Raw genomic sequence first — 72,089 nt, 5'->3', positions numbered from 1 at the left:
GAAATAGAAAATGTTATATTGAATCTTCATAATGAAAAGGCAAGTGGCCTGGATTGTGTAACTAACGAATACATGAAATACTCATTACATGTTATGATTCCTATATATGAAAAATTATTCAATTTTATTTTTGATACGGGAATTGTCCCGGATAGTTGGTCAGTAGGAATTATTACCCCTGTATTTAAAAATAAAGGGAGTCAGAAAGAACCCAAAAAATATAGAGGGATTACTTTGATGAGCTGCCTAGGGAAGGTATTCACTGGTATTTTGAATAATAGGTTATCTCTGTTTTCAGACGAAGTTAATCTTATATCACAGTCACAAGCAGGGTTTCGAAAATTTCACTCGACAGTTGATTTTTATTTTTATTTTACATTCACTTATTAGCTTATATCTCTCAAAGAATAAAAAAATCTTTTGTACATTTGTAGATTTTAGCCGAGCATTTGATACTGTCTGGAGAGCCGGCTTATGGCAGAAATTACACAAAAATAATATAAGCGGAAAATGTTATAATGTAATTTACAACCTCTATCAGAATGTAAAATCTTGTGTAACTAAAAATGGAATTAACTCGGATTTCTTTGCTTGTAATATTGGGGTTCGTCAGGGAGAAAATTTATCTCCCTTCCTTTTCTCACTTTTCATAAATGATATAGAGAAGTAATTAGAAAATAATGATGTGGTATCACTAGGTTTAATTGACGATTTAAGTAATGATATGTTAGAATTTTATTTAAGACTCTTTCTACTTCTTTATGCTGACGATACAGTACTTATCTCAGAAAGTGCTGAAGGTATGCAAAAAAATGCTTGATATTTTTAGAGATTATTGTAAGAAATGGAAGTTAAATGTTCATGTGGAGAAGGCAAAGGTGGTCATATTTTCTAAAAAGAAGATCGCTCAAAATGTAAAATTTATGTTCAATGATAATAAGCTTGACGTATGTGATTCCTATAATTATTTAGGCATCTTGTTCCATTATAATAGTAATCTTGATAATACTAAGAAAAAGCTTGTTCAACAAGCACAAAAAGCGTTGTATTTTGTGTATTATAAGATACGAAACATTAATATACACATAGATTTACAACTTAAAATATTTGACACTTTAGTCCGACCCATTTTGCTCTATGGTTGTGAGTTAATCGGGTATGAAAAGAATGATGATATAGAAAAGGTGCATTTGCAATTTTTAAAGAAAATTCTTAAAGTTCGAGCAACAACCTCTAGCCATCTAGTTTACGGTGAACTAGGTTGGTTTCCATTGATTGTTGATATTAAATGTCGAATACTGTGCTTTTAGAACTCTTTAGTTGGCTCTAATAAGTTATCGGCAAAATTTGCTCTTTTACAATATAACCTGAACAAGAATGGTTTATTAGATACAAAGTGGATCAAATTTGTTAAATCAACGTTTAATGAAGTTGGTCTGACTTTCATTTTCTAAGATTATCTACATGTAAGCTCTTTATGGCTGAAGACTCATGCCAAACAGATATTAAAAGACCAATTCGTTCAAAAGTGGTATGCTGAACTTACTAATACATCGAGAGGGCAATTTTATCTTAAGTTTAAAAATGAGTTCGTGTTGGAACCGTATTTACTTCGCCTAAACCCTACTCAAAGATTATATATTACAAAACTTCGTTTATCAAACATTAAATTCCCCGTAGAGACAGGACGATGGAGGAATGTCCAAAGAGACAATCGAATATGCACTAAATGTAATTCCGGAGAGGTTGGCAGTGAATTTCATTATCTATTTATTTGCCAGTACCCTGACATACTTGAAAAACGGTTGAAGCACATTCCTCGATATTATATCAACAATCCCAGTGAAACCAAAATGATTGGTTTATTAAAATATTGTCATAACAAACTTCTTATTATTTAGCATCTTTTGTTAAACAAATATGTCCATTATTTTAAACCTGTCAACTCACTATCCCCCATGTTTTTGAATTCATTAATTGTAATTCTATGTGTATTGTATTGTCTTTATATATTTGATTAGTATTGTATAACATGCTTATGTTGCACTGTAATGTGCCTGAGTTTCAAAATAAAATCTTAATCTTAAAAAAAAAAGAATTAACCTCTATCGCAAAGAGCCCATCAGTATTATTTTTTTTACGAATAAGAGATTATCTAGCCACAGCTGCACAAATGAGAACAGAGTTTTTCCTTTCTTAAAAACGTCGTCTGGTCTACTATTTTATGCTGGACGTGCAGAATTCTAGAAAAAGAAATTTAAGTATGATGAAATAAAATAAACAGTAAACAAACAAAGATTGACTACATGTATACCGCTAATGTATCTTTTTATAAATATCGAAATATTTTTTTTATTATTATTCATGAGATATAAATATTCAATAAGCGTAACATCGTGACTTGTAATTATTGCAGATCATGGTATTATTTCCCGATGGAGAAGCTTACATTTCAATAGTTCATGTGGTATTGTATTTACAAAAAAATGAATCATGAATTTTAGAATGTTAAGCGTTTTATGGTGTATGAGAGCTGTCCTGGATGTTTGGCGCTTCTCTAAGGCGCTGGTCAGTGAAATCAGTGTTGTGTACGTGAAAAAATGTATCTCAAATTATCCTACAAAGCTTCTACGTAACTTTCAATTATTTCTCACGGACGGAATAGGGACGGTTTTGTCGGCACATACATTGTACTTCGACAAACTAAATACTCTGTCGGAATTGTTCATTTTTATTTATTATTTTTTTTTGTTGATACAAAATGTAGAATAGGCATTCTAAGTTGATGAAACATGTGCCAATATTTCCTGTATTGAATGGTAATGATATCACGTGAGTTTCCCTAATTTGACAGAATTTATACATTTAGGTCTCTAAACTATACTAAAGTTTCTATGCTATGTGTGGAAAGAGCTTTTGTTGGCAAAGTATGAGCACACATTTACTAAATATTATGCAATATTCATATTGATATGACTCAGTTTATTATCAGGACCGAATATGATATAAGATGTTTCAATTTTAATTTCCTTACCGTAATCTATAAATTTATATTTGGGATATGGCTTTCACACTTATGATTGCCGTAAATGTCATTACATAGAAAGTAGAAAAAATGTATGGTACACGCTCCCGGTGCATCTAGTTTTTAATTCATATAAAATATAAAAGGATATGCAGTAATATAACTCGTATTGATATAGAGGCTACTGTCATATTTTAACTTCATGGAAGTTAATATGATCTATTATAGTTGTTTATTTTCGGTCTCCGGGAAAATAATTACCATATCATATCCCATTTCCCGGAAAGTGGGAGGTATAAAGTGATCCAGCTGTCCGTGAAAACTTCTCATCCACAACTTTTCTGAAACCACCATGCCATATATTTGTTTTTTCTACCCTATTTATCTGACTGAATGACTTCCTGTGTGATTGTGTACTTTCTACTCTGTTTTTCTGACTGAATCACTTCCTGTGTGATTGTGTACTTTCAACTCTGTTTATCTGACTGAATGACTTCCTATATGATTATGTACTTTCTACCCTGTTTTCTGACTAAATGATTCCTGTGTGGTTGTGTACTTTCTACCCTGTTTATCTAACAGAATGACTCCCTCTATGATTGTGTACTTTCTAACCTGTTTATCTGACTAAATGAACTCCTGTGTGATTGTGTACTTTCAATTCTGTTTATCTGACTGAATGACTTCCTGTAAATTTGTATACTTTCTACCTTGTTTATCTGACCTGTATGGAAGGCAAAGAAGAGATATCTCCTAGTCAGTATTGCTATTTTAGTTTGTGATACATTGGCTATAATGATCGTGATGACATGATTCAATGTTTTTTCAGTCTATTTTTTATTTAAAATCCCTAAACGCCTTTAATTATTTTCATATGTTTATTTAATATAACGTGTTTTTTGAGTAAACATGAAACAGAATGGAACCTTGATAACATGCTGGTACAACCATTCGTTTGTAACAGATTACAGATATGATGTTATGACAACAAATTCCAATACATATAAAAAGTTAGCAGAAATTCATTACAGTTAATTCCACAAAAAGTTTCCAAGGCCATTGCCTTACATTGGCATGACAAAGGTTGATAGGGGAGTGGAAGACCTATTTATGGTGCTAGATATAATGACTAAATGTCAAATTATGATAAATTAAACAAAACAGATATAAATAAGATCACAAATAAGACGGTTAAAAATTTTGACCGTATCAATATGTATATAGGCTTTTTTTTTGTTCGGTTCATCAATGCATTTCAGTCGACATTTGTGAGCTCAACGGTTATTGCATGTGTCTTAATTTCACTGCAGGTTATCCAAAACACCAACGAAAAAAAGTAATTTCCCGGTAGTAACAAGAAGTGACTGTCCTTATGGAACAAATTTAACATTTTCTTAAGCTAAACCTATGAAAATGTTTGATTGAAGATAACGTCTCAGTAAAAATAAGTTGATCTTTTCTAATCGTTTTGATGTCTTTTTATTTTTTCCATTATTTAATGGAAATTAATATACCTTTTAAAACGTACAGGACATGTACGTACGTATCTTTCTATGCTTTTCAGTTGCATAGAAAAAAGTCTTGATCGTATTACCCAAATTGAAGCATAGTTTTGCTAAGATAAGGTAGGCATTCATTATCTTTTCCGTCTAAAGATACGAGACCAGAATTAATTTCGTAGTGAATTTCAACAGGCCCATTTTGACATTTACAAAAATTTAATCGCTTCAAATTCAATAAAACTTGCATGTCCATATATAAAACCAGATTTCTTTAAGAGTTTCAGAAAAAAAACTACCATCAAATTTTATTGTTAACACCTATGCTTCGGAGACCCCTTAGACAAGTGTCCTAAATTTAGCTTCCTTCCACATGGCCAAATCACAACTTCTATGCAAAATTACAGGATAAACAAAAATCCCTTTTAATTTTGAACCTTCTTCTGGCGTTGTTAAACATATTTAGACGTTTATTTTATTTATTGTTATGTTTCGCATTGTTTTTAACGATCCATCACCCCGTAAGAGTGATTGTTGACTATTATTTAGACGATTATATATCCATCGGATCAAATTGATACAGGGAAGATATGCAAATTTTTGGTCGTTCCCTCCGCGGGACTCGAACTCGTACCACTGTGACGAAAAATTTGACAGTTCTAACATCGTTGGGAATTTTTCAGACCTTTATATATATATATATGTAAAGCAATTTTTGTGTCCTTCCCTCCGCGGGACTCGGAACTCGTACAGCTGTGACATCTATTGCAACATCGCCTGCACAAAGTCCTGCACACAAGATCATTTGGCCAGCTAGGCTATATTATACAGTTATTAAATGGGTTGGATGCAATAGACCAGAACATTTGTCCTTTGGTACTGAGAATGATCAAGTGTTCTATTGCACGAGGCCAACGGCCAAACATTTAATAACTGTTTTATTACGTAATTTGTCTATGAGATATAACAAAGAATGGAAATGAGGAATATGTCAAAGAGACAACCATTCGACCAGAAATAGGAAATTGACCGCTCCATGTTTACGAATTGGCAGACGAGAGTCACATCTACGTTTTTACACACGAATTTTTTGTGTGTAAATTCCAATTCAATGAAGCGCTTAAAAAGTTCAACCAATCAAAAGGCTTAGATAAAGGTCATTATTGTGTCAGTGCAATAGACTCCTCAAGGAAACTATTGCACCGTGCAATAGTACATCGACAGTGCAATAGATCGCCCTGTCCTGAATAAATTTTGAAAATAGAGAAAAATATGTGTATATGTAATAAACAAGATAAAACCTTATAATTACGTAATAAATAAAAATAGCTTTTTACTGGCTGGGTCATTTCTCTTCGAAGGATAAATCTAGGGTTGTAACTTAGTACAAGATTTATGGTAGTACAGGACGGCTCATCTGGGTGTTGTTATGTAAGATAGAGAGAGGAGCTGTCCCGCAGAGGAACGACAAAAAATTGCGTTCTAAGTTCTAAAATGTAACATCGTTGGGAATGTATTAGTTCTTTCACTATATATATATATATATATATATATATATAGAAGGGTCTGAAAAATTCCCAACGATGTTAGAACTGTCAAATTTGCGATGCAAATTTTTTGTCGTTCCCTCCGCGGGACTCGAACTCGTACCGCTGTGACATCTATGGCAAAACCGCCGGCACTAAGTCCAGCGCCCTAGACCACTCGGCCAGCTAGGCTATATAAAAATATAACTTTCGCTGGCCGGGTGATTCCTCCCCGTAGGATTAATCTAGGGCTGTTACTTAGTACACGATGTATGGTAGTACGGGACAGTTCATGTAGGTGTTATTATGTAGGATAGAGGATCAAATTAATGATGCATGTCACAACAAACCAATATTATACAACGTCTCAGAATGTGACGACTCTATTCTCTACACTGCTCCATCGGATCAAATTGATACAGGGAAGATAACGTAAACTTATAGAAGGGTCTGAAAAATTCCCAACGATGTTAGAACTGTCAAATTTGCCAAGCAAATTTTTGGTCGTTCCCTCCGCGGGACTCGAACTCGTACCGCTGTGACATCTATGACAACACCGCCTGCACTAAATCCAGCGCCCTAGACCACTCGGCCAGCTAGTCCCGCGGAGTTAGAGTCGTCACATTCTGAGACGTTGTATATATATATATATATATATATATATATATATATATATATATATATATATATATATACATATATATAATATATATATATATATTGACACAGGGAAGATAAGATAACGTTAACATAGAAGGGTCTGAAAACTCGTTCTCATACAATTAAGCAAAAACACGTAGCACACATATGTTTGATATTTAAAAGGTACATTTTGATCTCTATGAAGATAGAACTATGAAGGTATGGTGGTTAAAAAGTGACGTGAATTACCAAATACATTTATATCATATTAGCAGCAATGCACAACACATGTAAACGTTACAATAAGTTGTCAATTAGACTATGTTATACTGTATATATGTGTAGGTAAATGATCAACATTGATGGCTGTGTGTTGTTCATGTGGAGTGGCTATTACACATTGTCATAGTTTAGGGTCGATATTGTACTATGACCATGGTAATAATATACTTTTGAATCTTGGTTTTCTTGGAAAACACTAAATACTTATATGTAAAAGGAAAGAGCTGTATTCACTTTAACTATTTAAACAAATCATAAAACAAAGAGTTAACAACATTTTAATCGCTTCATTGATGTAGGAAAAAAAGATTGTAAGATTAAATTCGTTTACCAAAATGAATTTGATGTTCAGCGTTATCTAATATCATTTATACAATAAGCTACATGTTTTACTCATTTAAGTAAGTTATTGAAATAGGATCACCTACACATTAAACTCGATTTGTGATTCTCTTGAAATATATTAATGACAAGACCTACATCGTTACTGTCACATTTAAATTCAGTGAAATACAATCGATTTGTGTTATTACTTCGTGTTACTGCTGATGAACGACACGAGCTGCACGTGACAACTGATTGCGTGAGCAGTCATTGCTCGATATCTCATTCTAGTTTTGCAAAGCTTTAAAATATAATCCGCTCAAATTGCTGTAAATCAGAATCTATTAAATTCTGAAATTTACGTTTCGCTTTGAGCAAATAAAGTCATGGCTTGAACAGCTGTTTTGACATAAATAAATTGTCTTCTTTTGAGATACATATCACTGTTAAATCCGGAGAAGTACATGTGAATTATATATTTATATAACTATCAATTATCTTTAAAAGTCTACATCTGAATCAAGACTGATAGATAAAAAGTACAATAAAATGGTGTACGTAAACCAGGCTTTACAGATAACCATGGAAGTCATAACCTGTGGGTGAAAAAAGTATACTTTTGCATATACTGTTTTGTTTTTACACTGTAGTTGTTTGTTGTAGTTGTTCGGTTTCTATACATTATTTGCTGTAGTTAGGTTTCTTCATGCTATTTGTTGCTGTTCGGTTTCTGTATATATATATATATTATGCGTTGTTTGGTCTCTTCATGCTATTTGTTGCTGTTCGGTTTCTGTATATATATTATGTGTTGTTTGGTCTCTTCATGCCATTTGTTGCTGTTCGGTTTCTGTATATATATATATTATGCGGTGTTTGGTCTCTTCATGCTATTTGCTGCTGTTCCGTTTCTGTATATATATTATGTGTTGTTTGGTCTCTTCATGCCATTTGTTGCTGTTCGGTTTCTGTATATATATATATTATGCGTTGTTTGGTCTCTTCATGCCATTTGTTGCTGTTCGGTTTCTGTATACATATTATGTGTTGTTTGGTCTCTTCATGGCATTTGTTGCTGTTCGGTTTCTGTATATATATATATATTATGCGTTGTTTGGTCTCTTCATGCTATTTGTTGCTGTTCGGTTTCTGTATATATATTATGTGTTGTTTGGTCTCTTCATGGCATTTGTTGCTGTTCGGTTTCTGTATATATATATATATTATGCGTTGTTTGGTCTCTTCATGCCATTTGTTGCTGTTCGGTTTCTGTATACATATTATGTGTTGTTTGGTCTCTTCATGGCATTTGTTGCTGTTCGGTTTCTGTATATATATATATTATGCGTTGTTTGGTCTCTTCATGCCATTTGTTGCTGTTCGGTTTCTGTATACATATTATGTGTTGTTTGGTCTCTTCATGCCATTTGTTGCTGTTCGGTTTCTGTTTGGTTTCTTCATGCCATTTGTTGCCGTTCGGTTTCTGTATATATATTATTTGTTGTTTGGTCTCTTCATGATATTTTTTGCTGTTCGGTTTCTTTATATATGCTAATAGTAGTTGTTCTTCGATTTCCGTATGTAAATTATAATGGTTTTAGTTTAGATCTAGCCCAAAGTGTTATTTACAAGATAAATAGTTGATTTAAAACATACTCTTTATTTAGAACGAATAACATTGTGATATCAAAAATGTCATAAAAGAAAAAAAATCATCAATACCTTATGAAATCTTAACGTTGCCACTTTCTCGTTATTATTTCATTGATGGTTTTTTTATGTAACGTATTTCATTCTTTTTAATTGTAAACGAATGTCACTCATCAGATCGCTTTTTTGAGCCCCGTGCAGGTCCGGGTGTCAAAAGAATAGGTCCGCAGCAGCGCTAAGCTGGTCATAAAAGGCGACTAAATAGTGCTCAGCCGGGGTCTAGGGCGCTCTGCCCACAGAGCAACTGGGTTGTGTGCCCTAGATGGTGGAATGGGCTACCCCTGGCGTCTTACATGCTGGGTGTGTCAGGCTATAATACGGAAAACCTGATCGCAAACCATAGTGGTGTACCGTGTTGGGAAAGATGCCACATTCCACGCACGTTAAAAAAACCTACTGTGGTATTCTCCCGGAGTAGGAACCATAGGGCTCCACAACAGGAGGCTTAATTGCCCAATCCTACCCACCCACCTCTCCCTATTTCCAATGGCAATCAAAATTTGTCGACCCCATTATCCTTGTGTTCCATCCCATTTTTCATATCATCATCATCATTTCATGTTCATTTTATCATCCACTTCATATTCATCGTCAAATATAGCTGAAATATTGCTGTTCGGGCGTTACATCCCAACAATCAACCAATCAACCGCTTTTTTGAATTTCATCATTCTATTAGCTTTTCATGAATATGTTTTTGCCGACAACAGTCTCAATCAATATTTTAATCGATGTTTAATTTCCACAATGAGTTGACACCAACTTGCTCGCAAAGAAAATCCTTGCAAATACTAGTCTGATGATGAATTGAAGTAAATATGAAATGGTTTGGGTCATTACTCTTTCCTCATAACAAAACAAATCATTCCACAAGGTCATGGTAAACACTATTTAGTATTATATGATTACACAGGAAAGAAGAGTTCTTTTACATTTCTTTTATATTTTCAAAATGAAAGTTTAATTGCCATCTGCTTGTTTTGATGTAATAATAAGTGTCAAAAAGCACGAATTTCAAATGTAAAATGCACAAATGTCAAACGTAAAAAGAAAACTATTCACAAAGCCATGTTACAATCACGTGTGACATAATTACATATAACAAATGTAAATAAAACTGTATTAGTCTGACAGTAAATACAATTTTATATCAATTACGGGTATGACAAAATATTGACGTGGGATTTTGTAACATATTTTGTCGGACAAATAATTTCATTTTAAATTTAAAATATGATTTATGAATTATATTAGTTAACAATCATCAATTATGGATAATAAATTCTTAATATTTAAGAATTTCATATCAAAAATGTTTTTCAATAACTGGTGAGAAATAAATTTGAATTTTATACCAGACTTGTGAGTCGAGCACATTACAATACAAAGTAATGCATGACAGAGTTTGGCGTATCGATTTTACATACTGACCATATAAAGCAAAGGTATAAGGTTATACAAAAGTAAGAATTGATATTGTACTAAAAATCCGTAACAGATCCACAAAGTATCACTGCAATGGTAACATATTAAATACAAGTATCATTTGTTTGTGCCATTAAAAGAAATTTGGACTTGATATGTGCATTACCGTAGCCTAAATTTTTCGAGTTGCTCATAAATGTCAAGTCCGGGGTAGACAAAAGAGGAAAGGAGAAATCTGACCGAAGACGGCTCTAAATTCTTCTCACATCACACTAGATATAAAAACATAATTGAGAACATGTTAAATCAGTAAGAACACTGTGATCGGGATCTAAATGTTTCTACCAGTGTAGGAGCATTATTTCCTTCCAGAAAATTTTGCAAACATTCATATGAAAGATAGTAACAAAATTAACGAACTGTATAATTTTGCAACAGTCACACTAAATAGTCAGAAGGAAAGACTGTATAACAAATGGCAATATCAGGGTGTTAACCGGAAATTTGAAAACCACTGCAGTAGTTCTGTTTAAAACTTTAGATTTCCTAGCCCAAAAAAAATACTTTACACATAATACGGCAAAGGGTTATTTTAAAATTCAATATTAGTTTTCATGACATTGATTGAATCCGCATCATTATATTTTTTTTTAGTGAGGAAACTACAAATAAATAAAACGATTACATTTTTAAATATAGTATAAAAGCGTTATATTTTGAAAACAAAGATAATTGATCAGTGATACCTGTACAATATAAAGAAATATATCTTTCAACAGATATTTCCTTGGACATTCTTCGCAATATGAATGGCATTTTCATCATGACGTCGGCATTTGATTGTTCCTCTGAAAACTCAAAACAACTTGTCTTTCTGACGCAATAAACAAGGTTATTGTTTCGATAACAGTAAAGTAATTATGCACATGAGAAGGGAACTGACAGATCTCAGAAACCGGTCGACAACATTAACTTTGAAGTAATCATTTGTGAATAATGCAACAACATAATGCCAATTTCTATCTGTTTTAAGTTTAGGAAACCATTATTTAACAATGGTTTACAATCCATGTAGATGTAACGGTTTAGTACATTTTAATGTTTATATAGAACTTTATTATCATTATCAACCATAATGGTATAATGTTTTGATGACAATAGACAAAATCATTACAATGACTTACAATTACTCAGACAGTAATTCAGACTATTATTTTTTTTTCGATATTCCCGACGGCTTTGATTTTGATTGTAGTATTTGTCAAACATTTATATTATCTTTAAACACGAACTGTAACGCAAAGTTTAAGCGTAATCAAAGGAACCAAGGTTATAGCGGTAATCAAAAGAATGTAATCCAGGGACAAAGACCAGACATGGAAAACAGACATACACAACAAAGAACATAAAGTAACTAAAATCATACATACAAAGTAACAAAAGTAAATGAGCAACTCGGACTCCACTAAAAACTGGGAGCTTGGACCAGGTGCACCGGTAGGGTAAGCCGAGTTGCTCATATAAAGTCAAGTCCGGGGTAGACAAACGAGGAAAGGAAAACTATGACCTGTTGAATACATCAGTTTTCATGGTGCTGATGGATACACCATAATGATCCACGAGTTCATGATGACGACCATAAAACTTCTGTAGTGATGACCTCAATCTTGTAGCAACATAACCCTGTTCCAGAAGCCTATTTGTTAGAGTTCTAGCGCGATACAAAAAGTCTGCGTAGTTTCGGCACGCTCTGGCATAACTTATGAGTTGTGATATGAACACTCCATACGCAGGAGCCAAAGGGATGTTGCCGCAGATGAGAGGAAAGTTGACAATTCTGAATGAAAAGTCATCACGTTTGTCGTATATTTGGTCAATAGTTTTCCTTTATCATCGATTTCTAAGTGTAGGTCAGGATATGAGGCTGACTTCACAGTGTCTGGAGCAGCCTTTATCTCAAGTTCTTTTGGGTAGATGCGATGTATCAAATCCCCGAAATTAGGATTCTTTAAAGATAATACGTCATCTATATAGCGGAAACTGAGATTGAAGGATCGTGCTTAAAAAATAGTTTATAAGCGGTTAAAACTATATCGACATGATATATCTGTGTAATGTTTTTACCCTCACATATACTGAATTTGGCAATGCATTTTCATTGGACATCATAGATCGATTGCTACTAACATCTTCAATTCTTAAGACTTAGTAATAAGTATAAGTTTGCCTTACTCACCAATGTTTTAGTTGTTGTGGAAAATGACTCATGACATTCAGATTTGCCGACTAGGAACCTGAAAGAGGACATGCTTGTGGTTTTGTCCTAGCTGTAATAAGAAAATAAACTGCAAAATATTGAGCACAGGTATTTCAATAAAGGTTACAGAGGAATGACTTGTTTGTACGATGTCTTACTCGTTTCTATGGAGGACATGACAGAACATTTTGTCGGCTTCTGTCTGTCAAAAACGCATATTATTATGAAGAAAATTTCTTTAACAATCTTATAAAAATAGGGATCTGTAAGTGGACGCTTAACCTATTGTTTAAAAGAGTAATCAAGGGAACCAATGTTATAACGGTAATCAAAAGACTGTTATCCAGGGACAAAAACCAGACATGGAAAACAGACATTCACAACAACGAACATAACGTAACTAAAATCATACATACAAAGTAGCAAAAGCAAATGAGCAACTCAGACTCCACTAAAAACTGGGAGCAAGGACCAAACTATCTGATTCCCTTAATGTAAATATTTGACCAAAGATGGATAATCGAATGTTGTTGTTGTCTGGTGGCTTCTATGGTATACGTTATTTGTTATGATTTGTTTTAAATAGACAAGTTTATATCTAACTTTTGACCATGTTTTCCAGTAAGGAAATGTCAAAAATAATTTTTAGGTCCATTTTAGAAAAAAAGGCACGAACTTTGGTACACCAGAACAGGTCGAACTAAAAATAGATATTCATAAATTTGTTTTTAAAGAAATCACTGTTTTTCCTAAAAAAAAACAAGTTTTTTTGTGTCATAGCTTGATATTTACCCTGTACTTTTGATGAAAAGTGATAATCATTTGCTCAAAAACAAAAACATTAAAAGACAAAAAGAAAGCGCATTATATATTTTAACCTCCATGATTTGACGTACACGCAAAATATATAATACAAGACTGATACCAAGACACAATGCTATTTTTGTACAAACATCAATTTTTGAGTAGTCACCATTAGCCTTAAGTGACCCATAAAATACACATATATGGGCTTGCTCTCTGTCAAATTCGATATATTTTGTTTCTTACTGTTCGTACAATTTTTTCATGAATATAAATTTGTTATTATCCACGAATCGCAAACGTTTCTGCTTTTTCTCCTGGGCTTTATGTTTGAACTAGATCTGGCTAAATACTAAGGAGGCATAACTGCACTATTGTAACCTATACTTTAAGGTGAGTATTTCAATGATTGTTTTGAAGAGTCTACAATTTTACAATATGACTTACAACAAACTTAATTCTGCTTGTGTCGTTTTGACATTAGCCTCCAATATAACGAAAACACATATTAAAAAACCCCACCTCAATTCAATAGAAATGTTCATACCTCCATTTCATTTAGGGATTTAGGACATCGTCTGTGTTCTTCCCAAGTCATTTTTACCTTCTATAACCAAACTTTATAATGTTACATTTCAAAATAGTTTGGAAAACCTTATCCGTGAATGTTAAAACCCTAGAAATATAATTCTTTTGAGCTGAATAAATATTTAATATTGCACCATGAACTTTATAGAAATAACAGACTGTAGTGTTTGGATAATCTTCTTGATTCTGAGTGAAGTTAAAGTTTACAGAAAATAATAAATCAGAAAGAGTGAAAAACAACAACTAAAAAGGAGATGATCACTAGTTAAAACTCAACGCGTTCTCGGTATGAGTTATGATTAGATATTACAATGGTTTACGTATTCATACTATTATAAGACATTGCTAGCTTAAAGTGGCAATTCTCATTCACACAAAGTCTAGTCTACATTTGTAAGATGAAGTAAATTAAATTAAGAATTTGTATGAACTATGTAAAGTGAATTAGATAATTACAAAATTAATTTAAGTTGTAAAAGTCATTCTGAAACATCATTGTATTTTCTTGTTGATTTATGCGATTCATGTATTTTTTGTTTGTTTGTTATACTTACATGTTAGACGTTTGTTGGTCGTGTATATATCCAGTTCTAAACACACATGCATGTTATGATTGTCAGGCTATATATTTGATGGTGACAAGTGTGAATGGAAGAATTTGGAATCCTGTAAAAATTCATGATAAAATTAATTAAACTATTTAAGGCCTAGTAATAGTCATTTATATTAAGTATATGTACTTGTTTTCTAGTACGATGATTGTGATTTCTTCATCATGGTATATGTACACTCTTAAGAATTTTTATTTCAAAGAGAATGAATCAGTTATATTTGCTGTAAGAGTAATCAAGGGAACCAAGTTATAGCGGTAATCAAAAAAATGTAATCCGGGGACAAAGACCAGACATGGAAATTAGATATACACAACAAAGAACATAAAGTAAAGATTACACATACAAAGTAACAAAAACAAATGAGCAACTCGGACTCCTCTAAAATCTGGGAGCATGGACCAGGTGTACCGGTAGAGTAAGCATCTGCTTTTCTAGAAACACCCGCCGAGTTGCTCATAAAAAGTCAAGTCCGGGGTAGACAAAAAATGATAATGTTTACCACTGTCATGTGTTTAAGGTAGCATTGACATGACAAATATGCATATGTATATATTTGTTAAAAATTAAAAAACATATGTTTGAAAAATAAACGTGTATTATGCTCTCAATTACAAAACTGCATTATGGGAAATAACCACGTATAATACTGTTATCATAAAATTTAAACATACAGTTAACAGAATTTGTGAAAAGACCAGCAATAAAAACTGTTAACTGTATTTTTAAAATTTATGATAACAGTATTTTTGAAATTAAACAAAAATATATTCTGAAATAAATTCTACGTTAGCCCAAAACAGCTTTTTATGTTTCTCTTTAATAACTTGTTTTTTATAAGCTAATTGTACTTCAGAGAATTGTTAAATTTCAATTTTTAAATCAAAATCATGATTACATAATTTGCATTATTTTACATTTGTCCAACCCACAAGAGCTTTTGGTAAAACACATTTTAAAACTGACTTCATATAATTTTTGACGCAATGTCAATCTCAATAAAAATAAAACAAGAGAGCAACTCCAGACATACGATATCATGATTTTGATTTAAAAATTGAAATTTAACAATACTCTGAAGTATATACATAACCATCATAAATATATACATAACCCCTCATAAACATATACATAATCCCTCATTAACATATATATATAACCCCTTATCAATAGATACATAACCCCTTATCAACATATACATAAGCATCATAAACACATACATAACCCCTTATCAACATATGCATAAGCATCATAAACACATACATAACCCCTCATAAACATATACATAACCATCATAAACATATACATAACCCCTCATAAACATATACATAAGCATCATAAACACATACATAACCCCACATATACATAAGCATCATAAGCACGTACATAACCCCTCATAAACATATATATAAGCATCATAAATATATACATAACCCCTCATCAACATATACATAACCCCTCATCAATATATACATAAGCATGATAAACACATACATAACCCCTCATAAACATATACATAACCCCTCATAAACACATACATAACCCTCATAAACATATACATAACCCCTCATAAACATATACATAACCCCTCATTAACATATACATAACCCTCATAAACATATACATAACCCATCATTAACATATACATGACCCTCATAAACACATACATAACCCCTCATAAACATATACATAACCCCTCATTAACATATACATAACCCTCATAAACATATACATAACCCCTCATAAACATATACATAACCCCTCATTAACACATACATAACCCTCATAAACATATACATAACCCCTCATAAACATATACATAACCCCTCATTAACATATACATAACCATCATAAATATATACATAACCCTCATTAACATATACATAACCCTCATAAACATATACATAACCCATCATTAACATATACATGACCCTCATAAACACATACATAACCCCTCATAAACATATACATAACCCCTCATAAACATATACATAACCCCTCATAAACACATACATAACCCTCATAAACATATACATAACCCCTCATAAACATATACATAACCCCTCATTAACATATACATAACCTTCATAAACACATACTTAACCCCTCATAAACATATACATAACCATCATAAATATATACATAACCCTCATAAATATATACATAACCCCTCATTAACATATACATAACCCTCATAAACATATACATAACCCCTCATTAACATATACATGACCCTCATAAACACATACATAACCCCTCATAAACATATACATAACCATCATAAATATATACATAACCCTCATAAACATATACGTAACCCTTCATTAACACATACATAACCCTCATAAACATATACATAACCCTCATAAACACATACATAACCCCTCATAAACATATACATAACCCCTCATTAACATATACATAACCCTCATAAACACATACATAACCCCTCATAAACATGTACATAACCCCTCATTAACATATACATAACCCTCATAGACACATACAGAACCCCTCATAAACATATACATAACCCCTCATTAACATATACATAACCCCTCATCAACATATACATAACCCTTCATAAACGTATATCCATTTAATATATTTATGCAACTTTGTGAAAACTCACAATTGATAAGGCGAATTTAAAGGTTATTCATGTTGCATCTTTTTGTGTTGTGTTGTTCTTTTTTATTTATAGTTGTTTTGTTATTTTTTATTTTTGTAGTTTTTATTCGTACAACAGAACAAATGCATTTCGTCCGAATGGATGTTTTAGAAATACTACGATATATTTATGTCATAAAACATAAATTTTACTAAATGTTTCATTTAAGAATTCACCAAAACATGGCGAGCACTCCACATTCTCAAGTTGTGACTCGTGTGGAGAAAAACTGAAAAACATATATATTCTGAGATGTAATAAAAAAAATAAAATGCAAGGTTGAAAGATTAATTTGACATAATTTGAGTTGGGTTCAATTAACATGACATAAATAGCTATGTCTGATCAACAAATAGTTATATTGACCAGTAATATCTATTGTCCAAGATTTGTTTTTGAACTTGACTTGATTATGGATCGGATAAGCGTTCGGTAATTTTGTTGCTTCCCTACTTTTTAGAAATTAGAAATACTGTCCAGACAACTTTGTAGGAAAATGCGATCGACAATTTCGAGACACTTTACCACAAATGTTGTACATATTTTCCAAACAAAGAACGAGTTCTTACTTGAAGAACTGCAAATGTCAGGTATGTTAATATCACTACAAACAAAACCCAAAAACAGAAAAACATGTGTCTTGACCAGTAAACTGAGGGTGTAATCAAATTTCCAAATGACATACTTGCTTCAATAGATATTTCATATATTTGCACCCCCCAAAAACAAAAAACAAGAACACATACAAACAAAACATACATAATGATTTTATCTAAATGTCGCTTAATATCGGCAAAAATAAAAAACAATGGGGCTAATACAATACTTGAAAATCCAAGATTACCTGAACATTAAAACAGGAAACTAAGACGATCTAAATATACAGTATAGCGAATAAAATAAAATATAAGACAGAATGTAAAGACTCGGCACAAAACAACAATAGCACTAGCAATATGAAGTTCATAAAAAAAAACGGAAGTGACATTAGGTACTTAGAAAGTGTAAGCATGTTCTGGAAATTAAACAAAATCAATATTTTGTGTATCAAGAGAAACTAATGATTTACCTATGGTTCTAGTATCAGAACAAATTGATGATATTTCTGTTAAATATGCAAATTAAACAGTGAAAGACAACGATAGCTTTCAGGACTATTATCTTATTGTATTACGGTACTAGGATATTTTAAAATCTCATGCGATGCGAATTAGCTGAACCGTCGACACAATTCCTTAGGACCTGTTTTGTTATTTCTGTCTGTAAAAAGATTCATTCTGTTTGAAAAGCTTTTGGACTTCAAGGGGTCTTGCGATTGTAAAAAAGAAATTAACAAATGTTGCTTTTGGGTGAGTTTATAGGAATTACATATATAGTGTGATGTTGTCAATCTTATTCCTTATTCATTTGGGTCTGTGGTCTATGGGTAGAATCGGGATTTATTTTACGTAAGAAGGGGACATAAGTTTTGTAGGTTTAAATTAGTGTGGAGCTGGATGGATGTCAGTTTACTGATTGTAAGTCTCAGTTTGTACATTTGTATTATTTATATTCAGTTTCTTTATTTCTGTTCTAACAAGGGATTTAGACCTTTTTGGGCATGCTTAATTGTGTAATACTTTTTTTCCGTAATGGATAGAATTTGACGGGGAGGGTTGTGATCACACACCAGTGTATTTTATCCCCCGCTGCACCTTTTACTCCTGTATTAAGTCAGGAGTTTCTAGTCACTGTATGGTTTGTTTCGTTTTCACCTTAGGTTTATTTTTGTACTACTTGAGTATATAGGGCAAGTGTTTGTCATTATATAATATTCAGTTTAATGTTTTTCTTGAACTGAATGGTAACGTAGTTGTCGCATCAATTGACCCAAGAATTTGACAATTTCTGGCAGACAAAAGCATAGAATAATTAATATTATTTGTGTCATTGGTTTATAGACCGATTAAGAATCTATTATAAAGCATTCATAAACGGCTGAATCTGAAATCAAAAAGCACATTGTTTTAGCTTGCATTGGATGGAAAGAATACATGTGTATATGAAAAAAAAATCTGTGCAAAAAACATTTATTCTCTTCTTAAACCACAAGAATGACATTATCATAAGTCGAGGTCTGACCTTCTGAATTTGTGCCAATTCTACAAACGACTTGAAACAATTGAACATATCTTAATTGCCAAATGTAAAAACGCGGTTTAGAATATGTGGGCAAAACAACAAGCAGACAGCCAAAATCACGTGGCACTCAACATAAATGAAATGAAAAGTTAAAGTCTCGACCGCGTACACTTGGTCATATCATGTCTTATCGGTTCTTATTGCTGAAAGAACATTTCATAATATACAATAAGATTAATCATAGTTAGTTACACTTGTTAAGAGGAACCCAATGATAAATGTGCTACCTCATGATTAATTATAAATTTCCTGACACTATAATCAAATGTCACATTAAACAATAGTTACAAAGTGAGATGTTAGATATCAGAAAATATTTCATTTACTTGGATTCTTTTTATTTAAATTAAAAGGTCTAGATTCCTGTGCAGGTCCCTCAAATAGAAACATCCATATGCGAAATCTGTTTTGTAGTAATGTGGTATTATTGATTGTTTATTTTAAGTTGTTCCCTTGTTCCCATGAATAAGATGGATAGGTATGGGCCACGAACCATTTTCTTATGGGGGGGGGGCTGGAATTTCCTAATTTAATTTTTTTTTTCAGACCAAACTAAAATTGGAATTTTATTTTTTGAGAAACTAATCTATTTTTTTATTTTCTGAAATGTATGCTTTTTGATCTCTGCAAGAGCAATAGCAATATCCCAGGATATGCTTATAGGAAAAATGCATATTATAAAGCACATGGTTCAAGGTGATATTTTATTACGGTAATATAAAACAATTTTGTCTATAGCCTTGTCTTGGTTTTGGTGAACATAGTTTCTGTAGGCCAGTCCCTTAGACCATCATAGAGATCCTTGAATTTTCATGTTGCAATTAAAATGTCCTCCATTTCCATATGTTATCGCAAGCAAGGAATACCTGAAAAAATCATACGTAAATACATACTCAAACATCTTTTTGCATTATTTTTGTTTTGTTACACAGAATATCAGGTTTGAACAGTGACGACAAATGATCCCTAGAGATATTTAGCGTCAATAGTAATAGTTCTATAATGTAAATTACACCGTAATATATGTATACATGAATGAGTATAAAATGATATAAATAAAACATAGGTAAAAGCTACGTGACAATCATCTTAGCTAAACTTAACTATTTAATATAATAAAGCTGAACATATAATTATGAAGAAAAAATCACTGAAAGGTCTGGTGTTTCAGATAGAGAAAAGGGGAGATTGTAAGGAAAACACTAAAAACAAGAAAAAAGTAGAGAAGAGGAAAGCTCGAGCAATTTTAAAATGTGGTAGTCCAGAAGAACAAAACAAAGTTCAAACAGACAATATTTCCCGATTCCTAGTAAAAAAACCAACAGATAAAGAAAACGTTCAAAGAATGTTTATGTTCCGCCATTGTCTTACATTGCTTTGAAGACCATGTTTTAGACATTTACAATATTTTCCTTCATTTTTAGTCCAAATCACATGTTGTGATCTACTTTTTTGTTTTTTTCTTTTGAAATATTTAAGTATTATGTTTTTCTTTCAGTTTTGTGTTTGGTATTTATTAGTTTTGTGTTCAGTTCATAACCAATCATTAAATCTATGGTAAAATCATTTAGTATATTACAAAGGCTAGGTGCAAAAAAGAAAAAAAACAGAAAATAATCAAGAGATTACAAATCCAAGGTATAAAAAGAATGGACATCGGGAATATGTCAAGGAGACAACCACTCAAACAGGAATGGAAAATCGACAGCCTAAGGCGACCTATATATCTTCAATGAACGGTAGCCTGCAAATCAGATAAAACAACCAATATGCATATATACAAACGCATATAAAGCACACAAAAGCCTAAAATCAACAAAGAACTAAAACACATGAGTAACATGGACCCCTATAGAAAATAAACTAAAAAAAGTTAACACATGGTAAATTTAATAACTATATTTAATGCACTGAACACATTTCTTCTTCATCTTTTCCATTTTCTTTTTCCTCTTCTTCTTTTTCATTCTCTTCTACCTCCTCTTCTTCATTTTTTTCAGATTTTTCATTTTGTTTTTTAAATTCTGAATTATTTTATTTTTTTCTGCTTTTTTCAAAATATTTTTATTTTTTTTAATCAAAATTTGAATTAATATTTGTTTTTAAATCCCAGCCCAGAAATTGTGATTTCTCTTAACTCCATGCATATATAAGGCCTGTTTTGGGAAAGGAAATTTATATGTGCCTACAGACTGTGACTATCTATTTTTTATGGTTGTACAATGAAGTATATTACCGAAATAAACAGTTGAAAGTTTGGTTGTAATGGGGAGTAACGGAGAATTCCAACGACAAATTTTGTCGGAAAAGAAATTTCGGAATAGCATTGAATATCTTCGTATAATTTCACTTTCGTGGAACTATCTATGGTTCCTTAACTGTATAGAAATGTGTTACTACTTAATTTGGTCGTTTTAAAACCATCAGTAAAGATCAATATATTTTGTGTTTGTTTACAAATTGTCCCCCCTTTATTTGTGTGGCAATTAATGCCTTCAGCTCAGACAGAGTTGGCTGTCTTAGTGGTCGTGAATGAATTACTTTGAACAATTAATGTAAAAATCATAATATTATAGTTATATTATTTACATTTGGGCAGTATATATTTTTGATTTTCAGTAAAATGTTTTAAGTTTCAAATCATGTAGTACAACTGATAATTTTGCATATCAAAATATTACATAATACCATTTGATATATTCACATTGAATTTAAAGGTATTGTTAATCCAGTTAGATGACCAGGATTACCACACCACCGCCGGCACTAACTCCAGCGCCCTAGTCGAGTGGTCTAGGGCGCTGGACTTAGTGCAGGCGGTGTTGCCATAGATGTCACAGCTGTACGAGTTCGAGTCCCGCTGAGGGAACGACCAAAATTTGCTTCGCAAATTTGACAGTTCTAACATCGTTGGGAATTTTTCAGACCTTTCTATACGTTTATTTATCTTTCCTGTATCAATTTGATCCGATGGAGCAGTGTAGCGAATAGAGTCGTCACATTCTGAGACGTTTATATATATATATATATATATGCGCATCAGTTAACCTGTGAACTCTTCAATATCTTTTTTTCATGTTGACTTTCTGATTGCATCTTTAGTTTGTATTTGATTGTTTAAGGTATTAGCATTATATCTTAATGAAGAAATAAAGACACAAATGAATAACAAAGGAAAAGAGCATGTTTATACTACATTAACCGGATCAAAAACAAAATGTGCTCACAAAAAAAAAGAAAAATCTAGTAGTCTGTAAAATGTACACCTAAAACTGTTGTCATATCCTTCACAACTTCTCAATAAAGATGTCATTGATTGTTACCCATATTGGTCCCGTTAAAGCCGAAATACCCCAATCATGGACTCTGTGGAATTCAGAGGTTGGATATAGCTTTATTCAGAGACTATATAATACTTACTATTAGCAATATAAAGTCTATGTCTTATTGGGTTAAACATGCAAATGAGTTCCAAAATTAGTGTAAAAGTTACATGATCAAATTATGTCTTTTTTTTTTTTAAAAAACTTGATGCTGAATTAATTGGATGTCTATATGAACAAAATAAATGAATGAAATGTATTGAATTGCAAGAGCGTTTCAGAACCTCGCGCATCCAAATACTGTCCATTCATTTAGTTTACGTATATAATCGTCCAATTTTTTTAATTCAATGCCAGACTGTAACAACTGAAAGAACAAAACCACTTTGCGAAGTGTATACAAAAAATAAATATTTGAATGACCAGGCATGAAAAATAACCACTTTAGGAAGTATATACAAAAAGTCAAATATTTGAATGACCAGAATAGGAATATTGACACAATCTTTTAGAAACATTTGTCATAAGTATTGATTAAAATAAAATCCTTATTCATGTAAAGAAGCATGAAATGTATATTTATAACCAGTCTATGTCACAGGCTGTTAGAACGCCGAATTTGTCTATACTACCCCGTCAGATAGTAATGATAAAGTACATTAGTCAAAGTCAAGTAAAAAGGTCGGTTTCAGAAATGGTTTAACTAAATACCTTAAAAATTGTCCACACCTTTTGTAATGGGTTTCTCTCCTCTATACTATAATACCCCTGGGAATTATGGATTTTACTTGTGATAAGATGCGGAAATTGAACCGAGTTTGTAGGGAATATTATAATTATCATTGCGCATGTTCGAAAGCTATTTTCACTTTGAAGAACTTTAAGAAGCGGGCAATTTAATTGTAAAAAAAAAAACATTTAAGTTTGACGGCTTTTATACCCAATTAATTTTTATATTTAATGAGATGGATCAAAAGATAATAATGGGTGACCATCATTTTCATTAAATACATTTGGATTGTGAATTTCCAACTTGCAAAAGTATTCTACTGAATTGTCAATATCACTGTCCCCTCCGACAGACATTTATGGGAGCAACATAATAGATGTTCATTCATGTACAGATTCAACTCTTCGTTTAACAACACTTGTGTATACATTTTAAATTTTTTTCAAAGGGTATGTCCAGCACTGTCACTGGTGATACCATTGATGAGGACATTTCATGGTGCGACTTGTTCATTCAACACACAAGCCCTTATTATGGATAGGTGAAAGATCTGGAGACGGCTAATTTGGTTGTGGAGGAATGTTCGTTAGCTACCTCCACAATTTATGCAGTACCAAGAACTACCAAAGTTTTGGAAAATTTTCCCTTGATAGTGAGGCATATTCTTTTGTAATGAATATCCTTTTCCATATTTTCCTTTCAATGCGCAATTTATTTTGGTCACAAAATCTATTGCTGTGATTTATTTTGTAAATGATCATTGGTGTTAATTGTTCTGAATAATTTTTTTTATGGTTGAAGGTGGAAGGGAGTGAAAGTAGAAAGGTCGAAAAGTTATAGCATTTTTGAAAACATAACTGAGATGATACTTAAATCCAAATAGTTTATTTGTAATTCTCTCATTGTTTAATTTTATTTCAGAACAATGCTTAGTGCAGCATTTTGTGCGCTGGGAAGATGATGGTGCTTTCACCCATGGCTCACGCATTCCTGTCCAGGATACCCCTTTCTTCATCGTTGGTCACCATTTGATGGAATGTCATCAAGGGCCAAATAACAGACAAAAAATGAATGAAAAGGTTATACCTAAGATCAATGATTCTAATAGAAATTATGATGTAACAATTGAAAATTGTGGTGTAACATTTGATTTTTGTTTTCATCCAAATTCTTGGGACAGTGAAATAATTGTACATTAAGAATAGCCATGCATATTGATTGAACAAACAAAGCTAATACACACAACAACAATTTTGTAAGATTTTAATAATTTGTAAATATGTTGTGCAAAAGGATTCTTATTTTCAGTAATATTCAAATATCAACCATTTAATTGAGTTTTTTTTATTTAAAAAAAAAATATGTTTTTAGTTGTGAGATTTTGTTAGGAGAATCAGGATGACCATCAATACCCTCAAGCTGCATATAATAAAAGAAACACAGGGACAAAAAAGCTGGGCTGCAGTGCAGCAGTATACTTGAGGGAGATAGTTTTTTTTCCAGAGTATAGGGTAAAGAAAATATTAGTGGTTATTTAAATCATTAAACTTTACATATCATTAGTTCACCTGGCCGACCTGTTGTAAAATGACTAAACACAACGCTTAGATTGTGACTTTAAGAATGCATCATCTTTAGTTTATTATATCACAATCTACATGTTGTAAAATGTCTATACACAACACTTAGATTGTGATTTTAAGTATTCATCATCTTTAGATTGTTATATCACAATATACATGTTGTAAAATTTCTATACACACGACTTAGATAGTGGTTATAAGAATGCATCATCTTTGGTTCATTATATCTATCTGTAGTAAAATGCTAAATTTCACTACAAATCTTTTGTTAAATGTGTGTTTATTGTGATTCTTATTTTGAATAAAGGTTCTTACTTCAGATTGTAAATGATACCCCATACTTCAGACGAATAGCATCAGAACAACTGGAAGCTGATTTGAGTTCTGCATGCTACAATGAAGTTCAAGTAGATGCAAGAATTTATATAGATCTGCCAAAAAATATGACCACAGCAAACACATAATGGATGATGTATGCATGGTTTTATTAAAGTTGAAATAAATTAAATGTATTAACGATTTTGTCTTCAACAATCATGCACAAGAAAAGCAATAATCATATTTATTTGATCCCTTAGCTGTAGGTTTGTGTCAGAATAAATGTACAGTGAGTTCCTCTATTAATTGATAAGTTGTGTATGAATAAGTGATTAATGAATAGACACATAACGTGTTTAATGTATTTATATTTATTAGCTGTATAATGTCAGATTCTTATTCTTAATTCAAATTGTCTACTCCCTACTCATAAAATTGTACTAACAAATTTGCATTGCGGTATTAATATAATCAATAAACACCAAGATAGAGAAAGCAAGGAGAAATTTATCTTTTATTGATATATCAAATGTGCCAATTTTTCGAACTATCACATGGATTCACCAAAAAAAAGAACTCAAGTTTTCAATGTTTTCTCATATATTGACAACAATGTTCATAATACATTCAGATTAAAGCATGTAACATTTAATCATCATGAATATTATATTGTTTATAGGTATGTGACTCTGAACTGTTGAAACCACCATATGCATGTTTTTTTGGTTTTTGTTTTTTAGTTCGTAGGCTGCTGATTTGAAAGCACCAATAGATCAGCGTGTTGTAGACCACATTTACAATCTGGTTGATGATGGTATTTACAATGTTGAGAAGATCAAGAGGCACATAAACATATTTGTTAAGAGCTTGTTTTGTAAAAACAGTTTACTAAATGCAATAAACCGCAGATTCTACCCAAGTTGTAAGGACATACGTGGAATGGTTGACAGGAGAAGAAGAAAACTGATAAAAGGACTTCTAGACCAGGAGCAATTAAACTTAAAAGTTAAAGCATGGAAAGATGCCAAAACGACACCATCTATTTTCGGCCCTCAGCAAGGGTTAATAGACCAGCAGTGGAAGATGAGGCAGATGGAAATGAACTGAAAGTTAATAGCTCCTAAACTATAGAGTTTTGTTTGTCTCTATGCATTAGTAGCAACATTTTTTTAATGTCAGTTTCTTTCACATGTAGAATGTATAAAATGTATTTTTTATTTGTCAATTTATGAAACAATCTATGCTTAATGCTTTATTTTGACATGATTTTACTTCTAAATACATTTCAGTGTACATGCATCTTGAAATGTGTTTTAGTCATTTTCATAATTGTGATTGCTTGGTGTGTTAAATTGATATTTTGTTGAAAACCATTTTATTTATTTTTTAATTGGTGTTATCTTTTTTATTCAAATTTTGTCCTGTATTTGAAAGCACTGAAAATTTATCGCACGTTTTGTTATTTTTAATGTTGCTTATCAGCATACTAGCATAATCTAAACCAATACATTTTGTTATTTTGATTAAAAAAATGGCATTGATGAGATTTTCGCACTTTTTTATTTTGAACATTATTTACAATTAGCTATAAACAAACTTTATAATTGATAAAAAACGGTTTCAGTATTAAAGTTATCATAGTTTTTTGTTGCCCGTGGTTTTAAATTTTATGAAATACTAATTTCACAAATTTAATCCCTGTGTACATTGATCAAACTTTACCCTAGAGATGTTATCATATTTAGTATCTTTCTTCTGTAAAAATCACATTTATGTTCATTGAATTTTATTATTTAGTTCCTTAAGGTCATCAGGTATCATACCATTTGTTAGAATTAGTCTTTTCTACAATTTAACAATGTTAGGAAATTTTAGAAATTGATCGTACCATATTCAAAGATATGCAGGAAAATGCATTCAAAAGATAATAACACAAAGTTTCATTCAGGCCAATTGTTATCTTTATTACTCTGTGTTGTATGTAATGAATTTTTTTATGCATAAAGACATGGTATATATATATGTATTCATATTTTCCTGTTCGTTACACATTTGTACCAAAATAAAAACCAATGAAAAGTGAATAAAATTAGTATTAGTACACAGTATTTCTGTTCTTAAAATATTCGCATAGCATGAAAATTTGGGATAGATATCAGTACAACATTATGCTCCTTTGCCTAGCGCCATGGACATAAAAACAAAGGTCAATCAAAAGTTCTTCATAGAAAATTAATACTAGAAGGCAATACCAATCAAAACCAAGCAAAACAAGGACTCATAAAATCAAGACATTTACAGCAGTTGAAACTAACACAAAAAGATGCAGCACAAATGCCACTAAGTAAAAGGCATGAAATCAGAAAGGTAATGGCAATGTCTTTGCTCAGTCCAGTAAGGGTGAAAAGTTACTAAAGGCTGAGCTAGGAAGAATATCAGATACAATTTCTGAAATGCTTTAGTCATGATGGTAACATGACATTTCTCGAATGCTGACTTTAATTTGACTGATTCATAGCCCTGTCTGAGCAACTTTTAAGAAAGCATCATTTCTCTCTCAACAAAATCAATGCTCTTAGAACTTAAACTGTTAAGTAATGCATCAGTTGAGACACATATAGTCCATAGGCTGGTTTTGCTGGTATGTTGCTACTCAAAAGTCAAAAGTTAACTATAAAAAAAATAAAGACAACATGTGTTTGCCAATATTCTCAGGTGTCTGTTAAATGTTGATATCAGTTTCATAAACAAAATTTAATTATTAATAAATTCTAAAAGATAAAACATGTTTGGCAAAATGTACAGTTTTCGTACATTTTGTACATTTAAAAAAATATATATATGCCAGTGTGAATTATGACATGACCTTTTTCTCCATATCACATCGCATTTTGGTACGTTATTTTCCTAACGAACAAATATTTATTCGAATTTTCTTACGTTGTTTTCCTCTGAAATTATTTTGTGGTATTCAGTTCCTTTCTAATTATTTTGTGTAATTAGGTTATTTTAAATCAAACTTGAAGGTAAGTTTAGTGCATGCGGGCAATAATGACTTCTGTTTCACAATCGACCCGTTGTAGAAAAGACATTCCCTTTCCTTTTTATTCGGTGCTTGATACCACAAAGTAATTTCTTATTACTTTTGTCATTAACATAGTTTATTGCCTGGTAAGCGATTTTTCCGTAATTGCAGGAGTTCTTGTTTAATTAGCTGAAGGTTCAGCGTATTTGCCGGTCAATGTTTACATCCCTGTTATGCCCGATTATTGTTTCATTTGTGTTTGATTAAGTACTTTTATGATAAAAGGAAAGATAATTGACCGTCCATGAGCCGTTTGTCTGTTTAAATTTTCGATTTCTATTTTCGTCCTATTCTGTTTGTTTGAAAAATATTTCTACGGAAAGCCAAAACTGTCATAATCATAATGCGTTAAGTTTTGCGTTTCTGGTTTGCATTGTATAGAACTGTTTTATATCATTATGTTTCACAGATAATTTGTTTGTAATTGGTATTTTTGCATATTTTGATGATGATAACTGTTATATCACACATGGAGTTTTTCTCTGTTTTACAAGTATGGTTAGCACTTGGTGACATATTTGTAATTTAGGTTACACAACGTTACGACGTTATTGGAGAAAAGCAGAGGAAATGTGGACGCTATTTTTCTTCGATAACAAGTTGTCTGATAAATAACCACGAAAAAAATCACTTTCTGTGACTAATGATCAACTGCACCATGCAATCTAGAATAGCTTTGAAGAACTCAGTCTGATGTTTATAATGTATTATAAATTATAAAATTGCTTTTATAAAGAAATAAACAAAGAAGCAATACTATTCTTAGTAATCCTCTTGAAATAAATATTCATTAAAAGCTATTTTATTGTAGGTGCGTTTTGTATTTGTCACATATTCCCATATCCCTTCATTTTCTAAAGACATATTTAAAGTATTTGTGTCGGTGCCTCATTCAGTAATATTTTTGTTTGATATGCTGTTGTAAGATAGATAAAAATCAGAAATTAAAAGTCTAGGACTTAATAAAAAGCTGAGAAAAATAACATTCAGAAAACAGTTGTTGTTGGAAAACATAGTGTAGCAATAACATAAAAATAAGACGTGAACTTTGCATAAATTGCCGTAATGCGAAAAAGAGTATGTGTGACATTTTGTAAGACTCAATAAAAGTTGCCGTATTTCTTTTAAAATGTGTTGAAATTTATAATTTTGAGTAAAATAATATTACTTAAATGTAAAAAAAAATGTACCCCTGTCCATATATGATATTCCTTCTCTTTGTTTGAATTGGTGTACTAGTTCTGTTGTGTTCTGTGGGACAGTTTTGTTGTTGGTATTTCTAAACAATTGCTGGGGAATAAGGTCATCATGACGTCAAAATGAAACAACATTAACACACGTATATATTTGCCTGTTTTCCAGTTTTTTTTAAAAAAAAATCGTTTTATTATAAAAAAAAAATTTTCTAGGTCATTTTGAAATTATACATGCGTCTAAAAATGTTACCTGGGACAGCTGAACAATTACATATTTAAGGATATATATATGTGTGTGTGTGTGTGTGTGTGTGTGTGTGTGTGTGTGTGTGTGTGTGTGTGTGACTACGAAGCTTTATTTTGGCATTTATCCAGCTAAATATATTGCTATACCCATATTCTTTAAGAATTATTCATAATTCGATACATTACTACAGGTTAATTAGTTTGATCGCATTTTTAAAGGGTCGATTACGCTGCTAGTTTGAAACAAGTACGAACAGCGCGCGTTAAGTCAGGTAACAATTTGCCATAGTATGTGCACTTGGTAATTTTGTTTTTTCTTGATCTTTCAGTTTTGTACCCTCCCAGAAAATCTGTGTTTATTGGACAATAAACAACTTTTGGATTTGTCTTCTTAAGACTCCACAGAGTCGACTTACAGAACACCCCTTAATTAATAGCAAGCATCGGGGTTACGCGTGCATGCCGGTTTCTATATAAATGCTTCATAGATAACTACTTGAATCATTACGGCGATTTCAAATTTTCACTTTTTTTAATACGAGCATGAGATCGATAGATTATTATTTATACCGAATGTGTGACCTAAAAAAAGTGAACATTGGAACTTGAGCATTAAAAAAAATTTGATTATAATTTATCAAATTTATTTCTATAGAGTTGAAATTGTGAGAACGAGTAGTTGAAGTGATGGGTTATTTACAACTCGGCGGGTGTTTCTAGAAAAGCAGAGGACGCAGTTTTTAGTGGAGTCCGAGTTGCTCATTTACTTTTGTTACTTTGTATGTATGATTTTAATTACTTTATGTTCTTTGTTGTGTATGTCTGTTTTCCATGTCGCGTCTTTGTCCCTGGATTACATTCTATTGATTACCGCTATAACCTTGGTTCCTTTGATTACTCTTTGATTACCGCTATAACCTTGGTTCCTTTGATTACTCTTTGATTACCACTATAACCTTGGTTCCTTTGATTACTCTTTGATTACCGTTATAACCTTGGTTCATTTGATTACTCTTTGATTACCGCTATAACCTTGATTCCTTTGATTACTCTTACAAAATATGAACGGAGTCTATTGTTTTGGTCTAATAGATGTAATACTCAGATGTGCGTCAGAATTCTAGTGGTCTCCACCCCTTAACTGTGTCGGAATTCTAGTGGTCTCCACCCCTTAACTGTGTCAGAATTCTAGTGGTCTCCACCCCTTATATGTGTCGGAATTCTAGTGGTCTCCACCCCTTAACTGTGTCGGAATTCTAGTGGTCTCCACCCCTTAACTGTTCATTAATTACGCTTTACCTTCGAGCCTCCATCTGTGAACTGACATTACTATGAGCAGCAGCGCTTCGTTCCATTGACCTATTTAAAAAGAAAGATAGCTATGACTTATTTATATCAGGGACAATAACGTATTTGTTCCATGTTTGAGTTCGTCACAGAAACAACTGTACTGTTATTTTGTGCAAATGTGATCTGTCCAGTTCTTGGTTATGGGAAAATTTTACATTTAAGTGTCAGTTTCTGTATGAAGCAGGCAGTTGTTGATAAATGTACATGGAAATAACCCACTATATTTACAATGTAAATCCTTATTTTCACAATCAGTGACATACTGTTAGTTTGACAAAAACAAAGATTTACTCCCTTTTTTGTGTCATAAATTCTTCTGCAAGTTATCATTTCTACTAAATTTTGTTTTCTGATTCGTGAGAAATAATATTTTTGTCGACATAGAAATAAACAATACAATTATCAGTATTTCATCAACAATCGGCACTAAGCAACAAAAATCACTCTGGAGTTTCTCGGAAGGAATTATAAAATATTGATGTTTGGTTTTTACACGCGTAAAAATGTAAAAGAAAGACAACTCTGCCTCGATAAAAGAACGACTCAATAAATTAATGATTAAATCGAAAATGGGCTTTAACTGTCGTCGAGTATATGTTATATTGTTATTTTTATGTATGCATGAGCCAGGTTGTTTTCATAAAATTTTTGCAAAGACTTGTAAGGGAAAAAAAGTTCAATTTTAGTGCATTTGAGTAAATAATTTCACGATTTTTTAATTGCATAAAAAGGTTTCCTTGACAGGGTCTTGTTTGGTCATCTATTTAGATGTTCTGCGATGTTTGATAATTTGTTTTAATGATTTTACCGTATATTTGTCTGGAGACTGCACAAATCAGAAGGAAGTATGTGTAACACCGAACAACTGCATAAGTAAATAAATGCGGTATTTTTATGGCATCTATGTAACTAAATAAAGACAAGCCTATGGATAAATAAAAAAACTACAAACAACATAAAACATATATAAAAAGAAAAACTGTTGTTTACAAATGATAAAGTAAGTAAAATCCCCCAGAAACCATTTAAACAATACTATTACTTAACAAAACTCTCAAAATTACTTTACGGTCGAAAGATTGAACCTACTGAAGATATATGGAAACATGGTATTCATCTGCACTGTATAATGACAAAATACTAGGATAAACTCTTGAAATATTTTACTTATATTTAATGAATAGAGTAGCAAAGTCGAATTGATTACTGAACGACAATAAAACGTGTGTTTTTTTTTCAAACTCATTGGTTGTTTTATACTCTAAATACAACTACTTACAATGTAGAAGGTTGTTATATCAGTAGTTCGTTTTGTATACAAATTATTTTTTAATCTTTAGCTTCTTAATTATTTAGTTCTAAGGCTGATGATGCGGGGTTATTACTTGAACCGATGTACACATAACGAAATTTATAAATATCTATTATCAATTATAGGCTTTAAACGATACCTGATATATGGACCTATTCCGATTAAATAGACCGAGTACAAAGTCCCAGATCAGTATAATATAACTGATCACATATTTCACACATTGACTGTGTGAAATTCCTTAATACATATATACATGTATGTAAATAGTATATTATATATGAGAATTACCTTTAATTTTGTATTTTTCAAGATTGATAAATGTCAATGAAAATAAGGATACATCAATAAAATGTTTTATTTAAAAACAAAACCAAAAAAAACTAAAAAAAAACGTACGATCGTAGGCTTCAAAAACTATTTGCTAATTACGTATGGTAACACCATGGGAAAAAAACAATACAATTCTGAAAATGCAGAATGCATATAATTCAAACATATGTTATTTGTTATAAACAAAATGGATCAGACACATATAAAATAACATACTTATGAAGTCTTCTCCTGAAATAATAATAATTACAATAAAGTATAGGCATACAAATTCACTAGTGTTATTTAAGTTTTACAAAGTTAAGACGAGACAGTAAAAATATAACATTAGATGATGTGGTGAGATGTGATGTGTACTTATTCAGCTCAAGCAATAAGGAATCTTTTCGTGCATTTAACGAAGGAATGTACACGGTCAAACACAACCTGATATTGTTTTTTCTGATAGATTTTCTGAAAGACCAACAAGTACATGAAGGTCTATATTGCAAAATTCAAGAACCCACTGAAAGCATATACATCAGAGCTAAAATATAATCTCGCAAACGAAACTATACCATTACATAAAACGGTTAGAGAAAAATACATGGTAAATTGCTGATAAAGAACAGGACTTATTCTTGGGGTTAGTAGACATCGAGAACATCTGCCGTTCTGCTGGTATTGGAATTAGGTAACAGATTTAAGGGTCTTTGTATTTGTTTTAATTGCAAGCTCGTTTCATTAAATAAGAGAAAGGTCGTGAAATATTTAGTAAAAGAGTAATCAAGGGAACAAAGGTTATAGCGGTAATCAAAAGTATGTAATCGAGGGACAAAGACCAGACATGAACACCGACATACACAACAAAGAACATAACGTAACTGAAATCATACATACAACGTAACAAAAGCAAATGAGCAACTCGGACTCCACTAAAAACTGGGAGCATGGACCAGGTGCACCGGTAGGGTAAGCGTCCTCTGCTTTTCTATGATTGATTGATTGTTGGGGTTTAACGCCCGAGTAGCAATATTTCAGCTATATTCAGGCGATGAACATGAAATGATGATGATGAAATGAAAAAAAAAGGGATGGGACAGAAGGACAATAGGGTCAACAAATTTCAATTGCGACAAGATAAAAGGGGGGTGGATAGGGTTGGGCAATTTAGCATCCTGTGGCGGAGCGCAAATGTTCCTTCTCCTATTGAATAGCACAGCAGGGTTCTTTAACGTGCGAGGAACGTGGTATCTTTCCAAACACGGTGCACCACTATGGTTTGCGATCTGGTTTTCCGTATTATAGCCTGAAAACGCCAGCATGTAACACGCCAGGGATACCACATTCCACCACCTGGGGCACACATCCCAGTTGCTCTGTGAGCAGAACGCCTAGCCCCGACTAGATTTCTGAACACTATTTAGTCGCCTTTTATGACAAGCTTTTACTTCTCAAAATACGCAACATCTACGCCTCTAGATTGTAGTGTCTAAAAAAGTGACCAAAAATTAGGGGAAAAAACAATGTCACATTGACTTTATATGCTATTAAAAGGAATAAAAAATAAAGAAGATAAAGCTATACACATTACATTCAAATTAAACATTTGTCAATATTTAAGAGCCCGCTTGATCTTTGTCCAGAAGATATTTATATCTGCTGAGTCATCGCCAGGCCATTCTATGTAAGTAGCCACCAAAAGCAGCTCATGTAATGACCGAGGCATGTCAGTCTTCAGCACATGCTTTAGCATTATGATAAGCAGTGTGTCTTCTTTGTTAAGAAAACGTCTTTGAGCTATTCGCATTTCAAACAAGCACCACTCGCTTTTCATCATAGAAGGTGAAAGTATGAGTACAACACGTTTACTCTTTATCATACTCTCAGCTATATTATCGACAATAATTTTCCCAGCAAGAAAGTCTCGATGATGAATACAAAGCCGTATATCATCTGATTCAACATTTGGTATAAGCTTGTTTCTCACCCAGTCGTTGTCATCATAAGAGTAAATGACAAAGGCATCGAACAAAAAATCCGTAGACTTTATCTCTGTGTATCCTTTCCTTTTCATTCGAAGTAAGTATATCCCATGACGTATGTGCCAACGAGCTTTATAAACTAATGACATTATTGTAACAAAAAATATTCCTACAGTACATAATAGAATAAAGATAGTCAGGAGAACATTTCTGTCTGAACAATCCGAGTCCGATGGGAAATAATTTTGAAGTAATGTGTCCTTCATTTCCGGTGGGTTTCTACAAGTATAGTCAACTGGATAGTTTTTGAACTTAGTCGGGCTTTCTGCAATCCACTTCCGAAACCATAAATTATTACATGAACATGTAAACGGATTACTAGAAAGATCTATCTGCAATAAACTAGCACAAACAAAATCTGGGATGGATGAGTCATCTATCACAGCGAGAAAGTTCTCCTGTAAAATCAATGTTTCAAGTAAGAACGAATTCCTAAACACTGATCTCCCATCAATATATTTTATATGATTTTTGGACAAATCAAGTAACTGTAGATTAGGAAGATTAAATAAAAAATTTGACGGGATAAATGTTAATTCTGCATTTTTTATGGTTAATTTTTTTAAGAATTGTAATGGTTTCAACATCCTACTAAAAATATTGGAAACCATATTAAACTGGTTTTGGCTAAGATCAAGCGATTCTAGCTCGGGGAGATAATTGAATATATGATCTGGATGGAAGTAACCTAGTTTCTCACCGTGCGGATCAAATTTAAAGTCATTCTCTGAGAAATCAAGACTCCTCAATGTCGATATATTGAAAGCAAACTTTCCAATTTTGTACAGTCTTTTGCCAATAGATCGTAAAGTCAGAACTTCTAAGACCGGAAGGTATAAAAAGTCATGATTCTTTAATATTTTGACTGGATTTTTGCCCACGTGAAGCTCCTTCAAATTTTGAAGGCAACGAAAACGTGATTTGAAGCTTGAAATAAAATTCGAAACTAAGTGCAGACGTACAAGATTTGGATATAGACATGTCGGTGGTTTTCCAAAGAAGTTCCGTGGCAGTCGCATTGAATTATAATTCATATTAATTTCCTTAAGGTGTGTTGTTGGGTTTAATTGTCGGACTTTATGAATACTATTAAAACTGAAATCAAGATCCGTTATGTCTGGCAATGTATAGATATATTGACTATCCTCTGCCCTTATTGGTATTTGAACAGTTCTAAAGTCGTTATCACGTAAAATTAACCTTTTTATTTGGAATGATTTTGTTGCCAATGTAATATAAATATCACGTGGTTGACTTTTCCATTTAAAGCCACTTAGAACTACTGTTTGCAGATAAATGGAGGTAATGCTGTCAAATGCATCACTTATATGATTCGATGAAAGTAAGCGGTTTTCGGATAAATCCAGATACCGCAAACTTTTGAGACCGGAAAAGGCATCATTCTCTAAAGTATGAATACTGTTATTCCTTAATACTAGTTTGGTAAGATGCAGATTGGTTAAATTTATCATTGTTTTGTAATTTACTCTGCTTAAGTTATTACTACTGAAGTAAACTTCTTCCACTGATGATACCACTTTAGGTATATAGGACAGCGAATACGAATTGTTGCACTGTAATGTAGTTTTTTTACAAATACAAACTGACGGGCAACTTGGTGTCGTAAATGCTTCAGCAACGTAACAAAATGTAATTATAATAGTCATCATGAAACAGACAAATGTTATCATTGTTGGTGTCTTTGATATGTCGATTTCTTATAGTTGCTTCGTAAATCTGTAATTAAGAAATTATAAAATATTTAACATTTGAATTACTGATACGAAATAGGCCCTTGTAAGTTCGCAATTAAGATAATTTAATTAATTCATCCACTGCACGCCTAACATGAACGTGTTAGCGCAAAATGGAGCACAAGATATGCACATCTACATTCTGACATTTTGGCTTAGATTAAGAAAACCATAAGCATCCCCTTTTGTAAGACATGAATAAACCTTTAAACAATACGATACTTTGTCTCGTCATTTTAATACATTAATATTGTAACACCTTGTAAATCTGTTTTGTCTTCTTTAGTCCTTTTTTTAACACAAATATGTGTCAAGATGTCATTTAAATATCAGTCTCTGTAATAACCATGCAGTGGGTAAAACATGGTATGACAAATCCCACCATTTAGAAATCCAAGGAAAACACACAAGATTTTCCATATCACTTTGGTAATTTGAATTATGATTTCATTGAAATGCACGGAAAGTGTACTTTTTAAGGGCAGATAACTCTGTCAAAAACCCCATTTTTCAAACATTCTATTTTAAAATGTCTGAGTAAATCCAGTGATGCAGAAATTAAATAAAAATCTTCTAAAATAGAGAATGCACTTTTGAGTGAAATTATATTTTCAGATCGGTGGGTTTTTGACATGCATGTTTCTGATTTTCCCATTTTTCCCATTTTACCTGATTCTTACCAAAACTTACACTTAAGTTGATAAGCTAAATATTGCACTAAATTATACAGCTTAAACTAATCAAACTATATAACATACTACTATGAAAAGGACACAATATATAAAATCATGATATAATTTAAACTTACCGTCTTATTTCGTGTTTTTTGCAATCAAAAAAGTAAACAGATACAGATACAAGTACAAGTACAGGTTCATATAAAAAATCTTGTTCAATAAGGAAGTTGAATAAGGAAGTTACTATAAATATATATATATTTGATAAGGACTATACTAGTGGAATTAAGTCATTCTACATAATAGTTGGGTCATTCATTATACTCAACATTATTTAACAGTTTAACATGATACCGCATATTATATCCTCTTGTCAAAAGTGATACTTATATCAATTATATTCTTTTTATTCTCAATGCAGCATGTGTAAATTCTTTAATTTATTTTTTTTCTAGGCTAAACATTAGCCTTATTTAGTACTATTTCATCATGGTATACTTCATGTTCTTAGTTTAAACAGTATATTTATTCGGCATAAAGCTGAAATAGATTGGGCAGCAGGCTAATCCTATATAAGCCTTCTCCATGATACAAGGTACAAACTTACTATAATCAATATAACACAATATTTGATATATGAATTATTAATCAACAGACATGTAGCAGCAGGCCATGGCCATTTTGGACAATGGATTTTAGAGTAACGTGTAAATACAAGTAGTGTAATAGAATATAAATGATTTGACTATTACTAATTATTTGTCACTATATGAAATGACCTATTGCCACTGCCTTTTATTACATAGAAACTGTAAAATTTTAATTTCTGAATTAAGTACCTAGGATAAGTACATAGGCCAACAACAGTTTTAACTCCTCCTAATTTAAACTTGCAATTCTAATTTTTGCAAATCCCCAAATCGCCATTTTTAGAGTTAACATATTATATTATACACCAAACTGTGTGGAATTAAATTGGAAATACAAGTATAATAATTTCATTGTGAAGATAGTAAACATATTCTTTAAGTTTTGAAAAAGAAAAATGGGAAAATTTATTCCAATGGAAAACTTGATTTCCAATTGGAATATCGACTTTCCAATTGAAAAACCAGTTTTCCCATTTGGCAATTCACAATTTCCCATTGGAGAACGAGTGTTCCCATTGGAAAAATTTCTTCCCATAGGAAAAAAATTTCCCGTTGGAGAAAATTTCTTCCAATTGGAGAATTTTTTTCCAATGGGAAAATAATTTTTCCCAACGGATTTTTTTTTATTTACAGTGGGAAATATACTTTCCAATTGGAAGATATAATTCTCAAGTTGAAGATAAAAATTTCGATTGGAATATATATGATACTGAGAATAGCTTTAATTTCTCCGTTATTTCATATATTCATGAAATAAAATGATTCGATAGATATACCTGCATAATACTTGAAGTGCAAAGTAAACCTGCATTTTCAAATTGCAAAATTTTGATGAAATAAAAACAGAGAAATGTACATGTACAGGTAAAAACGTGTGATTTTATAGGGAACTAGTTAACATTTCTTCACATCTTTTTTCGTGAAAGGCATCCAAAACTAAATACTTGATGAACTGATTTTCAGTACATGTATTTTTCTGAAGTCTTTCCATTCCAATTCCATCTCATTTATACGGCAATAAAATCACATGCTTCTTTATACAGCAGTCAGTAGAGAATTTATAAATGAGTTACAAGTACACCTGAATCAGTCAAATGCGATGACCTTTCGTACCGTGTTGTCAACTTTCCTTTCATATCTGGCAACATCCCTTTAGCTCCTGCGTTTGGAATTTTCTTATAAATCACTCACCTATTCCAGAGTTTGCCGTAAAAACACAGACTTTCGTTCTGTGCTACACCTATTATAATTAAGATTTTGGGTTATATGTTGCAACAAGACTGAAGTTATCACTACAGAAGTTTCATGTGTTGTAATCATGAACTCGTGGGTCGTGACGGTGTATATATCCATCTGCACCATGAGACGAACTTTTTCACCGTGTCTTAGCTTTCTTTCCTCTTTTGTCCACCCCTGAATTTAATTATAATGAACAACTCAGCGAGTGTTTCCAGGAAAGAAGGGAATGCTTATCCTAGAAGTGCACCTGGTCCATGCTTCCAGTTTTTAGTGGAGCTCATTAACTTTTGTTGCTTCGTTGGTTATTTCTTTTTTTGTGTGTGTCTGTCTGTTATTACAATAATTACAAATTATGACCAACACCTTTGTTTATTGAAAATTAAGTTATCGGCCTATAATTTCATTTAATATCATTTTAAGAAGTCTGTTGATTTTCTCATGTAATAATTTGTTTAAGAAATCCTGTGTGTTTAGAAGTGGTCTGATGTTTATTTGAAATTATTTCTTTCTGTCACAGCAGTTAAAGCCCATGTCATCCTGCTTACAACATCCTTTATACACAAATATCGTACACTATGAGGTGGCATGCAACAACTTACTACAAGCCATATACAAAATTTGTCGAATATCTTAGGGTATCTTATATATAACAGAGGCTTTGCCTTTAGATGTACCTGATGAATTACCTTCAAATACAAGATTTAACCACTTTTCAAGTATCTAAATTTCCGAATCCTACCATGATTTTTAATGTAAATGTGTATACTGTATTTGCTTGTGCTTATAAACTTGAATAAATATGTTAATACTAAGTCTGTAAATAAATTACTATAGTTAATTTCGATATACATACACGTGTGTGTGTGTGAGGGATGTGAAACGTCACAACTACATGTAGTTCCATCCCTCATAGTATAAATTCGTATTATAAAGTAATTAAATATGATGTAATAAATTAGGTTAATTATAAATGATGTTTTTCTTCCTGCGAGAGATAAAAAGATGCCCTGTTATAAGTTGCATTGGAATTTGAAGAGACGTCTTGTCCAAATTATTTCCTCTGACCCGGCATTATTTTGATATTGATCTGTCGGGTTGGAGTCAGAATGATGTGTGATACAAAAAGTTGGATTTTATTGGTACTGCAGAGTATAGTACTTCAAGTGCTTCTAACGATTGTGTTCTATCTAGTAGGATTCCGGAGTCCTTTTCAAGTATGCTGATACCACATTCATTTTACATGGTAAACTCAGCATATGGTGTGCGGCACTCCGCATTACTGCAGAAATAACACCTTTATGGTGAGCACATCATTCTGGTCTCAACCCAACATTTCAATAGGAGGGTTACATTGTAGGTTCAGAAGAAATTCGGAGTATCTGAAGCCTGAATGACTATCCTAGCACTTCATAACAGTCATTACTATTTTTCTTCTATTACTCTTAATCTTGGCGACTGAGTGCAGTTAGTACCGATAAAAGTGATGTAATCATCGAAATGGCTCTATATAACAATACACACAGGTTAAATGAAACTTTTAAATATTCAGAATGCTAAAAAGATGTGCCAAATGAGATTCAAGCTTAAACGGAAGTCATTTTAAAACTCTTAGAAGCCTCGCCCCAAAAATCGGATTTTTAGCGCTCATTTTTACCTCCACCCCCTCTCACAGGTAGAGGACAAAGAGACGTTCTTTTGATAATTAACATGAATTATTTTGTAATATTATAATTTAAATATTAATGTAAATAAATAATTTTTTTTTCATTAAAGAAGTCCATTTTTTATTGATAGAAATCTTTTTCTTTAAGTTTAAAATATTACTATAAAAGTCAGTTTTTGACGATTTTTTTTTATTATCAGAAATTTATTTATGTGAGAAATTCCTTCCTAATATTAAAAATTCAACATGTTTTTAAATTAAAATTTCAACATGTTCTTAAATTAAAAGCAGCTGTCTTTTTAACATTAAAAACCATATTTTAATATTTATCCATTTTCTATTATAAAATTTAATTTCTTATTTAAAAATAATATAGAAAATCAAATTAAATTCTTACATTGGAAATTAAAATTAATTCTGATATTTCTATCTTTAGAAAACGATTTTTCTTTTTATTAGAACTTGAACTTCTAATATCTAAAAATAAATTATAGCAAATATAAAAAATAATGAATTGCTAACATCCCTGTGGTAAAATCCTTTTTTTTAATATTAGAAAAATATTTTTTTGATATTTAAAATCATTTTCTCATATTCAAATTTTATTTTCTATTATTAAAAAATCTATTTCTTGTTAGAAATAATATTAGAAATTGAAAGAAAGTCGAACTTTAGAAATTTAAATTAAATTCTGCTTAAAATTAGAAATAAAATAAAATTATAAAATAGTGGTATGCTACAATTCAAGGAAAGGCGTTCAAGACGTTCGTTCTTCCTACAATTGTTAATTGTGAAACAATAAAGTTTCTTTAATTGTTTTATCTTTAATTGAAAACAATTGCATGAAGTCTTGATCCCCTCCCCAATGTTCATGCCTCTATTTTAAATTTTCCGTCCCTGTTAATTTTATTTAGGCCCCTTAAGTCAGCTGAAATACATAGATTTCAAATCACAACAATTTTAACAACCTGGTCACAGATACGTAGGTATGCAGGACATTTGTTTATTCGGCATCAATATACAGGAAGTGAGCCGTTTGTCGACCGTTAACTGGGGCGCATAAAATGCATATACAACATGTGCCAGGGGTGGACCCAAGCCAGAAATTTTTGAAAGACGGGAACCTATCCAGTATCAAATAAAACTTCTCTACAAAAACGGGGGATTGACTTCAGGGATGCCCGCGACCACTTTCGCTCTGGATCAAACCCCTATATTGAAATAATCAATTACAATCTTAAATCTTTTTGTCGGAAATGCAGCCCCGAGAGTCGAACCCTGATTTCCGGCATGCAGGATTTGGTTCTACCCATCTTGACTCTAAATGCCAGGTAATATAGCCTAATGCCATTCTGGGATTGATATGTATAAAAATTATATATTTAATTGCTATTAAAACACAAGTAGCACTTAATTACATTCACTCCAAATTTTACTAAGGCGAAATGGGAACAAGCCTTTGTTTTTACCATTCTATGTTTTGAAATTTTGGAAGTATTACTTCATTAATTAGGTAAGTCATAATTTTACATCCCTGTACAATCAAACCCAATTTTTAAACCAATTATTTGTTTATAAAACATAACCTGGTAGGTTTTAAACATCTAACTTGCCAAGAAAAACTGTACAATTGTATTTATGTGTATAATACTTAATTCTATACTGAAAATTCTGATTAAACATTTATCTGCAATTTCTTCGTAAGGGAAATCAAGATATAACCAGGATTCGAAAGGTGTAATGTCCTATATACAGGGCCGGATCCAGGATTTCAGATTAGGGGGGGCGGGCGCAGTTAAAATCTCGCGGAGCGTAGCGAAGCGAAAACTTTTTTCAGGTTAAATTTTTGAAATATTCTTCTAGAATGGGTGCAATGTAGATACCTTTTGTGGTAAAATTAGCGAGAAATTAAAGTTTGAACCTCAAACCGTCTAGATCTACCCCTGATATCCCATGCTTTGCATTTTTTTTTTGGGGGGGAGGAGGGGGCGCACGCCCGCCATGCCCCCGCCTGAATCCGCCCCTGATATACATTTTAAATGCTCATCCGCTGAGTTACTCAATTAGTGTCACGTGTGGGGTATACTATGTCAGCTTGATTTTATTTTATTATTAATACTGTGTCCGTAATTGTTGTAAATATTTGATTTATGAATAAGAAAGAAACACAAATATCTGTCTGTTTGTTTGCATATTAGAATTTATTCATGTACGAGTTGAAGGAAACCCATGCTAATGAAGTGCATGTCAAGACTGTCAAAAGACTTTACGAATAAAAAAATGATAAAGTAATGCATTTGAGATGAACACACAAAAGATGTGTACCTAACGTATTAATATCGATACTACGAATCCACGAACTACCTGTGAGGTTTTTACACGTTTATGACTTCATTTTCGGGTTTGCGTGCCATTATTAGGCAGGGATTTTCTAGGAAATCCATGAATTAAAAATTTTGAAATCGGACCAAAAATAAAAAAGTCAATTGTGAATTGTGTGTGTGTGGGGGGGAGGAAGGGGGGGGGGTTGACTCCTTATAACTCAAAAACGGTCAAAAATGCATCAAATATGATGATCCATTTGTTTCTCAGATTACATAAGGAATAAAATAAAAAGGAATTATAAAAATCAAACACAACTTTATAGTGAATTATTATTTCTCTGGGATTCTTTACAATTGTAATAATCTTATATATCAAGCACATATTGGTTTCTAGAGTAGTTGAGTTTGAGCATGTAAAACTTGCTAAAATCAGTTAGAATTCATTTGGGAGCATATTAAACATTTTAATGATGCACATCTGAACAGCAAAAATAGTGTACTGCTACTGAACACTTATATTGAGCCACAAATGAATTTAACATAATATTATTACATGTATTTTATAAACCGCCTTGGTGGTCTCAGGTAAGTGTGCTCATCATAAGGAATGGAGATCATGAGTTTGATTCCTGGCGGAATCACACCAAAGACTTTAAAATTGCCAGTCACTGCCTCTCCGTCAAGCATACCGTATTTCAAGAGATAGAGTGACAGCTGGTTTGCAGAGTCAACATGATGTGTTAAAGTAAGGTGACATGCCTTCCTTCAGGTGTTGCTTCTGTGAGCTAAAAAATGAAGATCCGCCTAAGCGTGTCGAACTAGTACAAAGCAGAGTTTGTTTGATCGGCAATGAAATGCATTAAATATATGCCATTGAATTGGTAATCTATTATCAGTCAATCAATATCTTATCAATAAAATAATTCTCTATGCAATACACATCAATAAAAGTTGATTGATTGTTGGGGTTTAACGTCCGAGCAGCAATATTTCAGCTATATTCAGACGAAACACATCAATAAAGGAACTTTTAAAAGACAAAATCAAAATTTGCATTGTCTTAAATGACAAATCTTCTTTCTGTTATTCTTTAATAATTCAAATAGTTATTAAAAAAGTCGTGAATACCATTGTATGTCATTGTAACTGCCTTCAGATTCTTTCTGGTATGCAGGGATGTGTACATAATGTTCTATAGAATATATCTTATGCAGATTTTTTTCTTAATTGACACAGAGCTTCTATACTTAGATTTCTCTTTAGTAGGAGCCTACATGTTTTGAGGTGAAAGTTATTCACAAGACCAGACAAGATGGACCTATTTCACAGCGAATTCAGTTATTGGAAAAATCTGGTTTGCAGTTTAGGGCAATACGTTACACTAGTTTCATTCATAAACTTTAAAATCATTCCATGAACTAACTGTTAATAACAATTATGTATATTTTGCCAATACCACAACAAATATTGTGGACACTTGATGTTGACATAAGTATTAAGGACAATTACAAAATAAATAGATAATATATCAATATGATTTTTATTTTGATCAGCCTAACTTTTTATTAGATTCCAGCAAAATAAACACATATATCTCACATCATTTGGAAAATGTCTTTTATCAGTGTCCCACTATTAAGAAAAAAAAAACCATGATTCTTGTTTAGATAAAACCTGTGTCCAATAATGTAACAATATCTTCTAAGATACATAGGGCTGCATATTTACATATGTAAGATAAAACAAATATACAAATGAAGTCAGACAAGTTTCAATATGGCAATCTTCATTTAAAATTAACTTTGTTGCCCTGTTGGAAATGGTCTAGAAAGTTGGGAGATATTTCCTGTGGAATACATGTACATGTAGTCTCTACAAGTACTGTTTGATAACTATTTCATATCAATTTAATATAATATTTTTTTTTTATTGTCAAAATCATAAAAAAATATACATAAATATCTAATACTGGTATTTAAGATTTAAACTATTTGATTGCATTGATGTATATTGATAGGTTTCGGAATGATTACCAATAAACAGTTTAACTTAGAAAGAAACAACAGAAGCTGAGAGTGTCACAGTTTTTGTACCTTTGACCTTGACATGTCAGTAAAAGGCTAGGTTTTTAGTTATATTGGTGAAGTTTTGTGAAATTTTTAAAGTTCCCGTTCTACTTTTATATATAATCGCTTGAAATTCAGGACTTTTAGATTTAAATGCACTACAAAGAGGGTTTTAGTTGATACAGGACAAATAACTCAAAAATGGTTTAAGCCACTTTTGGGTATTGTTGGTATCACATTTAATCTCAATTCAAGTTTTTGAATTTTAATTCGATTTGATTTGCCTTGTACGATTTAACTTTTAAAACTTCCAATTGGAAAGAAAAATTCCCATAGGAAAATTGTCTTCCAATTGGAGCAAATAATTGATAAGTAATTCCCATTGGAATAATAATGTTCCAATTGAAATATTTTTTTCCAATGGGAAAATTAATTTTCCAACTGGAATTATTTTCTCCAATGGAAAGAAAGTTTACAACTGGAAATTTTGTTTTCCAATTGGAAAAAGTGAATTTCCAATGGGAACACTTGTTTTCCAATGGGAAAACTGGTTTTCCAATTGGAAATCAAGTTTTCCTATTGGAATAGATTTTGCCATTGGAATAAATTTTCCCATTTTTTCTTTTTCAAAACTTAAAGAATATGTTTACTATCTTCACAATGAAATTATTATACTTGTATTTCCAATTTAATTCCGCACAGTTTGGTGCACAATATAATATGTTAACTCTAAAAATGGCGATTTGGGGATTTTCAAAAATTAGAATTGCAAATTTAAATTAGAAAGATTTTTATCTTCATCAGTGTATTAGTAGTGTAAATATTGTAAGAGAGAGAGAACAAAACAAAAGAAGGAAGGAAGGAAGAAAGGAATTTTCAAATGAAATGAAAAGGACCAAATACAAGAGAGGGAAAAATACAGATATTACTGACACTAGAAATGTAAATAATAAACTATTTGGCAATAGCAGGAAATTTTCATTTTTATGTAAATTGTAAATGAAAATAAAACGAACAAAGATGTAAAGTATAAATAGTAGTCATAGTTGATGTTTGAGAAACAGGTTTACAAAGTCACAATAACTAGATAAAAGAGTGTCAAACAAAACTATTTGAATCTCTAATATATTGATGAACTTGTTTAATAATAAACATGTTCTCATAATTCAAGTTTGGGTCACCAAATAACAGGAGATCAAGATCAACATCTATACCTACATGTGAGAGATTTTCAAAAAAAATGTTTCTAATATCAATATATGCTGGGCAGTCAAAGAAGTAATGAAAATTATCCTCACATGGACCAGAGCAGCATGGACAAGAGGGATCATCTACTAAAAAATCATGAAACAAATGAGATTTAAAATCACTGGCTTCATTTCTCAACTGACAAAGCATGATATTGAATTTTCTTATTCCATAGTCAAAAGAGGTTATAGTTGGTGACTTCTTAGTTTCATGATCAAGTTCATTCCATAATCTAATAGTAGCAGGTAAAAAACTATTATAATAAGATGATGTCCTGCATTGAGACCGAACAAAGTTTTGGCCTTCCTGTCGCAAGGCATTCTATCAACTGAGTGTTTCAGCTGTCGCAATAAACTAAGTCTAGAGCAAGCAGTGCAACAGTTAAATATTTTAAAAAGAATATGTAAAAAACTTGAGCAAATTAAATCGACTAACGATATTTCACACATTTATACAGTCAAATTTTAACTTTTGTCCACTATCATGGCATTTTTGTTCAGAAGGTGATGCTCAAAAAATTGAAAAAAAATACAGGAAAGGGTTCTAAGATTTGTTTATGAAGACTATATTTCAACATATGAAGATCTTTTAATCAAGGCTAAAATGCCAACAATGTATATAAAAAGAACAAGAACAATGGCAGCAGAAATATTTAAAATACTTAATAATTTAGCACCTCCTCTTTTATCAAATCTTGTTGAAAAGAAAGACAAGTAGTATAATTTTAGATACACAAATTTATTGTAGATTCCAAGTGTGAAAACTACTAGCTATGGTAAGAGATCTTTCAGTATGCTGCACCTGCTCTTTGGAAATCATTTCCAGAATCTTTCAGGCAAACTTCAAATTTTAATCAATTCAAAAGTCAATTATCTTTCTGGAATGGTAAAAAATGTACTTGTCTTGTATGCAAAAATTCAGATTAAAATTTTCTGACGCAGCATACCAACCATACATACTAGACTTTTATATTTTGGTTCAGTTTATTATTATTTTTTAATTACTTTGCTTTAGTTGCACGATTGCTTTATTCCTTATCTGCTTATTAGTTTATTCCTTAGCTAGTAGTGGTAGTATTTTTTAGTGTTTGTATGCTTCAACTGCTTATATTCTCGTACCATAGTAGTGACTGATATAATTATGTGTTTTTGTATGTTTGTCTAAATGTCTTCTGTGTGTATATGCATGTCTTGTTTTTCTTACCTGCATGATTATGTATTACTGTAAATATTATGTTTGTCGGTTCAAAAACTCATAAGAGCTTATGTTTATTGTTTTATGTCTTACCGACTTTAAATAAAGCTTGTCCATGTCTATAGGCCTTTTTATAAATAGTATTTACATGTAACTTCCAATTTGCATGGTTTTGGAAATTTAAGCCAAGATGACAATGATGGTCAACTTGCTCAATTTCTTCTCCACCTTGACCAAAGTTAATAACAGGGAAGTTTATATTTCTTCGTGAAAAAGTCATGTATCAGTTTTAGACGGGTTCAAATTCACAGCCCAGTTATTTGCCAATGTATTAATATGCCCGAAATCATTTGTCAAAGATTCAGTAACATAATTAACATTATTATCAATTATTGCAAAAAGTGAGGTATCATCAGCGAAAAGTCGAATGTGATTGCTTACATCATCAACAATACTGTTTATGTATATCAAGAATTAGAAGGGTCCAATTACTAAACCTTGTGGTACACCTGCTGAGATACCTTGTGTACAAGAGGCAAAACCATCAAGAACAACCTTTTGACATTATCATTCAAATAATCTGCAATCCACTGGACAAGATTATGATGAATACCATAACACTTAATTTTATGTATTAAGCCTTAGTGACAAACCTTATCAAAGGCTTTAGATATATCGCAGAAAATAAATCTAACATCTTTGCCCTGGTCGAGGTTGGAAATAATAATATTATAAATCTCCAGGGGCTGATTCACTGTACCATCACCATGTTGAAACCCTGATTGATATCTAGTAAGTAGGTTAATGTAACTTTATGCTGTTACATTTATTATAGAAATATACTTGGGGCAGAAGCAATTTTTAAAACTTGATTCATGTTTTCCTAGTGACTTTGGTTTAAGAAAATCATATATTGATTGATGAGAAATCTTGAATGAGTGAGATGACCATCTTGATGACATTCACGTCATGCAACAGTGTCATTTTTATCATTGTCCATCCTGGTGTTTTTGCATCTAGGAGCCATGCCTACAGTAATATCTACCTTTCACCCAAAAATACTTCGATTTGAAACCACGCAGACAGCATTAAGTCATGCGAAAAAAAAATAACAGAGACTGAAGATTTAGTACTTGAATATTTCAAAAGAATTAAAATATGTATATATATATATTATTCTCCCATTCATAGGCTTCATTCTCACCACAAGAGCGAGTGATTTAAAATTTGTAATATCCCGCCACGTGCCGGAAAATTAAAATGTCGCGTGAAAACTCCAACGCTTACCATGTTTACAGTTTTTATTCATATTGTTGATCAATTCAATACTCATTGATTTACGAATGTTATTCATATTTTAAAAGATTAGTTGGTAGTGTATCAACTAATCATAATGCTAGTGATATTGATGGTGCAATGACTTGATGAGGGAAGGTCCTTGATGACGTAGTTGATGTTGGGAGAACTTATGGTGTTCTTTAATTTATTTTATATGGTTTTATTAATAGGAGAAACAGATTCTCCCTCATTTCTCTCGGGGAATAAATGATTTCTCCACTCTCGATAGTTAAATGCTAGATTTTAACTATTAAGAGTGGAGAAATCCTGTAATCCCCTCGAGACTAAAGGAGAATGTATACATCTCTCTGAACGCATTAACACAAAGGCATGACGTTTCCGAATAATATACACTATGAGTTTCATCGAAAATAGAAATGTTTACTTTAGCCGGATCAGCGTATGGATATTCGGGTACCTAAAAGTAAGTACATTTAATTTAGTTAAGCATTGACTACACCCCCCCCCCAAAAAAAAAAAAAAAAAAAAAAAAAAAAAAGAAAAAGGTATTGTAAATGCAAAGTCATGGCATTGAAGCAAATATATAGCCATTATCACATTGAAGTAAGAAACACATCCACTCCCGGTAGAAGACAAAACAAATTCTTATCTCTCCATAATTTGATTGGCTTATCAAAGTTCATAGAAAAGATTTTAAATCACTGGAAACATGACGGGACAGTGTGTTTACGGATCAAATATTTTTCGGACTACCTCTACCTCGGATAATTTTACTTCTTTCAACTTCGACCTATCGAGATTCTTCTGTACTAATAACAGTCGATATTCAAATAACGATAATTGCATATAAACAAACATTTAGATTGCTTAAAATTTAAATTTGTGATATTCCATTTTTTTCTTATTATGCATTCCAAGGTCTTTATTTTGAAGTTTCATATAGGTAAACATATAATACCATTTTTGAAAATTACTACTCAAAATAATTATAAATAACATAAAAAATCACTTCTTTTCTAATAGTTGAATTTTATTTCAAATATTTTGTCGATTAAAAGTTGCCAGAAATACCCATATATATTAGGAAAAACACTCGTTATCCCTTTAGTATCATACATGTAAGACCATCTTAAATTACATCGTTGTGAAATCAATTCACACGGTAAAATTGGTATTTTATTTCCTGACATTGAATGCAAAACAATTTTTTCCTTCTTTTTTTTGCCTACAATGATCACTTTCTGTGTATTTCATAATAATTAAATGACATTTCAAAGAAATATTTTAATAAACCCAACACCTTTTTTTTCTTTTGTCATAAACGGAAATGAGTGCAAGGAATTAGATGTAAGAGTAATCAAGGGGAGTAAGATTCCAGCAGAAAGATATCCAGGGACACAGACCAGACAGGGAAACCAGACACATGCACAACAAAGAACATACAATGACCAAAATGATACAAAAGTAAATGAGCAACTTGGGCTCAACTAAAAACTGGAAGCATGGACCATATGCCCGGTGGGTAAGCCTCATCTGCTGTTAGATATTTTGAACACTATACCTCTGTGATATTACTATGTATGGAAATATAACAACAACATCAATACTCATAAGAACAACTTTATTTTCCAATTTCAAACTTAATCCTTTTTTTTAATTTGTCAATACAATAAAAAATGTTTGGGCATCGATTCATACACCTGGCACCTTGATCATAACGTCTGCCGTTCGATGATTTATCAGTTATTCATATGGACGTTGCGCATATTGGTTACATAAATTATAAAATTAACCGAGATTGAACTGGTATCCACTGTTTAACGGAACAAGTTTAGCTTTTGTTATAATACCACTATTTCGGGAACTAGTCGTCTTCACATACAAGAAAGTAGTTCATAATGACACGAATTAGTCAAAATACTGCACCCAATCATTTTCCTAGTTTAGTAGAGGTATACAAACTATACGTCATCGAAAAGCTGAATGAATCAGCAGTAATCTTAAACTTCATTTTCTTTATTTGGTGTTGGGTAAAGATAATTCTGCATAAAAGCTCTAGGCCCTTTGATATGGTTAAATTTCAAAACGAAAGTTGTGATTTCTGTCTACTTTCACTTTTACCGTTCTGTCTTAGAAGGCACATAAGGTATGTTGGGTTTTTTTTATGGGAGTTAAGGTAAAGGGTGACCATCATAATGAATCCTCTCCAGCACCATCTGTATTGATGTTTAACTTTGTTTTGAGCCTTATATAATTAGCTGAATTTAATTTAACATAGAGAGTAATGTGGACCAGATATAATGGTATGACACATACATGTAATCTAAAGGAATATGGCAAAAAAATAAAAAGTACCCTATCTTTTTGTGGCAAGTTTAATTGTGTGATACTTCCTGAATACTTAACAGACCATTCCTTCTTTTCTTCTTCTTTTCTGGTTAGAAGCCTCATAATATGCAAGTTAATTGAAATGTCATAAATATTTGGGGTCAGATTTCCAAGTTTTGGGTATTTGTCTCAAGTTGAGGTTTTAAAGTGTCATATTCTGTCTATAATCTATTTGTAAGCCTGCAATATGTAAATGTACTAGTGCTGTAAAGTACATAATGATTGTTCACTTAACAAGAGTGACCATTTTATTTTTGAAATATTGAGATGAAAGTCAGTACACTGTGAAAACTGTTAAATTTGATATTTTTGTCAGATTTCTAACCTAAAACACCATTAAAACATATTTAAATATCATTTTATTTACACAATTCCAGCCGTAAAAGCCAAATACCAAAAGATTTACCCCCTAGTACCCGTAATTTTAACTGAAAGAGCATGCTAATTTTGGGACAATTTTTTTTAGTTTTTACATTTATCTGGTATATGTATTGACTTTGCTGTCTTCCCATATAATTGATACTTTTGAGTTGTTTAAAATAGCTGAGCCCATATCTTAGGGTTATACACAAAATATTTGCCTGAAAGTGTAAAAAAGTAAATGAAGATTCAGTTTCAATCTCCCATAGAGTTTGCATTGTTTCTTTCTGTAGAGTGACCCAATACGCTAAAACATACGCTTTCTATATACCGTTACAATTGCAATAAATTATTCTAACAGATTTTATTTTTCTGAAAATTAAGGTAAGGGGTGACCATCATAATGAATCCCCTCATGTACTTCTGTACTGATATAAAATTTGTTTTGAGCCTTATAAATGGCTGCATTTAACACAGAAAGTAATGGAGACCATAAATAGTATTACATGTATGACTTCTATTCACAAGAGAGCAGAATACATGTAATGAATCTATTTATGGTATGAATAATATGCACAGTTTGAATAGCAGAAATATTAACTTTATTATACCAGAAAACCAGCAGAGTACTCCTATTATGTACAATTCAAATTTACAAAATTTCCAACCTCATATGCCCTTTCCAATACCATCAACACCTAGTATGGCGATGGCACAACCTATGCCACAACCTATACCAGGCCTAAGTACCACATCACCGGTATTACATACCATCTCTGAACCCAACAATGCTCCATCAACCATTCAAGTACACCTTGCACAATTTCAAATGCTGATAAACACTGTCAATCAAATGAATATGCAACTTGCACAACTTGACAGACTCGATGAAATATGTACAAAAATGAATGAGATGGAGAAACACTTTTGCAAATTAGAAAATGAAGTTTTTGACATAAGAAACGACTTAAAGGAGCAACCTAAAAGAATTAATGACAAAGATTTTCACTATAGTATTGTTGAGGACAGGGTTTCTAAGGTGGAAAATGTAAATGAATCACTAAAGTTTGAAAATCACCAACTGAAGGAAGAATTGCTTAATTTTAGAGTATACTCCATGAAGTACAATCTCATATTTGGTGGCATACCTGAAAGTGAGAATAGAGATTTAGAAAACTGTGAAAATGTTCTTCAAAAGTTGTTCATAAATGAACTAGGTATAACTGGTGACATAGAATTCCAAAATGTACACAGACTCCGCCAAAGGGATGACAACAAACCTAGAAACATTATAGGTAAATCTGTAAAATACTCAGATCACCAGAGGGTATAGATGAAGCTAAGGCAAAATTCTCGGATCAAGGATGTCCCTGTTCGGTCTTTCAGTAATTTCCGATTGAAATTAGTAATCGCAGGAAGGAATTGCTGCCGAAATGGCACACTCTAAGACGTCAAGGGTACAGAAATGCTAGGGTTGTGATGGACAAGTTATACATCGGCAATCAGTTGGTCAATCCTGTAGATGTACCAACCAAAGAACCTCAACCGCAACGTGGTTTGGGTGCTGGACCTGACTTCAAGTCAAATATGGGACCTCAGTTCCGTACGTCTGTTTTCCAACAGCAAAGGCCACAATTTCGTCCACAATGACCGCAATGCCGCCCTCAAGTACCACAATTCCGCCCACAGGTACCAGAGTTTGCACCGCCGACAGGGTTTCGACCCGAAGGACAGAATCAGGACTGTCAAACTGCCAGTAGCTAGGGGTTCCGTAACAGGAGTCAATTTAATACGTCGTAAAACAGAACTCTGGTAGGATAAATTGATGATCTATCATGTGTATGTATTAACGTTTGTTAACTACTTGATCCAGAGTTTCAAGAATTGATATGATCTAATGACTTGTTAATTTGTTCAGAATCTAAAACTAATGAAAATGATATTTTGTCTTTGCCAAAAGGGTATAGATCTCACTGTAAACATAGGTCAAAATCTAATAAGAGATTTGAAAACACTGTTATTGTTTTCAAAGATAATTTAGATTCTTTTTGGAAATTTCCGAAATCAGAGTCGGAGTTTGTCCAGTGTGTGGTAATTGATAAATCATACTTTAGTATTGAGGAAAATCTTTTATTGGGCTGTGTCTATATACCACCTGAAAATATCAGATACACTAGTAAAGATGCCTTCAATGAAATTGAAAAAGAGATAATTTCTATGTGTAATAAATTTGATTGTACACCTGCACTAATTGGTGATATGAATGCAAAAACTAAAACTTTTAGCGATGTTGTTATACCAGATGATAACCTTATTAATATACTGGATGAATTTGACAATGATGAATTGTTGGCAAGTATGTATGAATATCAAAATTTGGTTAATTATAAAATCCCGTTAGAACGGTCATCGTCAGATTTGTCAGTCCCTAACAATTTTGGATATAAGTTGATAGAATTCTGTAAACATAATACTCTTTATATTGGCAACGGTAGATTACCTGCAAGTGACTTTAAAATTGGTCATACTACATGTAACAGTGTGTCATTAGTAGATTATTTCATTTTATCTTCTAAAATATTTCCTTTGATTAAAAAGTTTTTGTGTTATGGATTACAATCCGTTATACTCTGATGTTCACTGTGCCTTATGTTTTCAATTGTACGCATCGCTGAACAAATTAACTACAAATTCCATTGATAGTAAAATTACCACGCGTCGCGCCGAAGGTGGATTCCGGAGAAAGAAAACCAGTTTGTCAATGCAATAATTGATGACGTCACTAAACTGAATGAAATTGACAATCTTTTCACAGAAATCAAATGAAATTGTAAATCTAGGGGTCGATAAAATTTGTGAACTGTTTCTTGATACTGCTCAGAGAGTACGTTCTTCCGCCAAGGGAAAACAAACTGATGAGGTTTGGTGTACAAATTCTTGCCTTGTGAAAAGAAAAGATTTTCACAGGGCAAGAAAACGTTCCAATCGCATTAAAAGTAAAGTAAACAGAGATATTATGAAGAAACCTGCTAAAAATATAAATATGAGATGTCTAGATGCTATGGGCAATTCCAGCATAAACTCGAATCTGATCTGCGTAAAAAGTCGAAAAAAAGATTCGAGAGAGTTTTGGAAAATTCTTAAGCGTATAGATAAAGGCACAAAACAAAAGGTGAATATTACTATCGAGCAGCTTTATGATTACTTTAAAAAGCTCAACGAAAATACGAGAATTTCTTCCAAGCTCGAAATAGATTGGTAGAACAAGCCCTAAAAGCTTTATACGTTTTATATAGAAGAATTCAGAATACAGCAATTCTAGTCGATCTTCAGCTAAAACTATTTGATTCTCTGTTTCTATCCTCACTCACTCCTCAGAAATTTGGGGTTTACAAAAAGGTTATTATTGAGAAAGTTCATTTACAATACAAACGTACTCTAGGTCTCTTTGGACTAATTGACAAAATTATGATTTAAAAATCACATAGCAACAAACAATTCAGTGGGATAAAATTTGTCATTGGAATTGCCTGGTTTCTGTATAGACAGAAATTGCCTGGTTTCTGTATAGACAGGAGTTGTTTGGTTTCTGTATAGACAGGAATTGCCCGGTCTCTGTATAGACAGGAATTGCCTGGTTTTTGTATAGACAGGAATTGCCTGGTTTCTGTATCGACAGGAATTGTATGGTTTCTGTGTGGAGAGGAATTGCCTGGTTTCTGTATAGACAGGAATTGCCTGGTTTCTGTGTGGAGAGGAATTGTTTGGTTTCTGTATAGACAGGAATTGCCTGGTTTCTGTATAGACAGGAATTGTTTGGTTTCTGTATAGACAGGAATTGCCTGGTTTCTGTATAGACAGGAATTGCCTGGTTTCTGTGTGGAGAGGAATTGTTTGGTTTCTGTATAGACAGGAATTGCCTGGTTTCTGTGTGGAGAGGAATTGTTTGGTTTCTGTATAGACAGGAATTGCCTGGTTTCTGTGTGGAGAGGAATTGTTTGGTTTCTGTATAGACAGGAATTGCCTGGTTTCTGTATAGACAGGAATTGTTTGGTTTCTGTATAGACAGGAATTGCCTGGTTTCTGTGTGGAGAGGAATTGTTTGGTTTCTGTATAGACAGGAATTGCCTGGTTTTTGTATAGACAGGAATTGCCTGGTTTCTGTATCGACAGGAATTGTCTGGTTTCTGTGTGGAGAGGAATTGTTTGGTTTCTGTATAGACAGGAATTGCCTGGTTTTTGTATAGACAGGAATTGCCTGGTTTCTGTATAGACAGGAATTGCCTGGTTTCTGTATACACACTCTCTTAAGATTAGTTGTAGGCTTTTGTTGGAATCAGGCAAAATAAGAAACCCTACACATGCATGTAAAAGCACCGATTCAGTCAAGAATAATGTCTCTAATTTATTAGACCAACATTTGATTTCTGGATTTGTTCAGACATTTTTCAATTAAGTGTCAGAAAAAAGATTTTTTTAGTTATCTGCCATTAATATGTTCATTTTATGTATATTTCAGTTTAATTATTGCTCATCTTAATGATCAGGTAAATCTTGTATTTTTCCTTGATTTTGATTCTGGTGCAAATAGTCAAAATACACTATCGAAATGGCGAGTTTTTATACCATATTTCACCCACTGCTTGATTCATACAAAGATTGACACTTAACTGTAATCTTAATACAGGACAAAGTCTTCCCAACGGTAAACCATAACGAATTTGATCTCTGACCATAAAATCACTGAGAAACTGCTATCAATTAGACTGGAAGTTACATTGTAACTTTTAATACCGAGTATGGACCTTCAGTAGTCTTCTTTAACAAAAACAAACACATCTTTTAATTTTGTCAAATTACATGTATGACGAAACAATCTTAGTCCATGTAAAAATGTTAAAGGCATACAATTTTCAGTTTATAACCGTAAACCTAACTTCTTCCATCTACAGGTATCACCTGTCTCATATTAGAGACACTATAAAAGGACAACGCCCAAATTAGTAGTGAATAGGGTAGTAGGAAATCCCTCGCGTCAACACGCGTTCTCAAAATATATAATGTATTAAGTACAAGCAGTGAGGAAGTCGATGTAGATGTGGGTTTTACAAAGATGCATTGCAAGTACTAATTATAAATCTTAATATTGAAACATGATACTATTTCCGTTTATTTCTAATGCAACAAACAAACAGTTAACTTAACTAAGGGGGTTTTTAACGTCCTTGACTACCCTGTCGGATCTCGCACGGAAGGAGTTAAATTTAATGTCAAGAACACTTAAATTACATGTAAAAATTCACATTTAAGTTTTTATGTTGTGTATAATGTTGGAACAAATACATGAAGGCGACATTATAAAGCAATCTATAGAATTGCGAAAATGAGGTCCATGTCGGTCAAGAGTTCTCCCCGACATCTAGATGTATTATATTATCTACTTTCTGTTGTCTACTGCATTTTGATTTTTTTATTTGCTTTACCAATATGGGTGTAATTAAGCAAATACTTGCCCACGGAGCAACTGGGATGTGTGCCCCAGGTGGTGGAATGGGGTACTCCTGGCGTGTTACATGCTGGGGTTGTCAGGCTATAATACGAAAAAACTGACCGCAAACCATAGTGGTGCACCGTGTTGGGAAAGATGCCACGTTCCTCGCACGTTAAAGAACCCTACTGTAGTATTCTCCCGGAGTAGGAACCATAGGGCTCCGCCACAGGAGGCTAAATTGCCCGACCCTACCCACCTCTCCCTATTTCCAATGGCAATCAAAATTTGTCGACCCCATTGTCCTTGTGTCCCATCCCTTTTTCATTTCATCATCATTTCATGTTCATTTTATCATTAATTTCATGTTCATCGTCTGAATATAGCTGAAATATTGCTGCTCGGACGTTTAACCCCAAAAAAACAACAAACAAACTAATATCCGTTAAACCCTTCTACTTGAATGTCGATACATGTACAATAACCATGCCATTATTGAAAATATTAATTTGAAATTACAAGTAACACTATACAAAGAATGGGAAAGAACAATATAAACTTTATCATAATATGGGGTAGGCATTGCCAACATCAGCGAGCACCGTGAGCTTTACCATACATGCACCGTCTGCGTGAGAGTTTACAAAGAGGGGGGTCGACCCGGATGAAAATTTTTGCTTCGCAAGTGCAATATTTCTATTTACATTTAAGCAGTAAGCGAAATCAATATTTCTATTTGAAACTCTGTCTTTTTAATTAATGGGGGAGTTTTTTTTTTTAATAAATGAATAACTTGAAATATTTCCCCCCAAAATTCCAACCCCATACCCCCTCCTTTCCCCTCGCTCCCAAAATGGTCGATAACTATATAGCACTTCGCAATAATTTACATTTTTTATCCTTTAAGGGCATCTCCAGCAACATCCATTTCAGTTGTGGCCGGTGAGATCAGTCTGTACAGATACCAGAAATATTACAGTTCTCCACGGGAATATTTTACACATCTCATGTGACGTAAACAAAATTCAGACGACAGCTGCAAAATCCAAACAAGAAAATGATTGTCTTTCTTATCTTAGAAAAGCTATGCTTCGATTTTGATATATAATCGGAGTTATATTTTTTCCAAGGCGGGTTTGGTTCTTGACAACAACGACAGTGGAACAGCGGACATACACGAACGTACATCCACGAGCTTAACAAACTTCTTTATTCACTTCTTTTAATAAGTAAAAAAAAATAGAAAAAGACTCGAAAACTATCAGAAAAGATGAATTTATTTTTACCGAAACGTAATCTTAACCTTTGTATTTTATTTGTTTAGGTTAAGGAAGCGATGAATTTTCTCCGTAAGGACAGACACTTTTTGTTGCTTCTGGGACATGACTTTTTTTCGTTAGTATATTGGGGAACCTTAAGGGAAATTTAGATAGTACATGTAATAAGCGTATCGGCGTGTGTTTCTGAAAAAGTAGAGGAGGGGTCTACTCTACCGGTGTCTATGTATACTCTCAGCTTTTGTTTCTTTGTTTTTGTGGTTGTTTCATATTTTTGTTGATTGTGTGTTTCACCTGTTTGGTCTTTATCCTTTAATTATATTCTTTTGATTTTTGCGCGAATCTTGGTTCCATTGATTAATTTTTCACCCACTTTCCTTATAATTTCAAGAATACCATTTATGTTTACAATTAAAGAAATTACTTTCATGCAAAACAAAAGAACTATCAATGTAATACCAAACATAATCACTGCTTTATGTTCATTATCAACATTTTTGGTTTAATCTAAAGTATAAACAAGGAGATAAACCCAAAACATATCGAATCAACAAATATTTGAATTTTCTATAGGGAATAGGTAATTATCTATGGGGAACAGGTAATTCTCTATAGGGAATAGGTAATTATCTATGGGGAGCGGGTAATTCTCTATAGGGAACGGGTAATTCTCTATAGGGAATAGGTAATTCTCTATAGGGAATAGGTAATTATCTATGGGCAACGGGTAATTCTCTAGAGAAAATGGGGAAATTCTTTATGGGGAATAGAGGTGGTAAATAGTTTATTCCCCCAATATCAGTTTTTTTTTTATTTGTTATCTTTTCTGCTGTATATGCAGATCGTCTCTGTTTCCAGTGTTCACGTTTAGACCACGTATTTTTATTCAGATGTATTTGAATCATCCCACTGTTGACACTTCGGTATTTTTTTTCAACAAATACATGTATATACTCCTATTTTGTTCTGATGTAGATTGTTCAAACACAAACAGAAATAACATATGTATAACAATATATGTTGAGAATTTGTATTCGGATTTTCAAATATTTAAATAACAAATTAAACAGTGTATCAGTTCAAAGTCAATTCAGGCGCAATATACACAATCATGATATCGAATGAAATATGTCTTCTGTGTGTACGACTGAATCTTGTTTCCGAGTAAGGTCATACATTTTACTGAAGCTTAAATATTATAACAGAAAGTCACATGACTATTTGTTACAGCTCTTGAATGGTGTAAACTTCCCATTGTCTTTATTAAATATTTTTATTATCAAATTAAATTGAATATTTATTTTAAACACTTCAAGGTTCAAAATTTTATTTTCAATTAAATTTGAAAAATTTTCATATAGGTAAATGCTTTTAAAAAAAACCTATTTCCGCATCATCCCAATACAAAGTCCCAATTCTCCATACAATGTATCTCCATCCCCTCTTATCCAATATACCACATACAATATACAGGGAAGTTTTCGCTATACAGGTACTGTACAATGTTCCAAGTTCAAAAATGTAATTTAATGTTCATGTTGTTTGATCAGTGAATCATGTTGAGTTCATTTCCTTCCTTGTCATACACTCGCTCTGACATTTGTGTTTCAGACTCTTTTAAAATATCTTCTCGCCACAATTTCGGGATTTTTATGCCGAATTAAAACCTATAATAAAAGAGAAACATTTGTTTACGCAGAACAACAGGTAGAAGACAGGAGACCAATTTCAAAATCGTTATCTATAAAGTCACACTTTGCATCACGACTTAATAACGTTCGACAAAGTATACACATATGCATTTTATTTCACTCGCCTAGGAAAATGTAATTTAGACATGCATTTATCAATAAAAACACATAAATACACAGAGTGAGCTTATATATACATTTTCATACCACTAAAGCATCTAAAAGAAAGACATAAGTGTATAAAACAGCTAAAACAATCAAAATATAAGGGGTTTCTTGTGATTTCTTCATTGCTACAGACCCATCATATTTTTTGACAAATCTGGACATCGTCGATTTTGGCGCCAAAATCATAACACAAAGGAATTTAATAGGTAAAACTATACTTTGATTTCCCTATATACTTATCGTACTCTATGTAAAGCCACGCCATCGTATGGAGTTCTTTTTAACTGATACGCCTTACAAATAATAGGGGCAAGTACACCGAGGTCACAGAGCTCGCCGACTCACGTAAAAGCAGGTTCGAAACAAATCTATTGTTTATACATGTATATTAAGGTAATTCATGATCAATCAGTCGTCACCATCACCTGAATAACCGATATAATATGCCCGTTTCCAAAATAAAAAAAAAAACTACATCAGTCTTTCATTTAAATTGATAGAATTCCTCGTTAACCAGACTTGAACTTCAATAATCTACTAAACCTCCAAGTGCACTAATGTTTCACCCTCGCTTTCAGGGGAAGTAGCACTGATCATTTGAGTCTTTATGTATTATGAAAACAATTGTACAATTGTTCAATTGCTGTTCTTTAAATGTGTTTGGCATTTCTACAAAGTATCTAAGAAGGATTCCAGGCATTCCAAGCACCCGGCATTGTTATCCAAGTATTCCCGGCACCCACCGCATTGTTATTCAAGAATTACAGGCATTGTTAACCAAGGATTCCCGGCTTTGTTATCAAAGTCTTCCCGTCACCTGGCATTGTTATTCAAGGATTCCCGGCATTGTTATCCAAGTTTTTCCCGGTTTTGTTATCTAAGGATTACCGGCATTATTATCCAAGTTTCTTCAGGCTTTGCTATCCAAGATTACCGGCATTTTTATCCAAAGATTTCCATTATCAAAGGATTCCCTTTATCCAAATATTCCACCCGGCATTATTATCAAAGGATTCCATATCGTTTGTTGCGTTTCAGTTAAAGCTATTTCTTACAATTAAGTTTAATATACAAATATAGATCTACGTCATCCACGCTTAATACACCGATCTACGCCATCAACGCTTAATACACCCATCCCTTGTTAGCAACAAAATAGAAAGATAAATTAGAACTAAATAGAAATTATTATGGTACCAACAATAATGGAAAAATAACAAAGCTACTGAACTTATAAATTAAACAAGAACTCATCCCATTTTTTGAGAATATCTGAAAATTGGTAGAAACAGAGCAACTATCTATGCATTGATTTAGACCATTAAAGTCTAAAGATCGCTCTATCGGAAATGACGTAAGTAACTAAAGTGATTAATTGAAATTTTACAGAGCAAATGTTCTAAGAATTCTCACTTATTCATGCAAGTTCAGACATTATTTATAATTAATTTATCATCTGAGTACAAACCTAATATCATACCGATATTAAAACATGAATGTAATAACAATACATAGAAAATTGTCCAATTATCCTTTCGTTATTGTGTAAAATGGTGAGACACCTTTGTTTACATTAATCTGGTGTGGAGTCTATATTCTCAGTTGTTTGTGTATTGTTTAATACATGAAGTTCTATCATTTCTATAAAGTTGAGTGGCGCTAGCTGCCTGCTGTTTGGAATGACTAGTAAGATTTCATTTCATTATTACATTGTAATTTGAATTTGGTTTTCGTTATGCTTGTTAATTACATAACTTACGTATTTGATATATTTGGTTTTATTCATTTACTATTGATAATTTGTATATTAGTATGTACTTTAGTTTCACAGCTGACCTGACATGACATGAGTGCCTCTACAAGGTTCATTAGTTTCAAGTTTTTCTCACTCGTGGTTACTATCTTTCATTGTTTTTTTTCTGCTTGACTGGTCCGCAATTATCATTTTATTCTTATTGGTCATTTCTGTCATATGTTAGTTTTCCGGCTCGATTTCTTTTCGTTTGCCTGTGTGTGTTTTACTCATCACTTTTGGATTGGAACCTCCTCTGGCTAGATGTTCGCGGGAGTTGTCAAATTGCAATTTATATAGTATCTATAGTTTTTACACCAGCGGTATATGGTTAGTTGTTTTCTATTTCATTTATAGAGGTTGTGTCTCAGTTGTACTTTCAATTGGTTCGTTATCTGCTTAGAATGCACCCAGTTTTCATTATCATGGATTCACCATTTATGTGTCCCATTGCATTCATAACTAACCGTTTTGTTTAATTTGTCCGAGCGCATTTTTCACCATTTTACTGACAATTTATTTCTCATAGTGGCGACCAGCGTACGAGCGTTTAGCATGAGTGATTTTCTTTCGAAATTAAATGAAAGGTCCAGTAGGATGTTTTGTTAAACAACATTTATATGTCTGGGCTGTGTGGAATGCACAGGTTGAATTTCGTAGTTATATTTTCGTAATTTTTTTAACACGGAACAGCGACCTGTTTCTGTACACTGTATATAACTGCATGAGCTGACGTATGTTTCACGAAGAAACCTTTACACCTTATGTAGGGTAAGGAAATTGGTGTATCTTATTTTTGTGCTTTATTGAAATTCAATTTTCGCTTAGCTTTAATTTTTGTTTTTAGTTACTAATCGCTTGGATTATTTATTTTATCATTTTTGATTTGCTATTAGTTTGGTTTCTTTATTTGCCTTGAAAACGGTGATATTTTTTTGACATTTTCTTGCTCTTACGATTTTACACATTTTTGGTTAATTGGTATCCAGAACCCTAGAGTGGAGTTGAGTTTTATACTTTACGCCCAAAGAAACTGCTCCTACATTAGTCCGAATATTTAAAACTGGAAATTCATAACAATCGAAAGAGAGCTCACGTCAAGAAAACAATATTAAAATATCTCGTGTACGTTTTACGAAAATTGTTCAAGGCTTGTATGAGTTACCGTCCGCAATTTAAACAACGAACAGACTACTATCAGTATACCATACTATATCTTGTAATATATCACATTATCAAAGATAGTTTACCAAGGATTTTTTTTGTGTAAAATCAATATTTTTGTTACATAAAATATATCTAGTCCTTATGATTATGTACATGCAAATAATAGCATGTGTTTTAGGATTTTAGGCCATATACATGTACATGTATAAGTTAAACAGTAAAATTAATCTAACATACTTATCTTAAGAGTAGGATATTATGTGTAATTTATTTGAGTAAATGCACACTTTATTTCATCTCAAGAACTTGAGTTATGTTATTTTTCTTGATAGTTTCTATGACGTAGAACTTTACATGTAGTATCTTAAAACTAAAGCATACCAGAACGAGATCATCGCCATCCCTTTCTCTGATAACAGACGTAACAACTGATTTTGGATCGTTCGGAGTTTGCACGAATTTAAGTTTCCCGTCTTCAAATGTCGCTATCATCTAAAAACAAAAAAAAACAAAAAAAACTCGCACACATAATATAAAATTCCAAATTTGTCATTAATTCTTGTCTATAGATCTAGAGTTGTCTCCTTTTGTCCGATTTAAAATACCTGGGCTACAATTACCGACTTCGTTTTAAAACTTGTATTGTAATCCTTACTTTTCGCTCGTCCAAATGACATGTATACATATTATCCAAAACTAAACAACAACAACGGCAACAAAAAAATAAAACGAAATAAAATAAATGGAAAAAAGTGTCTTGTTATAATTACAAAACATTTTACAAACATAAGTCCCAAAAGGCGTTTCCGAGTTATTATATATGAACAATGTCTGTTTCCTTTATACCCGTGCAGGTCCGGGTGTTAAAAGAATAGGCCTGCAGCAGCGCTAACTTGTCGTAGAAGGCGACTAAATAGTGCTCAGAACCCTAGCCGGGGGCTAGGGCGCTCTGCCCACAGAGCAACTGGGATGTGTGCCCCAGGTGGTGGAATGGGGTACCCCTGGCGTGTTACATGCTGGGGTTGTCAGGCTATAATACGGAAAATCTGACCGCAAACCATAGTGGTGCACCGTGTTGGGAAAGATGCCACGTTCTTCGCACGTTAAAGAACCCTACTGTGGTATTCTCCCTGAGTAGGAACCATAGGGCTCCGCCACAGGAGGCTAAATTGCCCGACTCTACCCATCTCTCCCTATTTCCAATGGCAATCAAAATTTGTCGACCCCATTGTCCTTGCGTCCCATCCCTTTTTCATTTCATCATCATTTCATGTTCATTTTATCATCAATTTCATGTTCATCGTCTGAATATAGCTGAAATATCGCTGCTCGGACGTTAAACCCCAACAAACAAAAACAAAAACTGTTTCCTTTAAAAAGTCCATCAACAAACTGCTTGTAATAAGTCCGTCTAGCTAAAACATTGCCAAAGGTGTGTGCCACGTCGGTCTGGCTAAAACATTGCCAACGGTGTGTGCCACGTCGGTCTAGCTTAAACATTGCCAAAGCTGTGTGCCACGTTGGTCTAGCTAAAACGTTGCAAACAGGTGTGTGCCACAGTGGTCTAGCTAAAACACTGCCAGAGATGTGCATTACGTTGACCTAGTCAAAACACCATGAAAGATGTGTGCCACGTAAGTCTATTTAAAAGACTGTCAAAGGTGTGTACCACGAAGATTTATCTAAAAAACTGCCAAAGGTGTTTGCCATGCAAGTCTAGTTAAAAGACTGCCAAAGGTGTGTGCCACGTAGCTGAAACACTACAAAAGGTGTGTGCCACGTAGCTAAAACACTACCAAATGTGTGTGCCACGTAGTTAAAACACTGTCCAAGGTGTGTGCCACGTAGCTAAAACACTACAAAAGGTGTGGACCACGGAGCTAAAACACTACAAAATGTGTGTGTCACGTAGTTAAAACACTACCAAGGTGTGGGCCACGTAGCTAAAACACTACCAAAGGTGTGGGCCACGTAGCTAAAACACTACCAAAGGTGTGGGCTTTGTAACTTAATTTAAATTATTGCCAAAGGTGTGTGCCATTATTCATGTGACTTCTACATGTAATTATACTACTATGTTTTTCCCCAATAACAACGCACAATTTCATTATGCCAGCAATAGCTTGTAGTTCCTACCAAATTAAAAACCTACTTTGAAGAAGCTACATGTAACAAATGGTCCCAAGACTAATTAAGGAGACAACATAGTTTATTCTTGAAGATATTCAAAGAATACTTTGAAATTATAAAAAAAACTTTCACATACACGTAGGTTAGCATATGAGCCACTTGAACTCAATTTTACTCCAAACAATTCTATAACTGGGAATAACGTATACATTTTGCTTGAAATCGTAACATTTCTCAGACATTTGCCCTAGTATAAATGTTCACATTACCTAAAATTCTGACACGCCCCTATGAGCCATAATTCACATCGTCCATTTTATGCTACATTAAGTACATGTGCGTGTATTTACGATACATATGATAACTTCGTAGTTTCTAACTAAAATATAATCTGATTACAGATTCTTATATTGCCTTCTTACGTAAATGAAAGAAGATTGGAAATATGTATGTTATCGAATATTGACGATGCTCTTTTGTTTAAAATGATTGATTGGTTTTTAATATCCAAACAGCAATATTTTATATGTATCCGGGCAATGAACATGTAAATGATAATAAAAAGAACAAGAATGATGATAACATGAAAAATTGGATGGGACACAAGGATGATAGGATCGACGATTGCCACTAGAAATAGGGAGACGTGGTTAGCACGGACAATTTAGCTTCCTTAACCTACTCACGTCGAATACCACAGAGTGGTTCGTTAATACGAGACAAACGTGTCATCTTTCATAACACAATGCACCAATTTTTATTTGCAGTCAAGTTATCCGTATTATGGCCTGACTACTCCAGCAAGTACAAATGTAGCATGTCAGGGGTACCTTATTCCATCTTAGGCACACAACCGAATTGTTCTGTTCGCAGAGTGCCCTAGCCCATATCAAGGTTTTTAGAACTACATTGTATTTGGTCGCATTTATGACAAGCTTCCCGCCGCTACGAGCTTACCTTTTGACACCCGGAGCCGCACGTGCTCATATTCATAGTATTATTCTTATCAAATTTGGTTGCTTCCGATAAAGACCGACAGTTGAAGGAAATTAACGAATAATTTACCAAACACGGTACCCATAAAAAGCAGTTCAAAGTACAACAGAAATATTCATAAATCAATAAAACGGGATTGGTGGTCACTTCCTTTATACAATGCAATGGTGTTGAGCGGCTGGAATAGGTCACCATGATACGGATATGAAAATTGGACTAATAGGTAATAAGATCAATAATGTAACCTTGTTGCTATTCTGTATATTATTTGTTAATTATTTTTTTCGTTCAATTATAAATACATGTGTGATAAGGTATATATTTTGCTAATCATCAATACATAAGTGTTAATCCTACCTTTCTAAAATGATTATATCAAATCTGTTACATTGAACTTAACACTAAATATCACCAAGTTCAAGGTCGTAACAATAAAATACCGTACTTACTTACTCAGGGCAATACTCAATGAGTGTTTATGGCTAAACAGCTAATCATTTTAGTCCTTTTAAAAGTATTGAGAAAAGTAACACGCATGGAACTTATTAATTTTTGCTACAATCATGGTTCCCTAGGCCTGGATTACTCTTAAATCATGCGTGAGTCATACATGAAACAAATAAGCTACCTGCTACCCTGGACCTTCTGTAGTGAAAAAATCTACATAAAAAGATTCATAAAAATGGTTTTGACCTAATCGGCAGAGTAGCAGCTCTTTGAACATTTTTGTTTATACAGTATATGAATTAAGCCTAAATGGGACTTTCTGAAATCCATATGATTTTCTGACATATGGTGTACCGTTGTTCTCACCCTGCATGGGAAGAATTGGGATAAATTTTACATAAGATGGGGACATACTTTAAAAGTACTTGTATTCGTGGGTATCAATTTTCGTGTTGTAGCAAAAAATCGTGGATTCATGAATTCGGGGTTTTGATGATCCTGTCATACAATTTAAATTAAATAACCCCTATCGTTGGGAATCAAAATTCATGGTTTACCTTATCCACCAGATCCACGAAAATTTGTACCCCACAAACAGTAGTAGTGTACTTCACAGTAACTTTTTGTAGGTTTAAACTGGTCTGGAGATGATATTTCCTTTGTAGGTTTAAACTGGTCTGGAGATGATATTTCCGTAAAGTGCTTGTAGTCCTTAGTTTGTACACTTATGTGATTTGTCTTCAGTTTTTTTTATTTCTGTTTAACAAGGGACTCAGACATTTTTGAACTGATTTTAGGTGTGTTTAATTGTGTGATATTTTTTCAACAGTGGCAAGAATTCAAGGGGGAGGTTGTAATCATGCCAAAGTACTTTAACTCTGCCGCATTTTTTCGCCTGTCCCAAGTCGGGGATTTCTGGCCTCTGTATGTATTGTTTAGTTTTCACCTTTAGGTTGTTGTTATGTTACTTGAGTATATAGAAGCAACTCTTTCCGCTGTACCTGTGAATAATGATGTTTTGGTGCCGGCTGCAGCCTGCCCTGTGATTCCAGGATATCTTCGTCGTTCATTGAAAATCAACGGGTGGCCTTTGGCTAACATTTTCGTCCCAGTGAGGTTAACGAGAACAGGTACGGTAAATATATCAAAAGACAACAACTCACTGAATTTCCGTTTTGTAGATTAGTGTATTGTTGTATTATAATAATACGTATAATTTCTTACTTTCCCTCGTTCGCCACTTTCTGTTACTTTATCTTCTTCCTTGTTAAGTTTGACTACTTCCTTACGTTTCCGGAACCCAGCATCAACCTCTATTTGGACTGTATCTCCTGTCACAGTTATTTTCTTGGTAGGATAGACTGCTCTTATTATCTTCCGTACGATAAAGTTAACGCCTAGAATACATGTAATACTTTTTTAGCATCAATTATCTTTTGAAGTAAATAAACTGAATATGTATTTGATTGTTAGTCTATTAAGAAATAAAGTAATTGCCAACCACCTTTGTGAAAAAAAAAACAAATGTCTGAGAAACTATTGTATTTCATTTAATTTTGAATCTTGAACTTGCTAAGTACATGTATATTTGGTTCTCATGCTGCTGGTGAGAAGTTGCTCATTGAAACACATGTAGAAAACTGCAATTTGCATTTTTTAAATTTGAGAAACCAATGTGCTGATGCTATTACAGGAGGACCATAGGCCCCAAAGGGTATATCAAAGTAGTAGACAGACTTGTCTGACCCGAACTATATCAGTACCCCTAAAAGGCACCAATCCATGTATTAAACATGGGACTACAATGCTATAGGTTCTGTGACATACATTGGTAACACCGATCGGTGCTAAGTACATGGGACTACAATGTTATAGGTTCTATGACATACATGGTAGTACCGATCGGTGCTAAGTACATGGGACTACAATGTTGGAGGTTCTATGACATACGTTGGTAGTACCGATCGGTGCTACGTGCATGGGCCTACAAGGTTAAAGGTTCTAAATGTATGACATACATTGGTAGTACCGATCGGTGCTTAGTACTTTGGACTACAATGTTACATCTAGAGGTTCTTTGACATACATTAGTAGTACCGATCGGTGCTTAGTACATGGGACTACAATGTTAGAGGTCCTGTGACATACATTGGTAGTGCCAATCGGTGCTACATGTAAGTTCATGGGATTACAATGTTATAGGTTCTATGACATATATTGGTAGTAACAATCGGTGCTGGACTTGATTTCCTATTTCGACATTTTTGTTTTGAGTATTCCTGGTGTGTAATTTAATTTTAAATATTAAACTTCTTCAGTTGTGATGGTGCTGATGCTAGGCCAATCCTTTGAACATGTGTACAGCACACCAATTTATTCATAGTTATATGATGGTATTTTTGAATTTACATACCCTTTATCCTGCGGTCTCTGTTCTTGCTTCTATATTACAAGTGTTTTGTATTTTTCAAAAAAATTAAATATTTTTGTACTTTCCCAATTTTTATCATTTGTTTATGTTGCTGCTGGTTTATACGGCCTCTTTTTCATTTTGATGTGTGTCGAACTGTATGGTAAGTGCAGGCTCGCCTCAGGATCTTATTTCGAACGAAATTTTAAAAAAATATATCAGCAGTCTGAACATGCAGCCTCAAAGATTACAAATATTGCGTTTATAATTTTAATGTTAATATATATTGTTGCTTAGGTTAAGAAGGAATGGAAGTAATAGTTAAGTTTAATTTTGGAGTAAATATTTTACACTGCTTTTATTTTTAATCATTTTCACGAAGTAATACTATTATAACAAATAGTTCTTTAATATTAGAGAAATGTGTGGTATTGAATTGTTGATATATACTATGTAATGATTGTTTTTGGGTAATTAATTATGTCTCTGCGACAAACATCCAGACCGGCATTTCTTTTTTGCACATATATCCGTGTTATCGTACGGTTGCTACGATCACCGCAGCTGTTACATATCGCATTTTTTGTTTTTTGTTTTGTTTTTGTTTTTGTTTTTTTTCACTGAAGATACATTTGTTCTCCAATTAATCAAACCTCATTTACTCCTTACCATTTTTAAAAGTGGTGCATCTAGCATGTGTAAAATATATTTTAGGGTTACATTGTATTAGCATGTACTTAGTAATTGTGTGACGGCAACCTGGACATATTTAGACATTTTCGTTGTACATTTACAATTTCCGTCGTGTTTATATAGGTTCTTTGTAGATTTGAATATTGAAGACAATAATATTGCTTCAGGAAGAATACTGACAATACTATCATTAAAATAGGTTTAAAATACAATTTGACTATTAATACAAAGACGTATTACTTAGATAAACAATGATATCCCTGTTAAAATTTGGCTAAAGACGATAATCAAACCAGACTGCTTGTTACGATCGAATAGACCCATGTATCCCTAATTAGTATAATGACTACCAATAAAGAAGAAACCTCGGGTACTTATCTGAACGAAAAGTTTCAATTGTTTTCACTCACTCGTGTATATTATGCTTATCACAAATAGTCTTCATTTACTATTCAAGTTCTAAAGCTTAGTGCAGATAAATTTATGTGACAATTTCATAAAATAGTTGTTTAAATAAATCCAGTATACACCTTAACTATATTCAAATATAGCTGACGTGTGGCTATAAATAACGCCAGACTATAATAAGTGTACTTACCGACGTCGCTGAAGAATGCATCAATGTTCTCATTTTTGTAAAGTTTCCACGTTCCTTCAAATTTCTCCTTTAATACATCCGTAGACATATTTCAATATATAACTATATACTAATCATATATACTAGTCTCTATATGCAAGAGACAGTCAATGGTGTTTTGGTGCTTCAATGGCCTTAACCCTGTCACTCGGCCTGTAACAATACATAGAACTAGATATATATTATGTGTTTATCCATTTACATGTATGAATTGACTTGAAAGGTATACATATGTTTCAGTCAATTTCCTGTGAAATTATTGTACACGTAAGACAGCAGGTTAAACATGTATTTGATTTTATCCGCATGATGTATTTCATAACCTCAATGACACTATTTATAGTCCTTTTCTTAACGTATGATTTTTAAATAACTTTTCTAAAAGTAGTATTTTGATGTTTGACCTCAACTTCGATATTTGTGTTTTTCCAAAAAGATAATTGGCATTGATATAAATTCCCGTAATATATTTGTTTAAGACTGTATAATAACTTGATCAAAATTTCTTCTACTTAGTTTTAATTTATGTAAAACAAACTAGCAGCGCTGAAAATCCACAACTCACATCATTCACATAGAAGTTACTTTTTCAGCCATTATTATGCTCAATGGAACCCAAAATCGAACTCGACCGCCGATAAAGAAAAAATATAAACACGTAAAAATGACGATTTTTATTTAAAAGACCCAAAATTTATTGTCTCCTAAAAGCTTTAGTATGCATCGAAATTCTATATGAACTTTTTTCTTACCTTTACGTGTTTGATTACCTATGCTGTCCTAAACCGCTTTGGCGATATTAGAGCAGCATTATTTTATTCCCATCCATATTTGTCTTGGTGATACTGATTTCATACGTTTAATTGTAGCTCACGGGTATAAAACCACTTTTTAGCTCACGTGGATCATAGGTTTATGTGAAGTATTGTCATCACAATGCACACATTTATAATCACTTCCTGTATAAAAGTAATGGGTCGATTTTTAACATGAATGGTACAATGAGGGTATCGGAGGTTGGGGGGGGGGGGGGGGTGGAGTTTATCCCATAGAAGAGCTGTAAAAATATGTGTAATTGACCAATGCAGGACAAATGAAAGAACATAAGGGAATAACGAAGCTTTTTTCTCGTTCTCTTCTTTCTAATACACATATTTGTTGCTGCACCAGTGGCGGATGCGGAAGGGGTGGTGCAGGGGGTTGGCAACCATCCTTTTCATTAGAATATTTGTCAATTTCATGTGTAAAATTGACAAAAAAATGGTAATTTTTAAAAAAGTAATCAA

General features: G+C 32.7%; 3 protein-coding genes across 3 annotated transcripts; 1 reads left to right on the top strand and 2 right to left on the bottom strand.

The window, feature by feature from the left end:
- Window positions 1-20,235: 20,235 nt before the first annotated feature.
- LOC148608654 (uncharacterized) lies at window positions 20,236-39,974 on the bottom strand. Its single transcript, XM_088543610.1, has 5 exons — window positions 39,965-39,974; window positions 37,608-37,719; window positions 32,185-32,241; window positions 31,326-31,385; window positions 20,236-20,411 (listed from the first exon to the last, which is right to left on the bottom strand). Exons 1-5 carry the CDS (start codon window positions 39,972-39,974, stop codon window positions 20,336-20,338), a joined length of 315 nt encoding a protein of 104 aa, XP_088399736.1. The 3' UTR covers window positions 20,236-20,335.
- LOC148608655 (uncharacterized) lies at window positions 24,525-26,664 on the top strand. Its single transcript, XM_088545562.1, has 4 exons — window positions 24,525-24,677; window positions 24,987-25,109; window positions 25,502-25,653; window positions 26,247-26,664. Exons 3-4 carry the CDS (start codon window positions 25,645-25,647, stop codon window positions 26,604-26,606), a joined length of 369 nt encoding a protein of 122 aa, XP_088401688.1. The 5' UTR covers window positions 24,525-24,677; window positions 24,987-25,109; window positions 25,502-25,644; the 3' UTR covers window positions 26,607-26,664.
- A 19,714-nt stretch (window positions 39,975-59,688) lies between the features above and the next one.
- On the bottom strand, window positions 59,689-71,752 carry LOC148608653 (fatty acid-binding protein, adipocyte-like). Its single transcript, XM_088545308.1, has 5 exons — window positions 71,556-71,752; window positions 70,765-70,956; window positions 68,288-68,460; window positions 63,872-63,982; window positions 59,689-60,339 (listed from the first exon to the last, which is right to left on the bottom strand). Exons 2-5 carry the CDS (start codon window positions 70,850-70,852, stop codon window positions 60,280-60,282), a joined length of 432 nt encoding a protein of 143 aa, XP_088401434.1. The 5' UTR covers window positions 70,853-70,956; window positions 71,556-71,752; the 3' UTR covers window positions 59,689-60,279.
- Between the last annotated feature and the right edge of the window lie 337 nt (window positions 71,753-72,089).

The sequence above is a fragment of the Perna viridis genome, chromosome 9 (assembly GCF_037379345.1).
Source record: "Perna viridis isolate PV_CMFRI_1.1 ecotype Kerala chromosome 9, ASM3737934v1, whole genome shotgun sequence".
Taxonomy (NCBI): Eukaryota; Metazoa; Mollusca; class Bivalvia; order Mytilida; family Mytilidae; genus Perna; species Perna viridis.
Note: the sequence above shows the minus strand (reverse complement) of the source record. Positions and strands in the feature narration are given on the sequence as shown.

What these genes read in the sequence shown, in the direction of transcription:
- LOC148608653 (XM_088545308.1), bottom strand. Translation starts at nt 70,852, where the DNA reads ATGTCTACGGATGTATTAAAGGAGAAATTTGAAGGAACGTGGAAACTT. An exon ending in TGCATTCTTCAGCGACGTCG is followed by an intron (nt 68,461 to 70,764) that starts GTAAGTACACTT and finishes CATGTATTCTAG; the next exon opens with GCGTTAACTTTATCGTACGG. An exon ending in ATGGCGATGATCTCGTTCTG is followed by an intron (nt 60,340 to 63,871) that starts GTATGCTTTAGT and finishes CTTTTATTATAG; the next exon opens with GTTTTAATTCGGCATAAAAA.
- LOC148608654 (XM_088543610.1), bottom strand. An exon ending in AGTCTCCAGACAAATATACG is followed by an intron (nt 31,386 to 32,184) that starts GTAAAATCATTA and finishes CTTTTTAAATAG; the next exon opens with GTCAATGGAACGAAGCGCTG. An exon ending in TCACAGATGGAGGCTCGAAG is followed by an intron (nt 20,412 to 31,325) that starts GTAAAGCGTAAT and finishes TGATTTTTTCAG; the next exon opens with GTATTCCTTGCTTGCGATAA.